At 39.0% G+C, this 72,089-nt stretch overlaps 2 protein-coding genes across 3 annotated transcripts in view; both read left to right on the top strand.

The window, feature by feature from the left end:
- LOC127984574 (uridine diphosphate glucose pyrophosphatase NUDT14) overlaps window positions 1-1,441 on the top strand; it is a 45,818-nt gene extending 44,377 nt beyond the window's left edge. The window contains exon 5 of the mRNA XM_052587278.1: window positions 1-1,441. This exon is cut by the window's left edge and continues 888 nt beyond it. The gene's annotated coding sequence lies outside the window, so the exon portion shown is untranslated.
- A 14,846-nt stretch (window positions 1,442-16,287) lies between these two features.
- Window positions 16,288-63,793, top strand: LOC127983967 (protein jagged-2). 2 transcript variants are annotated; one of them, XM_052586412.1, is made up of 26 exons: window positions 16,288-16,519; window positions 16,941-17,261; window positions 31,203-31,257; window positions 38,671-38,928; window positions 40,489-40,549; window positions 43,717-43,847; window positions 44,420-44,539; window positions 45,441-45,554; window positions 47,579-47,692; window positions 49,095-49,208; window positions 49,543-49,589; window positions 49,673-49,849; window positions 52,469-52,631; window positions 52,768-52,932; window positions 53,452-53,565; window positions 53,652-53,765; window positions 53,860-53,973; window positions 55,912-56,028; window positions 56,184-56,211; window positions 56,893-56,978; window positions 57,341-57,454; window positions 57,982-58,097; window positions 58,198-58,449; window positions 58,745-58,876; window positions 60,041-60,191; window positions 61,193-63,793. In XM_052586412.1, exons 1-26 carry the CDS (start codon window positions 16,451-16,453, stop codon window positions 61,690-61,692), a joined length of 3,747 nt encoding a protein of 1,248 aa, XP_052442372.1. In that variant the 5' UTR covers window positions 16,288-16,450; the 3' UTR covers window positions 61,693-63,793. The 2 variants fall into 2 exon arrangements, with proteins under 2 accessions (XP_052442372.1, XP_052442373.1); XM_052586413.1 differs by lacking the exon at window positions 49,095-49,208 and having other exon boundaries at window positions 16,289-16,519.
- Window positions 63,794-72,089: the final 8,296 nt, after the last annotated feature.

The following is a 72,089-nucleotide window of genomic DNA, read 5'->3' as shown; positions in this document are numbered from 1 at the left end:
TGATGCTGAAAAATGCTGAGATGTTTTTTTAAATGCCGCTTAAAATTAAGTTGATACTCTGAGTGTGTGTTTTGCACAGAATTTATTTATGAAATATCTACTACAATAACCTAAAGTGTGAGTACAGTGCTAGTGCTACAGGTTTAAAGCTGCTTTGCCATAATCATCAAATCTATAACACTGTTCTGAATTCTTTCAGAACTTACGGAACAGAATATATGAAGGGTGCATGAGCTCTTGCCTGCTGAAGTAAAAAACAATAATAATAATAGAAATTAATTTTTTCAAATACCATACAGTGGCAGAAGACAGGTACCTCCTAAAGTCACAGCAGCAAAACTTAGTGACTTTCTGAAATCCCTTGAATGCGATACTTGAAAATCATTTGTTGCCGTTTCCTGTATGAATATATAGGGTGATGTCTATAAATGCTTATATATAATCAATATGCCCTCAATTTTTTTCCACAATACCTCCAGAATTTGAAAGGCTGCTTACAACTTTTTATTAAGGTGAGCTGAAACTTTCTGAATCAGATTTTCACTCTGTTGTGGTTCAGTTCAGATTCTTGTATGCGCAAAGCATACACTAGTTTAATTTCAATCGATCAATTAATCAGTCGATCATTTTTCCTATATTTTGTTGGCTTAATTATTTTGTGAATGATATTGAAGTGCACAAACATTTGTTGATACTATCTTTGTACTTATGACAATGTTCACTACAGTGTTGAATACTATTGTCAGCTGATTGGATCTTACTGTAAAGCATTTTCCTTTGTCCTATCACTGTTCTCTGTAGTCTATATTCTATTGTGATTGAGTGTTATAACTTTATCAATACATATGATCAATGTGCAAATTTACAAATGACCATGTTCATATAATCAGTCAAAACAAGTGTGGAAAAAGACCACAATGGGAGTGTTATTAACTTCAAGCACTCCTCTTCAAGTATGCAAATGAGACATTTAAGATTTATGCATTTGTTTTGGAAGTATTATTTCATATCACAATGCCTCAGATATCATTTCCTCATTTTCTTAATCTCTTCTTATAAAAGAAACTTTTAACTTGTTTGAGTGTTTTGTACATTTATCTCAGGATAGGGCTTGATTTCTTTAAAAAATTTATAAATTGTTGATTTATTGTCATGTGCTACTTTTATTAATGCTTGATTTTCAGACTCAGTATTTCAAGAGGGGTGTTCACTACTACATTTACATTTCTTTTGAATCTCACATTTGTTTACGGATTGTTTTTATTTATGGCACCTCAAATGAATATACAAACACACACACATACATACATACATACATATAATTAAGTATCTTTTGAAATTTGAAAACATATATTTCAGAAATGAAATATTGCATGTGCACTCTGTATTACATTGATCTGCATTCAGTTTAAATGAATAAAGAGGTTATGGTCTTAGGTCATGTAGTCTATATTTCTTTCATTATTATACATATTCAAAATTATAAAGGGTTGTAATGACTAATAAACAACACTATTTTGCATTATATTTGCTCAATGAAATCCAGAACTTGTTTCTTACTAATTCTGGAGTGTCGACTCCAAAATATAGTGCATGTTTTGCTCTAGCACGTCACACTTTTCCACAAAATGTGATGCATTTTTGCTTTCGACAACCATTTTTAAGGTGAACAAGTCTTGTATTACCTCTTAATCATCAGCAAATCTGCCACAAAGACATAATTCCTATCTTCCTTTATCTAGGTTACAACTATTTATTAAATTATCTGCCAATTTTCACGTATTTTTTATTTATTAATTTTTTTCCCCTAATCCTGATTTCAAGGTTAAAATTATGGCCATGAACAAAAAAGAACTTTAGGTAATATTAGGCCTTTGTTGCAAGTACGATTTTATTTTTCAATGTGCAGTGCTGTAATATATTTAAATAGTGGTGAGATCTACTCCACTTGCTCTCATATCACTCTCCTTTCTACGGTCCCCCACATTACCACACCTTTTGGTTGCAATCTTTCTTTCATGTGCCAAATGAGTGTAATGAACAATTTGTCAAGTCCTTCTCCTCCAGAGCTCACTAGGAGTCAGATTGAGCTCTTCGTTATGTAGCGCTTCGAGAGGAGTAATCTTGTGAAGGTAATGTTTGCTTTGGTCTCTGCTCTTTTTAGGCACATTGGTAATCATTAGACCGCCTTACTGGCGGATGTCCGGGGCGAGGGATTGTGGAGGAGGGACAGGTGGTTGTGTGAGGGGGTCACAAATAATAGCATTGAATAACTGAGTGTAACTACCACGACTTTGCTATAGCAACCGCACGCCTCACAACAAGACACACAATAAGTGTGATCTGTGGGGCAGGAGAGAGGAGAAGACATGGCAAGGAAACTTAAGCATGCTTTCCATGCTTCTTGATTTACTGATGGCTTTGTTCAGATGACCCAGAAAGGGATTGTGCACTTTACGCAGACTGAATACATTATCAATACAAAACAATCTTTCATTTGTCAGGCCCTGAGCCCTTTTTTTTTTTTTTTTTTTTTTTTTTGCTTTTTCTTGTTGGCCGTTTCATGTAATGAACTAGAAACCTCTCTAGAGATGCTATGATTATTTCATAATGCACCCTAATGGGATTAGCTTGCTAAGAGAAATTAATGATGGGCGTGGGACAAATTTACATGAAGATTTTGCCTTGTTTCTTTCAGGTGCATTTTTTTTATTGACCCTGTAATGCCTGACATGAAATATTAAATCAGTTTGATTTGTTTGAAATTGTAGTAACAAAATTTTAATTAAAAAAAGTTTGCATGTGTGTTTTTGTTTACTATCATATTTGAAACATTGGTTTTTATGGTATATACTGTATAAAATATGATGTATTAAGAAAAAAGAAAAAAAGCTCCAAACGGAGTAAAAATATACAGTTTGATGGAGTTGCTGATATATTGATATGCCCCAAAAGGTGCAATTCTGAAATTCTGTAGCTTGTAATATCAATGATATATTTATAACAGCATTGCAAACTTACCTAAAAAGTGTTTAAATATCAGTTACTGTCACTCTATATCTCCCAATTATATGTCTTAGTATGGACATTAAATGATCGAAAGATATATGAATAAATGCTCAAAGCCTGATGCGTCATGTTTGATACATTTTAACATGACTAAAAGATAATATTGTAGCCTACTGTATATAAAATCAAATAAACCTAAATTGATTCCAGTTAGTGATTATCTTGAAATATGAACCACAACCTTTTACAATTAAACTAAAAGGCCTTTCACTTGCTAAATAATAAATAAAATAAATAAAAAAAAATTGATGGTTTTCAACAGTGGTGTTGAGAATTTAACGACCTTGATAAATTGACCTCCGGTGACATATATTTATATATATACTGTATATATATACATACAGTACAGAGCAAAAGTTTGGACACACCTTCTCATTCAAAGAGTTTTCTTTATTTTCATGACTATGAAAATTGTAGATTCACACTGAAGGCATCAAAACTATAAATTAACACATGTGGAATTATATACATAACAAAAAAGTGTGAAACAACTGAAAATATGTCATATTCTAGGTTCTTCAAAGTAGCCACCTTTTGCTTTGATTACTGCTTTGCACACTCTTGGCATTCTCTTGATGAGCTTCAAGAGGTAGTCACCTGAAATGGTCTTCCAACAGTCTTGAAGGAGTTCCCCGAGAGATGCTTAGCACTTGTTGGCCCTTTTGCCTTCTGTCTGCGGTCCAGCTCACCCCTAAACCATCTGGATTGGGTTCAGGTCCGGTGACTGTGGAGGCCAGTTCATCTGGAGCAGCACCCCATCACTCTCCTTCTTTCTCAAATAGCTCTTGATGCCTTCAGTGTGAATCTACAATTTTCAGAGTCATGAAAATAAAGAAAACTCTTTGAATGAGGTGTGTCCAAACTTTTGGTCTGTACTGTATATATATACAGTATATTTATGTAGTTCACCTAACTCTTATATTGTATGACTTTCTTCAAATGATCTTCTTTTGTGTTCTGCAGAAGAAGAAAAAACAATCAGGTTTGAAACAACATAAGAGTGAATAAATGATGACAGAATTGACATTTTTGTCTGAATTATCTTAAACACCAGTCTGAATTCTGAATATTCCAGATGTTGTCTTTGTGAAGCCTGGCATTGATTTGATTTGCAGAGGGAGACTCACCTTACACTGAAAATGATGTGTGGGAGGCATGTTTTGCACTGCTTCATGTTTTGTGCCGACTTCATCATTTTCTCTGCATACTTTTATCAGGCACAACATTTATTTGTGACTTTATACCTCAATTTATGCATTTATACTTTTTCCCATAACTGTGACTTTATTTCACAGTGTGACTCTAACTTTGTTTCACAGTAATGGTACCTTTTTAATCTGTGAAGCAGAAAGTGTGGGTTTTGTTTTCCATTGCAACCATCTACATTTCCTTAAACCTTTCTATTATTCCATTTTTTTTTAAAATACGGGCTGACTTGTTGGGATTTGTTCACTCTCATTGTTATTCTTCACTGTCATTGCTTTCATAAATCATCTATATGGAGGAAAATGTATCAACACAATGTTCTTGATGAGGTCAGTATTTCAGCTCATGCTGAGCGGCAGCTTCTAAATTTCATGCAGGTTCCGATCTTTCCCTTCGCTGAAGGACAGGGCACTTCCATTTCCCTGGAGTCCTGATCTGTCATCACTCCCCCATCCTGCTCCACACACCAAGCAACTGATAAGATTCACTGTAGTTCATTCGAGCTTAATGCATTAATGGTGCTGCTGAATGTTTATATGAACTTGCCCCATGTCAGCCGCTGGCTCCCTGTAATGTGCTGACTTGGCTTCTAGCGTGTAGCTCACGACAGGACTGATTAGCAGTGCGCTTCAGTGGGGAATACCCAGACATCCTCCGGGAGCTCTGTCACGCTAGGTTGTTGGAGGGTGATTAATTAAGGCCTGTTGTTTTCTGTTTTGGTGTTTAAATGTAGAACGATAGCCCATATTGTTACTTCTATGCGAGCCAAGGACGGGCCTATGTCATATTACCTTACAGCCAACTGAGTTTAGCCAACATCTTTAGCTGCCTAATGTATCACCCTTACTCATGTATCCCCTTTGAAAGCCACCATGGAACATTTATCGTGGGAAAGCGAGTAAACTGAAACATTTCTAACATTGGTGCGAATCTAGCTATCGATTTCAGTTCTGATACAGTATTGTTTTTGATAGACAACATGTACTGGTACCCTTTTTTTGCTCTCCTCCTTCTTCAAAGTATTTTTTATTACCAACAAACATATAGCACAACAATTTCAAGAAGAATAACAAGAAAATACCAATAAAAATTCACAGGGCTCTTTGTTGTTTATAAATCATATGGATTTTAGATTTTTTTTTTTAATAGGGGTAAAGATGGGATACAAATTGAAAACTTTTTCAGCATATATAATTAAAATGTATTATATACATAAAAAAGTGTATAGACTAATACTGGCTGAATATTAAAAAAAAATGTTATTGAATCACTCAAATGCAGCCATGGGGGTTATTTCACAAAGAAAAAGAAATAGAAAATTACAATTTGAGAAAAAAATAATAAAATAAAAAATATGGTAATGTTTAACTTACATTAATATACATCAAACATATGAAAACCAACAAGCGGAAACCCTGGCGGCATTGCGTCAGGTAGCCCCGCCCACACTGAAATCTTATTGGACCAATTAGCATCAAACATGGATGGGGACATATTGATTGATTATAGATGTTTAGAATGGGATTTTCTGTGACAAATTTTTTAAGTTACAAAAGGCTACCATTAATAGTATTAATAAGCCATTAAAATCACTGCTAAATACATTGCAAATATACATGGTATGTGTTTTAATATTTAACTCTAACGGTCTTCAGTAGCCATGTGTTGTGAGTTCGAGAAAGCCCCAAACAGAGTGAAACTGTTCTGATTGGCTGTGTTATTGTGATTGTAGCGAAATCTGACAGGGTAGCAGCACAAATCGACAGAACTGCTTGCCACTGGAGTCTCTTTGCGTCACTCCTGTTAAGCAACACGCTGTGAAAATTGTGATGATTTTGTTTACATATATTATCAACTTAATGTGAATTTTATGCCAACAGCTCAGCATACATTTTCTTGCTTAATAATGGCATAAAATGTCAAAGGCTAACTGTGTGGATGTGGATGCGCAGATGACACTAAAACCAAGCTAAGCTGCCAGAACCAATACTTGTAATCAGTGCACATGAGACTGCAGGTGTCAACAAGGGATTGTCCTCCCTTCCTGTTATTTCCTCCCAAGTCTACCTACTCAAACATAGCCTGTGGCATCAAATCTTTAGGTAGTCTTTTTATAGTTATAGCCCCAACTTACCATCTGTCTGTGTTTAAAGAATTATGATCTAACCATATAATCATAGTATTTTGCAAATGTGCATCAACTGGTCTTTTAATTCTTTAGTAGGCCTATTTTGCATTTGAGCCTTTGGAATAATAATCATATTATCATAATAATCATTTCATGGCATCAGCATGCCTTGCCTGCTATGAAGTCTTTTATTTTATTTTTATTTTTATTTTTTGTAATTGTCCTGCTGAGACTGGTCCTGGTTTCCAGTAATTCCTGCTTTCACTTTCACTCTGCTTCCAGTGCCTCAGGGCAGGGCACTCAGAATCTGACATGTAAGTGATCATTTGTTTCCTCTTTCAAGCTACACCAGCTTCTGAGCATCTCATGACCAGCATGTGGGTTTGTGTTACAGATAAGGGCTTCATTTTCCACCGCCCTCGGCTATGGATCACCCACACTGACGTGCTTGTGTTCAGATCTCCCTTAAGTATTTTAAGTTTGCTCCACACTGTAAGCGAAGCTCCTTGGGGTGTATCGCGTTGAAATGGATGCTGTGAGTTCTTGGATTGAGGTACTGTACAGAACAGATGTTATCACTGCAGACCTGAAGGCTGAGTTTCTTGGAAAAGGTGGATTTTATGAATCGTGACTTGACTTTAATCCACCTACAGAATTCCTCAAAACTTCTATAGTACGACCAGCGCTGCATGAAAAACTTGTTGCCAGGAAACGAGATGGGAACAGGTCATAGAACACCCCCTCAGGGTTTTGTTCAATGAGATGCAAGTCTTCCTGTCTGTTTGTTTTGCTTCTTAGAGCATTTGCTAACCTTCAGTGTAAGGGCTGTTGTAGTATTCTTCCTTAACTGAACATCAGTTATTGCATGTTCCAAGCACATTTTTTCTCATTTTGGTTTTATCAATGTACATTACATCAATGTTATAATGCACATCTAATAACTTGAAAAATTCAATGATGAGCATTAATACATTAAAAATGCAATGATGAGCATATTAGTATTCTCTGAATTAAAACTCATTTTATATATTGGGGGTGGTGTTGAAGGGTAAAAAATATCAGTGTAACACAAATGTCCTGACATAAAAAATAATAATGAATACAAATTAAAAGAACGGAACCAAACTATCTACATATATATATATATATATGTATGTATATATAAAATCACATAAAACAAATTTTTGCAGTCACACTTTATTCTAAGGTTCAGTTCTCACTATTAACAAACCAGTAACTATGGCTTTTTCCTCAATAAACTCCTAATTTGCTGCATATTAATAATCAGTAAGGTATTTTTTACTATTATGTTATTGGGAATAAGGGATGTAGAATATGGTCACGCAGAATATGTGCTTTACAAGTACTAATAAACAGCTAATATTTTGATAATAGGCATGTTAATAAGCAACTAGTTAATCATGAGAACTGGTCCTTATACTAAAGTGTTACCCTTATTGCTTTATGGTTAATATTTTTTTTTCTTTAAAATTTTATAAAGCTTTATATGGTATAAACCAACTTTTTTTAACATTTTGCCCTTTTTTAAAATCAAGAAAACCCGCATTGGCACAATATACTTGAAAAAACAAAATAAAAATTGTGGGGGGGAAAGGAAAATAAATAATATAACTTTTTTCTTAGAATTCTAAGTTTATATCTCATAAATCTAGTACTTTGACTCACAATTAAGACTTTTCCCCCCAAAGAATTGTGAGATAAAAAAAAATTGCAATTATTCTTTTTTTTATCCCTTGAAAGGGTTCTTAAAGGCTATTTAGGGTTTGCAGGTAACGAGAAACCCTACCATACACCACAAGCTCATCACAATATGATGCTTCCACTATGTCACTACTGATGATGAAATAGTAATGAGCTCCTCTTATGCATCATAGCTCCCAAAAGTTTTGCTGAGCACTTTCATATGTAACCTGACACATGGACCTCTTACAGCTCGCCCATTGTGCTTTAGCGTGAGAGGCCATCTGTGCAGCTGGCTATGGGTGCCTACTCCCTTTCTCAGAACACTCCCAGGTGTGACCAGCTCTTTGAAGAGCAGCAAGCATTGTGCCCACCTCTGGAGTTATGACCGGCAAACAAAGAGCAGGAGGACACACAATATGATTCCAACACACTGTCCATCTGTATGCTAATGAGAAATGGTGTGCACATGGGGGCAGTGAAGATAATGATCAGAGGATATGAGTGCCCACTCTGTGTCCTGAGAACCTTTTGGCTTGGAAATGGTGGTCAGCAAACATGGCGTGGTCAACAGGTGTCGAATTTTGCTTTATTGTTGCAGTTCAGATCCTGAAGCAGATCCCTGTAGTGGAATCTAATGGATGACGGCATCAGCGGTTTTCTTCATTTTTATTAAATAACAATAATAAAATATAAACAAATAAATGCTATTCTTTCTATTCTATAAATTCTATAAAATGATTACAGTGCAGCTCAGCTGTTTTCAGCCTTGATAATAATAATAAACGTTTCTTAAGCAGCAAATCAACATATTAGAATGATTTCTAAAATCATGAAAATTTCAGCTTTTCCATTACAGGAATAAATAAACATTTTAAAATACGATTAAAAATAACTAAAAAATAATATTAAAATATTGAATTTCAATTGATCAAATAAATGTAGTTTGGGTGAAAATAACATATTTTATACATATTTTAGTAATCACATTACATATTTTTTGATCAAATAAATGCAGGAAATATTAAAAAGGTTTTATATTATTAAAATAATAAAAAATACTAAATTCTGTAGCTTCTAAAGCATCAGATATTCATTGTGTCATCATTTTATAACTCAGCTATACAGAAATGCCCTGGCCATTGTGTGTTGAGGGGTCACTTTTCACTGTGTTTCAGGCGACAGGAATGATGCATGTTTTCTACTCAGAGGCAGAGAACCAGCTGTGAGAACACAAGGTCCTCTCTACTTATCATTGTAGATATTTATGAGGCTTCACTGAATACACTCCCCTGCTGCTCTGTCTTCTACAAAGTCGGCTTCTTTCTATCTTTCTGTGTGATAGGCAAGAAAGGAATTCTGATTCCACAGTCTTCGAGACTTGGTGAACCCTCTTTGAACCAGTGGACGGATGTGGGGCTTGGAATGGAGCAGAATAAAAACAAGCAAACAGGGGAGTCACCATTCCGACTCTGTTGTAGGATATCCTGGATGAGTGCATGTCGCTGCTGCATTAGGGAAGCCGAGCATGTAGAGTTCGATATGCTCTGCTCTCATGAGATTCAGAAGACAGTGTCTGATTTCGTAACCGGGACGGACATCCTGGACATTTCTAGCCCAAATATAACCATTTCACATATGGAAAAAATACCCTTTCATGTAGAGGTTGATGCTGCGTTTTAGTACATAAGACTGAAATGACCCTGAAAAGATTAAGACATGAGCTCCAGATGTGATTATAATAGCATATATATACATACATACACACGCACACACACACACACACACACACACACACACACACACACACACACACACATATATATATATATATATATATATATATATATATATATATATATTGTTTAGCATGCATAGGAAGAAACCAGGTTCAGTCGGGGGGGCCAGTTCTCATCTGGCCAGATGAAACCAGCAGCTCAATTCCAGGCTGCAGCAAAGTCATATTGTGCAGAAGAATCATCTGTTTTTTGTGGTCTTGTCCCGGTGATCGTCTGAGACAAGGTCTTTACAGGGGATCTGTATCTGGGGCTCTAGTTGTCCTGGTCTCCGCTGTCTTTCAGGGCTGTAGAGGTCCTTTCTAGGTGCTGATCCACCATCTGGTCTGGATACGTACTGGATCTGGGTGACTGCAGTGACCCTCTGATCTGGATACAGACTGGATCTGGTGGCTACAGTGACCTTGGAATAAGAGAGAAACAGACTAATATTAGTGTAGATGCCATTCTACTAACAATGTAGCAAGTACATCGGGTGTCATGGGAAGTGTTCCAGCCTAAAAATCCTTTAACGGATTTGGATATTAAAAGCATATTAGTGTGTTAAGTGTAAGCCAAGCATACTGTACAAAGCACAGCTGAAATATAGTAGACAAAAAATGAATAGAGGCAAGTGGTAAATATGAGTTGGAAATGGGATATTCAAAATACTTGAAAATGGGGGATGTGGATAATAAACAGATATGTGTCCCCCTTAAATAAATCTGACAACAATAGAATCCTCTGTGCAGATGTATTATGTCTTTAATGACACAAATAGCATAGGCATGCCCCTGCACTCTGCCCTCTTCAGAGACTCACATGAAACGAGGGTGAAGAGTCTCTTGATTATGCACAACTCATCAACATTCTCAAGTGGGCTCTAATTATATATTGTTAGCATAATTTATCAGTTGCTGCTCCTCATTAAACATGTCCAGGGTGAATGTGAAATTGTTTTGAAACAAATGTGCAGCTACATTATACACATTATTATGCACAAAATACATTAGAATATTACTATGTACAAACCCGATTCCAAAAAAGTTGGGACACTGTGCAAATGTTGAATATAAAGGAATGGAATGATTTATAAATCTCATAAACTTATATTTTATTGACAATAAAATATAGGTAACATATCAAATGTTGAAAGTGAGACATTTTGAAATGTCATGACAGATATTGGCTCATTTTGGATTTCATGAGAGCTACATTCCAAAAAAGTTGGGACAGGTAATAAGAGGCCGTAAAAGTTGGAGGACCAATTTGCAACTTTGTAATGGAAATCACAACATGGGCTCAGGAATACTTCCAGAAAACATTGTTGGTGAACACAATCCACCGAGCCATTCGCCGTTGCTGGCTAAAACCCTATAGGTCAAAAAAGAAGCCATATCTAAACATGATCCAGAAGCGCAGTAGTTTTCTCTGGGCCAAGGCTCATTTAAAATGGACTATGGCAAAGTGAGACAAGAATCGGACAACATTCCTATTCTTAAACTTGAGCAACTTTTCTCCTCAGTCCCCAGACGTTGCAGACTTGTCCAAACTTTTTTTTAGATGTGTTGATGCCATGAAATTTTAAATCAACTTATGTGTCCCTTAAAATGATAAATTTTATCAGTTTAAACATTTGATGTCATTTATGTTGTATTCTGTATACATTTTGAAATTAGCAACTTCCACATCATTACATTACATTTTTATTCACATTCTATCTGCCTGCCGTGAATCTGTGACTTCTCTTTTTCTTGGTACAGAGTGTTAAGGTTGATTGGGGTCATTGTATAAGGTCTAATTGTAAAGATTACTGAGCAGAGCAATCTGCACCTGCTCTGAAGTAGTGAATCAGTCGTGGGTGTGTCAGGTCATTCTCAAGGGCAGATGCAAGAAGCTTACACACTGAAACTTGTCATTAAAGACAGCCTATTGTTCTGGATAACCTATTTATTCAATAATCATGAGGCATATCTGAAGCATTGTTTTTGTATTAAACCTAATTTCAAATTGAGTACTGAATAGTGCTTTAAATTCCCACTGCCTAATAGCTAAGTTTACATTTTTACAGGCATTATATTACATATTTGGTACACAAGCACACACTGACTGAAGATGAGGTCTGTCTGGTCTAAGATGTATCCCTTGTTTAGGTGAGGGCTAGAGGAAGTTAATGTTTCCTCGGAGATAGAAGACTAAGCAGGGATCGGTGATCAGGGTGTGGGGAGTCATAGCTCTGTCAGGTGTCGGATGCCCTCATGTTTTGCACCACTGCAAATATGCACACCACTTTTACCATGCAAGAGGTCACAGATTGCTTGACAGGGATTAGACCCCTAAAAAGAGGTATTATTTTACAGTTGACTTTATACAATTCCCATCAGTGCATATACTATTTCTCAGTCAACATAATGAATCAGAAGATGAATGTAAGCTACCAATAAAAAAACACATAACAAGGAGTCATTCACGTTATGTAATGTGACATAGACTTCACTAGTTGTCTATCATGTCTTTATAAATGAGGCTTTGGTGTCCAACGGCTTACTATGAGAATCGTTTATAGAACGTGAAGAGTGAGATTCCATTGAGAACAACTGATGCCATTTCCTCATTCTTCTGTTTGCTTTTTTAAAGTTAAGGGAGGATAAGTAGTTTATTATTTTAGATTTTTAAAGCCACATATAATTTATATTTTTCCCGTGATACCTTACTGCTGTAATGCCTCATTGAAGCCCATCTGTTCTGAAAAAATACATTTTTGACACATTTGTTATAAGGACATGGGCTAAAAAAGCTTAAAACTCACTGACCATTGACAGACAGCCTCGTGCAGGGTGTCACACCTCCACGGATGACATTAGTTAATGTCAGGGCTGGCAAGATTAGTCTTTTGCATGAAATTATATGTGAGTCACACTTTGTAAGGATTATGTTCAGATGAAAGTAAATTCCCTCAGGTTACTGGCCAGGTATGAACAAAGGTAAAGCAAAAAATAGAAGCAAAACCTGTACTTATTTTTTTTGTTTCACTTTTTTGCCTAAAGGTAAAAAAAAAAAAAAAAAGCGGTATAACCCAAAGTATGTGGTTGTCTATAAAAGTGCTTTAGAATTGCAATCAAATTAAAATGTACAAAAAATAATCTGGTCACTGAACCTCATTACCATTTAAGATATTCTCATATCTCAGTAATTCTCAGTAATTATTATTCAGTTACTGAGCATCCTGCAGCTACTTTACACAAATAATGGTAGGGATGACAAAAAGTAGCATTGTGTTTTTTTCTCCATCAGATATTATGTAAATATTCTGCTAATCACGCATACATTTTTTCAATTCAATTCAAGTTTATTTGTATAGCGCTTTTTACAAAATAAATCGTTACAAAGCAACTTTACAGAAAATTATGTTTCTACAATATTTAGTAGTAGCTAGTAGTTTGTGCACATTTGACAGGATTTTTGAAAAAATAAAAATAATAATAATAATACAAGACGTAGTCAGCTAGACGATGAACTATCAATATTATTAATTAAGTTATTATATGATTAAGTCACACATTTAGGAATAATTGTTAGTTCTGTTTGTTCATTCAGGGTTAGCATCATCTGAGGTCCTCTGAGGGTCAGCATCATCTCTTCTCAGGTGTTCTGGATCCAGACTGGAGCTTGTGTAAATCCTAGTTACCACGGGATGTAAATCCCGTGGCGAAACATAGAAACAAAATAAATAATAGAAAACATAATATCATTAGCATAGCTGCTGATCCAACAAAGTAAAATTAGTTTAACCCAAGCTAATGAATAAAAATGCACCTTTGAACAGATGCAACTACACTCACAATTAAAAAGATACATTATTCGAATGCTTGGCGTTTTGACACATGATATATGATATTCGAATGGTATGACTCCAATTTATGTTAACAAATGTTTTTTAACCTCAAACTAAGACTGGAGAGCATATCGAAAATATATTATGAAGAGAATTGGGTAAAAAAAGATTCTTCTGTGTAACTTGATACGAAGAACCCAGTGTCTAGTGGCAATGAATCTTTGTGATTTCCCTATCAATAATTTCTCACCTTTGGGAAATCTACTTATATCACATTTAATTTCCTGTGCTTGCTTTACAGTAAAATCGCAAGCCTATCGCTATGGAAACAAGCGTCAGTAATAAGGTCATGCATCAAATATAGAGATAAAAACTAAGCACAGCAATTCAAAGAGCAAATGGATCCCACTGATTTATAACCTGTCACCAAGTACAAATGTTGCTATTTGATGCTGTGTTTGCTTGTTCTGCATGGCTGAATGATGCTGTCACTTTAACATATGGTTTTGTCACAATCACTACAAGGGATTCATTATTTTCTGATATTCCAGTCGCAGCTGCCTATTAGGAGGAAAATTAGCAGCTAACACTTGTGAAAGCCATTAAAGTAGGTCAAGGCCATGATTGGAGATAAAAGGAAATCAATGCATTGGCCATAGGTTTATATGCGAGGCCTCAAAGGAAAAGCCATGAAATATGGATGAGGGAAGCCACCAAAACATGCATACCAGCATGCACCAGCATCTCTGTCCGGCAGTCCAGCACTCCCCTTCCCCCATCGCCTCCATCACGAATCTGTTATTAACCATCCATACCTTCTTCTTCCTCCTCTCCCTCCAGTCTCCCGCAGTCTTTAAGTAATCGTTGCATTTATTTACAGCATACGGCAGTTGCCAGGTGAGAGGGTGTTGGGTGGCGTAAGAAAACCAGAGCCTGCTAGGCCACAATGCCTGTTTATGTTACTTCATGTGCTCACGACAGCGTGCAGCCTGCCTCTTAATAGATATATTTAAAAGTGATGGAGGAGCTCAGTACTGCTCATTTGTATGATTTCTTTATTTGACACACACAATGAGCTGATGATTTAAATTGATTTAAATCAGATGTGATTAATAAGAGAGACATGCAAAATGTGGAGTGTTGAGGTATTATCTAGGACCAGCTGGTCTAACTGGTCTGTTAGCATGGCCTCCTAGTCTACTAGCTGAAAGCTGCACAACATTTAGGCTGGTTTAACATGCTTTTAGGCTTCATTAAAAAAATGACAGTTTGACCAAAAATGAACACTTCCAAAATGTAGATGAGCTATTCTTCATCAGAACAGATTTGGAGAAATAGCATTACAGGTTCACCAGTGGATTCTCTGGAGTGAATGGGTGCCGTCAGAATGAGAGCTGATAAAAAAAAATCGCAATAATCCATGAGTAATCCACACGACTACAGTCCATCATTTAACATCTTGTGAAGTGAAATTCTGCATGTTTGAAAGCAACAAATCCATCAAAATTTTAACTTTAAACCGTTCCTTCTGGCTATAATCCCTAATAGTGCTTCCTCCTTTGATAGTAGTTTGGACTCTCATTCTGATGGCACCCATAAATCGCAGAGGATTCTTTGGTAATGTAATGCTAAATATCTCTGAATTTGTTAATATGAAGAAACAATCGTATCTATGTCTTGATGACTTGAGGCTGAGGGTCAGCAAATTTATATTTTGGGGTGAAATATTCCTTTAAGATTTAGGATTGAGGATTGAGAACCACTGCCTTAGGTACCAACGCAGATCTTTACCGTTGTTTTCTGTAAATAAATATAATGTTTTTTCTTCTGTCTTCTTGGGGTCCCTGTTTTCAGGTTAATGGACACGTACAGTAGAGGGCGCTCTCACCTGCGTCAAAACACACTAGCAGGCAGAGCACGCATCAGGATATTGAACTGCAGCGAGGATATACGGGTTTTCTGAGGCTCGCACTACTTTACATGGTTTTGTGCTTTACACATAATATTTTAAATTGTGAATTTCAATAAAATTTTTAAGCACTTCATTGACTTTACTGTTTTACATATAATATTGGCAAAGCATCAGTACACACAATACTAGGCTACTAAAGAAATAATAAAATAAAGTGCCAGTAATGTTCATACAAATTATAATCACAACATAAAAGGAATTAGAATCAAACATTAAATTAACTTAGTACATGTCAATTTAAATGTTAGAATACACCACAGTGTTTAAATTAATATGGTTGATGGATAGGGATACTTTTCCAGCCATCATTGAGTGCTTTAATGAAAAATCTGTCACATTTGTTGTGTGATTGTCGTTAAATGTATTTAGTAATGATTCAAATAATAATATACAAAATCTGATAACAAAAATGCCAGAATTCTTGATGGAAAGGGAGCATATGTTTCATTGCTCGTTGTGAAACGGTTAGACAGCGTAAGTTTTTGACAATGCTCCGCCCCTCGAGTGGCGGTTGGCCAAACGAATCAGCAGAAGGCTTTGTGATTGGTTCAACCACCTGTCAATCACGGGAGATCTCTTCAGGCGTGTGGTAGCTGTGAACACATCATTTTGCCGTGCAGTGATCAGACCGAGGGAGAGATCAGCGCAGACATCACCGCGCAAACACACCACGCTTGTGAATTTTTGCATGTCAGGAGCGGAGGATCCTGTCGCCGGTCAACGGCCGTTTTCCATCTTGTATTCATAACGCATAAATCAGCGGCATGTGGAATTGTATCAGGATTAGGAATTGGCTCCCAATCGCGTGCCTGCTGTTAATGATATGGACGAAGGTGAGAGCGCTGATTGTTTCTAGTATTGCAGATCGATTTAATTGCCATAGCAGTGATCAGCAGGCAAAAGTTGATGGGTGTGGGCTGACGATTTCAATGAATTTTGGCCAAAGTAATCGAAATTTGAATTACGCAGCCACAATGTGTTCATGCATTTGGAAATGTCAGGAGATTGAAATAAATGTTACTTGCACCCCGTCATCTAAAATAGCTGTTTCCAGCCTCTGTAACGTTACAGTTTTGCAAAATTTTAGACTGATTATCTGGAGACTTCAAAGCACAAGCGCACGCAACACATTCCCTCAAATAATATTAGGCTTCCTCAGTTTGGCAAATCCGATCTGCATTTCAATAATAAGCAACCTGTATTATGGCTACTATGTTTATTTAATTTTGTATTTCATTCTAATATTATTTTTAGGTGTCCCAGTCCTCTGGCTATTTTGAGCTGCAGTTGATTGCTGTAGAAAATGTAAACGGTGAGTTGTGGGACGGAGAATGTTGCGACGGCACGCGGAACTCTCAAGACCAGCGCTGCGAACGGGACGAGTGCGATACATACTTTAAAGTGTGTCTGAAGGAGTACCAATCTGAAGTCACCACCACTGGGCCGTGCACCTTTGGCTCTGGATCTACTGACGTTCTCGGTGGAAATACATTTTCTTTTAAGACTGCAAAGAACAACCCCAGCAAAGCGAGCGATGTGGGAAAGATCATCATCCCCTTTCACTTCGCCTGGCCGGTAAGTGCGCGTCTCTGCGCGAGCTATAATAATAACGCGCCGCGGTGAGCTGTCACTGTTCGGAAGTTGAGTGCACTATTGTTACTGTGATGACAGGGTCCCCTTTTTAATTCGTGGGCGTGTAAGGCTGCTGTGTCCTAACGATTTTTGTGTAGAAAAAGGTTAAAATGGTTAAGAACGATTATCTTTAGTGTATTTCAGTTGCTGTGCGTGTTTGAAACTGGCTGCTATAAGGTGCATTTAAGGTGACACGCATTTCTTAAAGAGATAGTTCACTCATAAATCCAAATTCTGTCTTGTACTCACGATGTTTCAAACCTGTATGACTTATTCGCTTTCTTTGGAGCACAAAAGGAGATGTTAAACGGAATGACAGTCACCATTCACTTGCATTGTAAGTGAATGGGGACTGTCATCCTGCTAACGGAAAGTCAGGTTTGGAAACCTATATCATGCGTAGCTGGTTGTGTCTCATTTTTGGGCAGCACAGGCGCGAGAATAACGTTGACTAGGTAGGCAGCTTAATAGGTTCTGACTTTTTTTTAATTCAGTTGGCTTCGAGTGAAGCGAATGTTTCTCAAAGATTCTAGTGTAACGTTCTAGATATTCAAATATGACGCGCAATCCAGCGGCAGCTGCATTTTCCCGTTATTGTGGTGTTACTGGTTTTTGTGAATTTGTTAAAACGCTCTTTTGTAGCTTATAATAAAGCTCGTAGCTTATCATCTACAAAAATGTACCACACCAAGCAAAGTTGCCGCTTAAACTCGATAGTTACTGCTTTTTTTGTTAGGGCAAACATGGAGTGTTGTAACGCGTTTCAACGTGGTTCCTTATAAAACTTTGATATTCCAAAATTATTATAATTATGTTTATTATTTGCTTCAAACTAGTTGAAACATTTATTAAAATAATCACAGATCTAGATGTGACAATATATATTTTTTAACTTACATGACAACTTAGCCTAACAAATGCTCTTCATCAAATAGCCTACATCTGTACAGCTCTAATAAATTACTTTAGAATCACATCTTCAAACAATGTGAAAAGCGTCTAGATTTTTAATCAGTTTATATATTTGTTATTAGTGGCTAATATTGTACTTTTATATTAGTTAATACACAATAACTAGTAACTGTGGGATTTTAGTGGAAATATAGTTACCATGGCAATTAGTTGTAAGAGTAGCCTTGTACTACTTGCAGCTCCCTTGTGTTGATATGTGAAAAAGTTATCAAGTGTCTCTTCAGACACGCAGGCACATTACTGATGCTGATATCAGGTAGCAAATCGCTGCAATGTTTTATGCATTTCTGTGTCACACCCGCAAACAACAAAAAAGAGATGTCATGTAGTACTGACTGTCAGCTTTGGACGGCAGCCCAGTTATACACACACTCACCTAGCAGACCCCTAAACTAACCCTCCCGTAGGCATAAAAAAATGCCCCCCCCCCAACCAAATACACAAACACTCAACCGTTCAAGTTAATGTGTAACATGCTATCAAACTGACCCTTTCGGGGCCGCCTTTGATGCTACACCTGCTTCTCTTCTGACCACTGCTTTAAATTTCACCTAGATATGTCCCTGTATAACTCTGATCACATGATGTGTTGTTGTAGATCTGTGTCTGAATGCCTGTGATTGAGTTTGAATTTCAAATGCTGTGTATTTGCAGTTTCTTAGTGTCTCATGGATGCTAATAAAATTGCCAGAGGAATGTGTTCTTGAGTGCCTGTGAATTCGGACATCTGTTTGATGTGCTCGGTGTAACCTCATCTAGAGTGCATTGAATAAAGATATCTAGCACCTCACCCGGAGGCTTGGAGATTGAGTCCGCCACCTGTCGGAGGTGCAGGTTTTTTTTTTTTTCAGCCTATCTCTGGTTTGTTTGTCAAGATTTCAGAGATTGGTTTTGGTGAAGCAGTTGCTTTGATTGTTTGCTTATTATTAGTATCGATATAGGTTTCATGGAGTTAAAGATTGATTTTCAGATTTTTTTTTTCAATCAAATTTATTTGATTTTATAAGTAGGGTGTATTCACACCAGGAAAGTCCGCTAGTTCACTTGCTTGGGTCTGGACCAAAAAAAAAAAAAATTAATTTGGTGTGGTTCGCTTTCACACTGCCCTTTTTCCAAGTGAATCAGAAATTGTAAACAAAACCACACGTGTGCCAAGGTCATGCTTTTATTGGTTCATTCATTCAACTGAACCAGAGTTCGTTTGGAACCAGACCGAGACCACCTCTTCAGTTGGGTTTCGGTACGGTTGTTTGTTCCACACCCGAGTGCAATTCTGGATTCACACCTGGCTAAAAGATCCGTATCAAAGGGGGAAACTAACTTGAGTCTGATTAAATAAAATCTGACAAGACCGGTCAGAAGACTCCCTTAGTCTTATCATTATTATTTTTTTAATGCAGACTTTGAGCCAGTAGGTTAGTATGATCCTCATCTGTTAGGTCTAGTCCCTTGCAGTTTTGTAACATAGATTTGAGTTACAGTTTTAGTGAATGTGTAACTCCAGCGTAAGAGATTTAGAGACAGTAAAGAGCCTCTCTGGTGGCACACAGTGAATGTTGATGATAGAGACGGCAGCTGTATCCATCCGTCAGAGTGGAGGACCACTACGCTTCAAGGTTAAATGGCAGCGTCAGCCACACCTGATTAGGAGCTTGCTGGCCAGTTGCTAGGAGACCGTTACATGGGCCTTTAGTAAACAATTATCTATTGCCCTTCGAGTTCCCTTCCCCCTTAACTGGTCTTTCAGCGGAGCCACTCGTTCTCATCTCACCTGGGAAAGAAGTGCTAGAGCCTCTCAACTGATTACACTATTGACTGTGTAATTAGCCAGTCACAGCTGGCTTTGTCTCCCGTCAACAAAAAGCAGTAATTGTCCAGTTCAGCATCAGAGCAGGTGGCTGTTGATTGGGACTGATTATAGATCACCCCCCCCCCCCCCCCCCCAAGGCCTCAAAATGAAATGTCCAAGTAAGGAGTGTCCATCTTTTGTTTTTATCTTTTATGGTGGTTGACCAAAAGTCACGGTAAAGTCGTGGGTGGGATGGTATCACATTTTTGCATTCTACCTTTTAAGAATTGTACAAAACTCATTGAAACAAAATAAGGAATGACAGGTACAAGTCAGATATATGCAGTTGGACGTGTTTTTAGGAATTATTTACGTAGTTCTAGCGTTCAAAAAAAAATCGAAAGAATGTGACCGAATGGAAACAGTACATTTTACAGGTAGATTCTGTATGATAACTTAGTTTGATCACTAACATGAACAATTACCAAAACATGAATCTATTCTAATTGATACATTTTCTATAAATGAATATATATTTGTAATGTTTCTTAAAGTATATTTATTAATTAATATTAACCTAGATTAATAAATGCTGTTAAAACCATTGTGATTCCTAATGCATTAACCATATTGTGAAGTGTTACCAAAAACACTAGTTCCTCACTACTAGAGTAGTCTGTTATTGGACATGACTAGTTGACTTGTGACAAATCTCTAGATCAAATAAACGAGTCAAGGCAGAGTAGCTTTCGTTTTAACTGGCTGGACTATTCACAGTCATCTTCAGTGGTTTGTGATGTTACAGGAAGTACCTGTATTGATTCCTGTCTCTCCATGGAGATCAGCTGGGGTGATTCACCAGGAAGTTGGATCATGAAGAATCTCTAGCTGGATGTGAGACTATCTCTCCTTCCCTTCCTGACCCTGAAATAGCTTTTTGTTCTGCCACCACAATAAACATGTTCTTTTCTTGTGACCTGGGGCAGAGCATGGCTTTCTGTACCCATGTCTTCCCATTAAATGAAGGGAAAGGCTGCATTTTCCCTCTCCTGAATGCAGCAGTCATGATAGAGGTATTTTTAGCAGCAGAGAGACCGGACCAATTAAGAGGTGATGTGCCTGAGGTGACTTTATGAAGGAACCTTTTATGATACAATACCGGATGAGAGAGGCTGTCTCTGGTTATGTTGCATTTTGTGAACCCGGACAGTTTTCCCGCCTAGTATTGACCATGTTTAATTGTAAAATAGCTATTTTACAGGGGACGGGGATTTCGAAACATTGATATATAGAGAGAGACCGTTTGGACTCTTTGTGAAGCGTATCAGCCAGGCACTTCCTACTCTATCACTCCCACATGATGGACTCTATAAACCCATGAAAACAGTCTATTAAGAAGGGCCTCTGCCAAAATGCTGTTAATCGATTAATGACTAAAATGCTTGGAGAAAAAAAAAAAAACACTTCTTGGTGACATGATTGTGAGGGTAGGGTTCTGAAAAGGGTTAAAGTGATGGTTCACCCAAAAATGAAAATATTGTAAATATAAAATCTGTAGTTATTTACTCGCCCTCATGTCGTTCCAAACCCATAAAACCTTTGTTCATCTTCGGAACACAAATTAAGATATTTTGGAAAACCGAGAGCTTTCTGGCTCTTCATAGACAACAATGCAAATGACACATTCAAGGCCCAAAAAGGTAGTAAGTACATCATTAAAATAGTCCATTTGAGAAGAAATTGTTGAATCAAGTCATTATTTTTGCTTCATAACATCACGGTTGCATCACTGCAAAAATTTCAATTTTTAGGTGAACTATCTTTTTAAGGCCTAGGTATACCAACTACAATAACTTTAACTATAAAGTTTTAACAGTCCTTCTAATTCTATAAGAATAGAGAAGTCCACACCACAGCTATCATGATAATGCAATGTCATATAAATCACTTTCCTCCCCCAGGTTATACACTATAAAAACATCAACAGACAATCAGAATCCACTTGACTTCAAATAGCTCGAGCATTTAAAATGGCAGACGACAACTGCAGATTGTGCTTAAGATACACAGAATGTTTTCGTCACCATATATTTCCTATTTTTTCTTTAAAATGAACATTCTTAGTGTGAATGAGACTTTAGGCCTGGCATCAGGATGGGAGAACTGAAGAAAAAAGCACTCTTCTTTGTGCAGTACTTCAGTTAAATGTACCTAAGTAAGCATGTCAGTGCTTTTAGAGTATGTTGAGATCTTGAGCGGCACCCTCATGAAGAGTGCAAGATAAACAGGTTCCCAACAGAAGAGCTTCCATGTACCGAGCCACCAGTTGTGGACATGATTGTATGAAGAAGTGCAGTTATAATGGACTTTCTGTCTCCCCTGAGAAGGGTCATAGAAAACATGGGGTCCTTTCAGTATTGGGCGTTAGCGAGCTTAACCCTGACGACCCTTCCCAATAACACTGGAAGCCAGTGTGTGGGTTAGAGAGAGAACCATTTCTATTGTTAGCCCTTGGTGCTCCACTAATTGTTTTCAACTACCCATGATGCTCTACCTCCCTGGTACTAGGTTTCTCATTTGCTTCAGCACAATTTCACAAATGACAGCGTTTTTTTTTTAATACCAGCTGTATGAATAATGTTCAGGGGGAGACTGATTGTTTTTGCTGTGTTGGTATACATGGATGTGGCGTGTGTGACTAATGCATGTGCATTTTCCTGTGCGACCTAGTAGGCTAATGAATTGTGAGCAGGTGTGCTGCAGTAATTAAAGTGCATTACCGCGCAGCAAGTTTATTTCCCGCTTGACCTCTGACCTTGTTCAAAATAACAATGATTGTAATAGAGTTGTAGCCCATGTGGCCATAACAGCACTCTATTAGCTTGCTATACTGCAACTAGGGCTTTTGAGTGAGAAGTGAAGCTGCTTAGCAATGGCTGTGCCGTTTTAACTAGATGCTGAAACCGGAGTAAATCGTCAGTACTGTAACTGGACAAGACCGACAGGGAGACAACTGGCTTGTCAGATGGTTTGATGATGAGTTAGCAGTCTAGGGTGTCAAATGGCCGCCTCACTGTAGTAACCGAGGGGCTGCGCTGCTTGCCAAATGGGAGGTTGCCCATGAGCAGTTTATGGAATATTGTCATTCCATATTGGGGTTATAATGGCAGTGTAGGAACAGCTATCAGGTAGAAGAGTTTCACAGATGTAGTTGATGTGTTCCCATACATTTTTTGGAAGCCTACTTTAGATTAGTATGGCCGGACTAATGTGTCATACATGGTTTGGAAGGATTTAGAGCTGTGAGAATTGATCCAGGCTGGTGTCTTTGGGAGATCTGTAAGCTGTGCCCACTGGGATATGGCAGCTTTCAACCTCACAGCCTGTTTCTGGTGCTGCCAAGCAGCCATGCTAGTCTCAGTTTCTACAAATGCTGCAGTTAAACCTTCTCTGAAATTAAGACAATCTGAAAGATCGACGTGTGTACTGGTGATTGATATGTAATTAGCCTTTTTGATAACTATACTCTACAATACTATACTATACCTCTTAAAATTTGTAATTTTATGCTATTTTTACAGTCAAAGTATACAAGTATATTCTAATTCCAGGGCTCGAGTCTTTTTATCCAAAGAATAAGGCAAACATTATCAGGATATATGGTAGGCTTGATTTGGAAAACATCACAAAATTATTTTTCAAATAGGATTGATACAGTGTGATTGTCTGTGATTTAACTTGAATTTGTCATGAAACGAGTGACTACATAGTGGGCATTGTATTGTACCTTTTAAACGACTTGTTATACACAATTTTTTTTACCTCCAAAGATTAAATATCAAACACTTTCTGTAGTTTCCTTGTTTTGTCTGTAATTTCTGTAGGACACCTTGTTCTCAGGGTTAGTAAGATAACTCATACACACCATTGCTTATGTTTCTGTATCTAACTCTTTCTTTCTGTGTGTGTGTGTGTGTTTGCGGTCACTGCTGTCCCTTCCTGCTTAATTAGCACCCAGAGGGGAGGAGTTTGTTGTATTGTCATTGCTAATGATCTTGTTGGCATAGCAGCGCAATGCTAAATGGGCCGTGTGTGTACACACTCACCCAGAGTGTGCCCGTCGTTGGCCAAATCTGCAGCGATAAGCACCATGCAAGCATAATTCTGCATCTTGCTTGGTGTTCCTGCCTTTCAGACTCACCGAACTCTCGTCCGACTCGCTTTATTGATAATGGAGTCTCATGGGTATGCAAGTGTAACTAGACGCATTGTACTCTATGATGGTGCTTTATTATTGTGTCTGTAAGAACTTAACCCCCGTTTGGGAGTTTGCTGAAAGAGGGGAGGTTACCGAGCACAGAATATCATTTACTGGCTCTAGGGTCCAGAGTGCACGTCGGGCTGCATCTTCCTGTCCTCCCAGGGCTATAATACTGCTTAAACAAAGCTATTGTTGGCTTTTGTGCTCTGGAAGCCTGGCGGAAAATGACAATTGACTGATTCGAAACAAGTCGTGTCATATGGACTAGTTGTGTGGAGAGGTCACTGCTGCAGTGGATTTCTGGAATGGAATAGCCATGGATTGCTCATCCAAAGTTGGGTTGCTGATGAGGATTGATGGGAATCTGGAAGAGGGACTTACAAAGAAATCCCTTTTCAGCTTAACTGTTTCGGTTGGGGCTGAAGGAAGGGTTTTCGACAAGGGTGGGAAAGACTTTCCACATTGTTCTCAGAATGAGAGACCATCAAAGTCACCTAGAATCCCTCTTGAGCGACAGGTTGGGTTAGGGTGTTCCTCCAGGTATTTCCCTAGCAATTTTTTTCCAGCCATTTTCTTTGATCCTATCCCCTCCCCACCCTGCTCTCCTGTCATTACCCAGATCCAAAGAGCTGTTTCCTTTGGTTTAATTAGACTCCAAGCTCAATGTTGTTTTCCTCAGGGAGTTGTTGTGGCTGGTCTTGTGAGAAAGCTGGATACTTGGGACAAAAAAGGGGTTGTGGGTTTAGAATTTAAGATGGATGTGTGATCTATATAGGGATGACAGAATAGGAGAGGGCGAGGAAAAAGCACAAATGGAATGACCTGGTCACCCCCTGTCTGCAGTTTGGCCGAGACCCCTGTGTATTGGTGATGGAGCAGGGGACACCTTTCTCTTGTGAGTGATTGATTACAGAGCTGGCTTTTCAACCTTCTCTTCCCACCACTGAGGACATAATGTGGACCCTGCGAGGTGACTGGACCTCCCCGACACCCCCGATCACTCCCCGACCAAGTCTAGACTTGTTTGACACAAACATGACCTTGTCATGTTGGGGTGGGTGACAGCCATCATCACATCGCTCATTGCCTGTTCCGATGAAAACAAAGTGTCCTCATTTGTGATCAAACCTGTGCTGCAGGACCCTGGGGAAGAACACGGACTCTGAAGTTGCACCGTCTTGATGAGTTGATCTGCTCTGAATGTACCGTACTTCCTAAAGGGGACAGGTGTGCTGAATTTGTCAAAGGGGGTTGGCTTTTTGATTTATGTCCACCTTTTTTCATATATTGATGCACACATTGTTTTTAGGTTTTTTAGATGTCCTGTTTCTTCAGTTGTATGATTTCCTGCAATTTTTTAATTGTTGGAAATTGTATAGATGAACACATAAATTATTAATAAAAGAACCAAGTAGGCCTATACATATTTTTTTTTCTCTCTAAATACAAATACAACACTAAAGACTATAATAAATCCTTTTAAAGCAGTCATCAGATGTTAAATTCATTTTTATTTGTTGTTTGAATATAAATGTGTGTTGGCAGTGTGTGTACACATCTACCCAATAATGATAATAATCAACCCAGTGCTTTTTATTTAATCCCTAAAAATGATATCCCTTATTCAAATCAGGCCGTTCTCATCTTCTAGTCTGTGTGAATCATTTGTGATCCAGCTTCACTTACAGCAGAAGTGAGTATAAGGGGATTTTTTTTAGCAATCTTTGCCATCACTTTTCCTAATAACATGCTAGTTAGCAAGTCTAAAGCGGCGTGTTTGAAAAAGCCATGTAAAATGAATGTAAGTTCAACTTTTAAAAAAGATGTCTCAAGACTTTATGGCATTTTTTTCCCTCATCCCACTGCATCTCATGTTTTTAAATAAAGAAAGTAGCCTACTTTTTGTAACTGGGTTCAGTCCTTTGTATTATACATACATTCATGGAGCCGTTTTTCTTTTTTTCTTTTTTTTTATTATTTAAGCAACTTTAATAATTATATATGGTTCATAAACATTTTTTTAAACCTTATGCACTTTATTTTCAAAGATAGTAGTGTTATTTTATTACACTTTAAAGAAAAATGCATAATATTTTGTGCGATGAAAATTGATTTCATCATCATGTTGAGCTAATTCAATATGTCAAAATTTTCCTATTGCGTCACAAAATCTTGAGGACATGCTCTGCTCCAAAAACATCCGTTAGTTTTGGGAAACCGATAACAAAAAAGCCTTTCAGTGTCCTTTAATTGGCCTGGTGGTGTCTTACATTTTGTGGTAATTGATGGTTGTGGTCCGTGTTGTCCACTGCCCCTTCACCCTCAGTTTGGCCCAAATCTCTGTGTCAGTCAACAATTCAGCTATAAAAAATGGGATTAACAATACTAGATTAATGGAGATTATATGATGTGGTCGCTTGCTATGGAATGAATAAATGACCTGCGGGTCCCCTGAGGACAATCAAAGTCTGACACAGAACTTGTGCGACTGGTGCTCAGACTTTGAGTGACAGGTTTATTGTGTGTGTGTGTATGTGAGCATGCACATGAATATAGTGTATTAAACATAGCAAAATGTTGGTTTCAAAAATAACTAGTCATAGGTAGCTACCTAGTTCAGGTGAAAAAGCCCTGTATAATTATGCCAGTTTCAGATTTACCAGACCTTGATCACTTGCGTTTCTCAAGAAGTGTTCACATAAAACAAGTGTTTGCATGCAAAAACCGATCCCAAAGGAAGAAGATGAAGAGGTCTCAGTTTGAGCTTTTAAAAATTTGACTATAGTTAAAACTGTCATGTTGTGACACACAAAAAAGAGTGTGGGATGTGATGCAATTCCTTAAGACATCTGAATGTGAAAATGTTCTAACAGCTAAACCTAATAGCCATAGGTTATATATTTGGTTGTTGAACCGCTCTGACCCCAGTAATGTGTTGGTCTGCAGAGAGGGTGTGGATGATATCTTCCTGCAAGGTCAGACAAGGGAAGTTTGCCTCTCTCTGCAGTTCCTTTTCCAAAAGCAGATGAGGAAATGAAGTACTGGTTTTCTCACCGAGGTCACAGAGGAACAGAGACCTATTTTTTTTTTCTTTTTGCGGTTTCTCTGTTGATTTCTTTTGGACTCCTTCAGTGTCGCATGTCAGACCCATTTTTCTTTCTTGCCCTTGTTCACTCTCTTTGTAGGGTATTGACATGGTGCTGAAGGCTTCGCTACTTTAGATAAGGCGTGTGAAAGCACTCAGACTCGCACTTGCTGTCAGCTGGACGTCTCTTGTACGTGACTGACGGTGGAAAACACTTCACCTTTTAAGCAAGAAGATCCTGACATCATCCTGTCATGTAATAATAGTTTGGTTAAAGTTAAAATTCTTTAATGTAATAATTTGTCTGCGGTCAGTAGGTCCTTGTGTGCGACTGTGTCAGAGTGTTGCAGCTGATTGCGTGTGTGCGCCGCTACCAATTGAAACTGCAGCTTGGAGCCTTTTGAAGCTGATGAGAAGCCTGATGAAAGGTCTCCAGGGTCATTCTTAGCCTCTCTCACTTCAGCCCCCTCTTATTTCAGCCCTGCCCCTCTTTAAACTGCCCCGTCTACTGACTGTGGGAATTTGCACCTGTGGCTCCCTCCACCACAATCCCACTAGCCACCCACCTACTTAAACACACACACACACACACACTTGGGGTGTTTACAGGCTTAACGTCCTAACATGAGTGTTTTTGATCGTTCAAAGGTTTGCTTGTGATGCGTACCCTCCTAAGTACATACCAGCCAGGCAGTCTGTGTTAGCTTGTTCACAGTCCACTATAAATATCATTGATATCAGCAAAAGTAGTCCACGATAAGGAGGGAAGGAGTTTGTTTGGGTGAGTTTGTGTCACCGTTGCGTGTTAGGCCACTTCTAGGGGTCAAGAGGGTGTGTGTGTGTGGTCAGAGGAATGTTCTTGGAGTGTCACAAGACTCAGGTTGATGGTGTCTTGCAGTGATGGGTTTTAGATGAAGGTCTTTGTTCATTGGTCACCTCCCCCACTAGTCTTTATCCGCATCTAGCCCTTTGGGCAGCTGTCACATAATCCAGCTAATCAGAGGCAGAGTGTGTGGGAACAGGACCGTCCCCGTGTTACCGCGTTTCTTTCCCTCTCACGCGCAAACACCCTGACATTCTGACCTTTCTCCTCGGGTGCGCGCATGCCATGCTCCGCTACTCTTGACCGCATGTGAGCGGCCAACCGGATCAATCCAGCATATTAATTTACTGATGGAGCTTTGGACTAAATCCACGTGTACAGATAAGCATGCGCACACAAACACACGCATTTCGTGTGTTCCACACAGATGCTTGCTACCACTAGACCCCACTAATATGCTCTCTCACAGTGGCTGTCCCCAGTGTTGGGGGATGGGAGGAGAGGTCAGAAGCCCTGCAGCATGATCCACGTTCATGTCAAATAATCCATCTTTTTAAGACGCATCTGTTGTACGTCTGCATGGATATGTGGCCCACCCACTCCCACTGCAACCCATCCAGACAGACCTGGTGCTGCCGCTAATCCCTGACTGCATCTACCAGCCCACAGCCCCCAACCTCTCAAACCACGCCGTCTGGCTCCTTCCTTCTCACTCCACCTCTGGAGATGAATGAGATCTGTGCCTAAATCGAACAGGTCAACTCGTTTTTTTTACAACTTTGTTGTTTAACATGTGAGCATACAGCCATTAATCGTTTTCACAATGCATTCTGAGAATTTCTAGCAAGCATATGTTTTAAAGTCCACACCATATCTATAACAAAAAACAGGTAACACTGTAGAGACCCTTTCACACTGCACGTTAGTCCCGGAAAATTGCTGGAACATTGCTGGATTGCTTTCTGTGTGAATATAAACACACCTAGTTGGGTTTGGGGACATAGTAACATTGCCGGGTTCAGTTCCGGGTTCAGTGCCTAGTAGGGGTGTAACGGTTCACTAAATTCACGGTTCGGTTCGATACGATACACTGATGTCACGGTTCGGCCCGAGCGCTTTGGAAAGGAGGAGAAAGCGGCGCGACTAGCGTTTTCCATGCGTTTTTAGGCACGATATGTGAACGGCCCCTAAGGCGCTCGCTCACTCAGCACGCGCTGAAGGCTCGTTGCAAAATGTCTAATGCATTTAACAGACCAGAAATAGAAGATCCTCCAATAACCAACAGGTCTGGTGTTTGGGTGCACTTTGGATTCCCTGTAAGCTATAATGGTGATGACAGAATGAATGGTAAATAGTAAGGCCTCATATCCGCGGTTATAACATAAATGTAACGTAAATGAAGCCTACCAATCGCCGCCGTGATGTCTTTTGTCCTGTTTGAGTCACTTGAAAATGTCTGTCTAAATGCTGCGGGGATAGTTTGTTGTGTGTATGTTTCTCCTTTTTTTCGTCTTTTCCCAGATACTGACACAATAAGATGATGTCGGCGTAAATGAGTTGACAAGTATTCTTGCTGGTGTTTTATTTTTTTTATTTTTTGTATTCCCGCTGCTGTGCCCTAACTTATTATGGGTGTTAACATACTTCATATATTTATATAAATGATATTTTGGAAAATTATTGCATTGCAACGCAGTTTGTGCAAGTCCAGAACAGAGAGTTGCAATAAGGCAAAAGACGTCCGCTTACCGATCGCGTAAAGGGCAAAGTATATTTCCACCATGCACGGACCGTCACCATTACGTTATTTTCATTCCTAACCTGTATGAGTTGCTTTCTTATGTTGAACCTAAAAGAAGGTATTTTAAAGATTACTGCTAATCAAACAGTTGGTGGTTCCCGTTGACTTCCATAGAAGGAAAATAAATACTATGGAAGTCAGGTTTGGAACCACATGTGGGTTAGAAAATGATGAAAGAACTTTCATTTTTGGGTGAAATATCCCTTTAAGTGCTAAAACTGGTGTCCTGTACCTAGTGTCAGGAGTGAGAAGATGATGTGAATAAACTTGTCTCTAAAGGAAACGCATCAGTTAAATTAGGCCTACTGTTTTCCTCATTTGAAGATGTCCTGCTTCAGTGGCCTGTTTTTTCAGTGGCCATTTTAGATGGACTCTCAGATATCAGACGGGCATCGAGAATGTTTCCAGATTTAATTTGAACATTCAAGGTGTGGCTGAAAATCTCTCCCTCCCTTCTAGGGGTGCTCCGATCATGATCGGTCGATCGTTAATGCGCATCTCGTCAACCGAGATGATGCGCCAAAAAATGCTGAAAATGAAGTGGATTTGCGCATCTTCTCTATTAACAACGGCTCTGTGTAGTAACAGCTGCTCTATGTGAAATCACGCACCTGATGGAATTACCCGCTGATTAGAAAACCGGCTTTACTGAGGAGATACGCATAACGATCGACCGATCGTGATCGGAGCACCCTTACTCCCTTCCTGTCGTGTGTAACGTTACTCAACTATTATAAATGCTGCCCGCTGTCATGAGAGAGGACTTTGATTGTGCTTTAGGATCTCTGTCATTTCTTTAGTGCTGTTTGCTAAGTCAAACATCAATATTTCTGTTGCTCATACTTGAGGTTAGGGATTTGAATAAACCTCTTACACTCTTCATTATATTTACATTTAACATTTAGCAGACGCTTTAAATCCAAAGCGCATTAAAACTAATGCTATTACTTTCCTTATTTATTTATTTACACCACCACCCACCACCACCACCTTAAAGATGATAAAACATATTTGGAACATATCTTGAGGTTGGGACCTTTTGACCAGGATAGTTTTGTGTGTGTGTGTGTGTGTGTGTGTGTGTGTGTGTTCTCTCTTCAGTAGCATTTTAACGTTTCATCTCAAAAAGATATTCTGTCTCTTTCTCCCTCAGCGATCCTACACACTCATCCTGGAAGCCTGGGACTGGGATAACTCCACTCAGAACAGTGAGTATTCCTCTTTAACTGCTATATTATTTACTGCTGCAGGCTGCTGTATATGGAGTGAAAATGATGCTGCATATATACACAAAACAATAAAGTTTTGCAAAAGAAAATAAAGTTTTGAGAAAAATAAATATATACGCAAAATGCTATTGAATAAAAGGAAACGATCCACTCGCAAGCCTCTACTCATCATGACAGTACCTGGATCAGTGAGCTGAGTCTCGGGCCGTTGATGTCACTTCCAGGGAGGCATGTTGTACATGCCCCCGTCCCTTGACTCCACCGCCACGTCAAAACAGTGCCACAAAGCGAGACGCACATAAAAGTGAAGCGCAAAGGAAAAACGGTATCACAAACTCAAACTAGACTGACACGCAAAATAAAAGCAGCGTTGCAAATAAATTAATAGATATAACCATTGAAAATATGTATTGCAAAATCATTACTTTCACGCTGTTTCATTTATGTTTTGCAATTCTTTATTTTTGTTTGCAAAAAGCAAATTTATTTTCCTCAATACTTTTACTTTTTTGTGTATATATGCGGCATTATATTGACTCCATAGCTGTAGCCTTTCTGGGTTGGGTTTAATGCTCATAAAGACTGTTGAGCATTGTTAGTCTGTAGTTTTGTGCTTTAGAGAGTGACTTTGTATGTGGAGATACTTGAGGATGAAATGAAAGCGTTAAAGCTGATGTGTTGTAATTTTAGTTGGAGGGAATTCATTGGGGCATGTCAAGGTTTTATTGGGTATGCATGGGGTTATTTTTGTTGTGGGCATTAAGTGTAAAAGTTGTCAGTGTTCACATAGGTACTGATATAGAGGGTTGGAGGTATGCATTGAGTTTGATATTTCTAACCGCACTAAGCAGGGGATCATAATTTTTTACAGAATTATTGAGATGATATCTTGCTTAACTAAGAATTGTTACCTGAGCTTCCAAAGCATTCCATAGCTGGGAACCTCACTCAAATGTGTGTTTTGAGGCTCAAACGAGCACAATCTTGTGTCTTCCACACCTGCTTCAGTAGTTCATCCAAGTCCTACAAGATTTCCCAATAAATCTGAGCATCTGACGGCATTTATGGATTTTACCTGCTGGGTAAAATGTGCTGAGGATCTTGAATATTGAGTCATACACATAAATTATAGATTTATAGAGTTATTGCCACATCAAATTTCATCTCAATAAATGAGAATGTCATGAAAAGGTTAATTTCAGTAATTCAACTCAAATTGTGTAACTCGTATATTAAACTACTTTAGCCTGTGTGCATTGAATTTATTTAAGTCTTTGGTTCTTGTAAGTGTGATGATTATATAACAAAAACCCACCAATTCAACAAAACGCAACAAATTAGAATATGGTGACATGCCAATCAGCTAATCAACTCAATAACACCTGCAGAGGTTTCCTAAGGCAAAACGGTCTCTCAGTTTGGTTCACAAGGCTACACAATCATGGGGAAGACTGCTAATCTGACAGTTGTCCAGAAGACAATCATTGACACCCTTCACAAGGGTGGGTAAGCCACAAATATTCTTTGCCAAAGAAGCTGGCTGTTCATAGAGTGCTGTATCCAAGCTTGTTAACAGAAAGTTGAGTGGAAGGAAAGAGCGTGGAAGAAAAAGTTGATCAACCAACCCAGATAATTTTTTCAAGCAAAATTGATTCGTGAATTTGAGTGAACTTCACAAGGAATGGACTGAGGCAGGGGTCAAGGCATACAGACGTGTCGAGGAATTTGGCTACAGTTGTCGTATTCCTCTTGTTAAGCCACTCCTGAACCACAGACAACATCAGAGATGTCTTACCTGGGCTAAGGAGAACAAGAACTGGACTGTTGCCCAGTGGTCCAAAGTCCTCTTTTCAGATGAGAGCAAGTTTTGTATTTCATTTGGAAACCAAGGTCCTAGAGTGAAGTGAAGTGACGTGACATTCAGCCAAGTATGGTGACCCATACTCAGAATTTGTGCTCTGCATTTAACCCATCCAAAGTGCACACACACAGAGCAGTGAACACACACACCCGGAGCAGTGGGCAGCCATTTATGCTGCGACACCCGGGGAGCAGTTGGGGGTTCGATGCCTTGCTCAAGTGCACCTAAGTCATGGTATTGAGGGTGGAGAGAGCACTTTACAAGCCAAGCACCAAAATTGAGACCTTAATTAAAGCAAAAGGTGCCCCTACCAAGTATTGAGTACATGAACAGTACAAAATAGCTTATGAACTATTCTAATTTGTTTAGATGGTGAATTGAATTGATTGAATACACAAGTTTCACAATTTGATTTGAAATATTGAAGTAAATGAACTTTTCTATGACATTCTAATTTATTGAGATGCACCTGTAGTCAGGAAGCATGATAATGTTCAAATGTTTGGTTAACTGTGGTTTGTAAGACAATTATTTTTAGTTCCTTCAGGCCCAAATGTGTTAAATGCATTTATATTTTTTCATACTTGAGTGAAAATCTCATCTGAAAATTAGAATTTGAGCTGTAATCCCCTAACCCTGGTTCCTGGGGGGCTTCAATCATGTAAGGATCTTGGGGAAACAACATTGACACCATAATTCTACACCTGTATCCTGTTTTTTCCCGCCGCCTTTGTCTGGCTTGAGGAATTGTCGGTAGGAAAGGGTCAGGCAGAGGAATTCGACGTGTGCAAAAGAAAGGTGAACGCTGGTAAAACAGGAGAGACCGAGGGGAAGCCTGGCTTTGATCTGCGGATGTGATCTGTAGAATCACTGTATATCCCAGCGTCTGTAAAAATCCAAATGCAAACAGTCTCTCTCTCTGCCTGAAGTCATTACGTCCTGTTTTTCATTTTCATCTTTGCATGCAATTCAGCCCTAAACAGTGGTCCAGAGGATGCTTGTTTGACTCATTGCAGTGAGTCCAGCATCGTGTAGGCCTCTTCTCCATGAAGTTTGCTCATTAGGAGTACATTTAGCATGATTTTAGAGAAATGCAATGCAGGTGTCTGGTTTTGTTCAATCAGCGTTTGAGCTATACTGACCCCCAGACTGACTAAATTTGTGTGCGTGTGTGTGTGTGTGTGTGTGTTTTGTTTAGTTTGTTTGTTAGTACTTTATTTTGACCATACGTAACTTTGCACCTACATGTCAACTCGTTCCGTGTTTCCACCGCTAGAACTTTACCCAGGAAGTAGGGACTTTAGACTGGTAATCGCCAGTGTGTAACCACCACAGGAACCAGGATCTAAATAAATCAGAAAGTCCTTGCTCCCGAGGTAGTACTTTTTCATAGGCTCTCAACTCGGCTAGACCTTCTGACATTTGCCGCTGGCTCTGGTGTCTGTTTAGTGGTCCAACATGAAATATAATTCATTTTGGGTAAATCTGACAGGTTATCTTTTGGTCTTTATTCAGTTCATCTCTTAATATGTTAAAATGAAAATAAAAAGAGGCAATTAATAAAGTATTTAGTTTCATTATAATGTAGGCTGTCTATATACACATTTCCCTGAACTACATTTCTGTGGCTATTAATATGTTTAAATGGAAACGAAAAGAGGTAGTGGTGTTTGATATCATATCTCGTTCTTTTTGTAAATAGTGTACAGTTTGCATTGTTGACTTCTGTCGCCCCATCCGCGGGGACTAGAGTCGAACTCGCAAAGTCCGAACTACCGAGGGTGCAAGTCTGAAATTTGCGTACTTTGTATTGAGAAACACGTGCAGACCTATGTCACCAGACTATTTGCCTAATCTTCACGGTACTTTAGACCGTAGTGGAAATGCAGAAAGCAACAGGTCTGGGGGGAAAATAGTTCCTGGGAAAAAAGTTCCTTGTACAATTGTTCTAGGTAATTTTGGTGGAAACGCAGCAAAATATCTGCTAAATCGTTATTGTGATGGTCTCCCAACAGATATTCTACTGACTATAAGTAACTTTGCAAGTACATGTCAACTTATTCTAACACTAACCCTACCAGTCTACTAATACTCTACTAACACATACTATGAGAGTATGACAAGTAGGTGCAACATTACTTAGTCAACAAATTGTGTTAAAAGGACTGTCAAAATAGTGTTCATTTGTGTTTTTGTTTGGTGTTTTTTTTTTTTTTTTTTTTTTTATGCTATATTATAATCGCATGAAAGGAAACTCGCTTACACCATATTCTATTTAATTTTAAGTATAATTTCAATCTTTGACTGTAAAAGCCTGTCATAAAGAAACACATTATTGCTTTAAAACTAATCTGTGGCTTGATTTCTACCACCCCGAATGTTATTGTAATTGTATTCAACAGCAGTGTCAGCAAAGAGTTTGAGATGAAATATGAGCTCTGTGAAGACAACTAAGAAATCAAGATAAATATCACTAGAGCACATCGTTTTTAATGTGCCTGAAATGCAGTCAGAATGTAATTTAATTAAATTATTGAAAATATTTGAACATATGATCAAGTTATTTATTTAGGATACAACCAAATCTTTGAAAATAGCTTTAGAGTTTAAAAATGACTCTAGAAGTTTTCACCAGACCATCTGTAAGCTCTAGGGACCATTGATTAGAAATGCTTGAAATTGACGAGCTCTCTTTGATGATCTGGAGAACTCTCAATGACTTGGCAGAGCTCTGTTTGAGACAGTGGCTTCATTTATCACACAAGCCCATAGTACAGAGGCGTGCCAGACATTAATGATCTTGTCATAGAGAGAGAAGGCTGCCAAGGTCTGTCTGATGCGACTATCTGCAGTCTGTACTCATGCAAGGCTTGGCAACAAAAGCGTCAGTACATCCTCCTCTCTCCAATGCCGTTTGATACTTCTTGTTTAGTATGCAGTGTGAACGCTCAGAGCTGCCGCACCTCTTTTCTTAAACCGGACACGTCTCCTTGTCTGTCTCTCAGAAACCCAAGGGCAAAAAATATGTCTCTCCCTCTTTCGCTGGGGCAAATAAAGTTTGGCAGTCTGTCAGAACGGTTCGTATGTGTACGTGTCCGTGGTAGGGCCAGCAGTCCGCAGGAAAAGTCCTGTAGCATTGTGTTTACTCTGCAGGAAGGGCTCTGGACTGCCCAGTGTTTAGACATTGGGCAGAACGGGCCAGCAAAAGCTCGCTCCATTGTTCTTTATCTGGAAGCGCCAGGGCTATTTCTGTTTTTGTTGCTTAATTCAGTCGACATTGTCAGGGGACGGAGAGGAAGGTATGTGTATGTTCGGCCCGCATGTGTGTTTGCCAGAGGAGAAAGACGCGGACGCACTCTGCACATCGGGACAGAGGAAATCACAGGCCCCCCGTTTCCACCATGATTGTTTGCCGTCTCTGATCCCACTGCGATAAAGATTGCTTTCTTTGCAGAGAGGCTGGGAAAGCTTTGGAAAATGGAGCTCTTGTTGTGAATTCTAACCGCTCTCATTGTCGTGTTGAGGGTCTGTGTCCTGGTGGACAGTGTGCTTGATGATTAGGACTAGGGTGGGGATCCAGATCCTTCAAGGACAGTTGGGGCTAAGAGCTGAAAGTGGTCGGCTATGGAGACCACTGGCTTCCTCTGCCTGCCACTTTTGCCCAGATCTCCCTGGTAACAGCAGTCAAACTCGCACCCCTCCCTCTGGCCAGACATCAATGTTTTTATTAGAAGAACTAGATTTTGACTAGAACTCACTAGAAATTGAGTGATTTTAGGGCATTTCAGTGCTGTTGCTAGGGTGTTCTGGATGGTTGCATAATGGTTACTGGTCCAACCCTAAGTCTGTAAAGTATTCTGGTCTTTTTGCCCATTTTATTGCCTGCTTACTGAAAATCAGAAGTCTGGTCACTTAGAAAAGCAATACCACACCTCTCCATGTCCATGACAAAACTCCCCACTTTAGTTAAAAAGGAGCTGTAATAATCAGTTAATAAAGTACTTGAATTCGAATGGTTAACTGAGAACTGATTGAAAACCCTTTGTTTCGTCAGTGGTGTCATTCATGTGTGAGTGTCTTTGTTGTGCAGTGATTTGTCTGAATGGATTTGTGAGGCAGGAAGTTGGCAGGGACAGGATAGTCCGAGTCACTCACTAGTAAATTTATGGCTTAAAATCAGAGTCTGTCCTGTCTCTTGTCTTACAGCTGGTCTACGCACCCATTTGTTATCACATTGTACTGGTTGTTAACTGACATGTGAATTAATGGAATGAGTAAGTTTTATTTTAGAAATTGTATTTCTTAATTTTTATATAATTGTTTTGTGTTCTTGAAGTTTTTATTATATGTAATTATTATATTGTTTATTTATTTTTTAGTTTTTTTTTTAGTTTTTTTGCACAAAATAGCAGACTAAAATGACACTCTAAATTAAGGCCTTAGCCCTTCCCCTTTCCCCTACCCCTCCGTCTCACGTGTTCACGTGAAGGGGTAGGAGTAGGGGTGTCTCGATTCTCTTTTGGTTGGAGGGGAAGGGGTAAGGGGAAGGGCCAGATAGCCATTCAAACGAAGATTTTTCGGGGACCACACTTCAAACGAAGGGGTATGAATTATCTCACAAACATGGCTGCTACAGCGAACAAAAAGACACATAAATGTAAGCTATTTTGGCATAAATAACGATTTTAACGAAAAGTAATCAATTTTGTTTTATGTTACATTCAGTTGTGAGTTCATGTTACTCAAAGAAATCTTTGCAGAAAATCGCTAATATTAACGTCATATCATTACAGACTGCATGAAAGTGCCACAGCATATGTCTGATCAGGGCGATAACTGCCGTAGACATTGATCGGGGCTAATCCACCCAATAATTAGAAATCTCTAAACCATTTTCTCAAATATTGCCAATTCTAGAGAGAAAGAGAAAGGGAAATGGAAATTGCACATATTCGCGTTTGTGCATTTATCTTTTTAGAGTGAGTTTACTTAAAAACAGCGATTGTATCCTCTCATCGCTGGAAAATATAATGTAGCAATTCAGTATTTAAACTGTATTTAATAAAAGTTGTGGGGCAGCGTTGATAAGTTTATTTTCTCATTGATGTGTGAGCTGTGCGATTTCCGATATGTGTGTGTGTCAGTAAGGAGCTCACAAATACAGAACAATAATTAAAGGCTCTAATGTACACCAGCACATCAGTATATGTGTGTATTGTAAGAGCTAGACGTCGAATGATGGCGTGTGACGTCATGGTAGTGGTGTCCCAATCCTTAGGGGAATATTTTCTCCCCTACCCCTTGACACTCTGTTTCAAGGGACAAGGGGAAGGGGTAGGCGGAGGGGTAGGGGAAGTGGTATAAACTTAATTGTAGCCTAAATATAAAATCTAGTAATTACAGATCTTAAGTAATTAAATAGGCACTAGTTGGACTACAAGTTGTCCATCTCTGATAACCGTGTTTGTGCAAAATATAGTTTTTCATTTAAAGTATATAATTTATGTGTCTACTTCTTTTTTTTTTTTCAGCCGGCGAGAAGAATTTGATCGAGCAACACATTCATGCCAGCATGGTGAATCCCGGAGACCACTGGCAGTCCATCCAGCATCCCGGCATCATTGCACACATTGAGTACCGCATCCGGGTCCGATGTGATGAGAACTACTATGGGAGTAAGTGCAACAAACAGTGCCGACCAAGAGACGACTACTTTGGCCATTACCGCTGCGATCCATCAGGAAATATTGTATGTCTAGACGGCTGGATGGGAGAGGACTGCCGGACAGGTAAATGATGTTGACTTTTTGTATTTTGTACTTACCTTTGCAGTGTAATGCTACGGCTAAAAACTTTTTTTTATATATTTTATTTTATTGTAATATTAGGCGAAATTTAAGTATGTGCTTTTGTATTTTTATTTGCCTTTATTTCAGTGTTACTTTAAGTACTTACGTAGTACTTTTAGTAGTTATTTCATTCACACTTTATTTTAAGTTCCAATTTTCACTATTAACAAACCATTAACTATGACTTTTGCCTCAATAAGCTCCTAATTTGCTACTTACTAATAGTTAGTAAGGTAGTTGTTAAATTAAGGTATTGGGTAGGATTAGAAATCTAGAATATTGTCATGCATAATATGTGCTTTATATGCCGTATTTTTCGGACTATAAGTCGCACCTGAGTATAAGTCGCATCAGTCCAAAAATACGTCATGGTGAGGAAAAAACATATAAGTCGAACTAGACTATAAGTCGCATTCATTTAGAACCAAGAACCAAGGGAAAACATTACCGTTTACAGCCACGAGAGGGCACTGAGCAGCATAGAGCGCCCTCTCACGGCTGGAGACGGTAATGTTTTCTCTTGATTAATTTCTCTCAGTTCATGTCAAATTAATTTTGATAAATAAGTCACACCTGACTATAAGTCGCAGGACCAGCCAAACTATGAAAAAAAAGTGCGACTTTATAGTCCGGAAAATACGGTAAGTACTAATACACAGCTAATGTCAATGATAGGCATGCTAATAAGCAACTAGTTAATAGTGAGAATCAGTTCCTATACTAAAGTGTTATTTCAGCTACTTTAAAGTTCGAAATTAAGTTTAATATTTAGTTTTATGTCAGTTTTATTTCAGTTAACTATTTGTTTTGTCTTAGTTAACAATAACAATACTGCACTAAAATCTTTTTTTTTAGGGTTAAGTGTGCATCAAACTGTGCAGTAATGAAAAAATTAGAGAAAATTCGATTTATTTTAAGATTACATTTGATGGTTTAATGTTAATGATTTATCTGGCATCCTTAATATGTAGCCAAGTGTTATTAGCCATGTTGCCCTTCATGAAGGATGAACTAGGGCTGGCTAATGTCTTGAAGCGTATAAAAAGAAACCCTGTTAAATCTTGCCCTTTACCACCCTGTAAAGAGACCTGCTGCTATCAGTGTTTTCACAGGCCTGTGATCTTTGCTCCTTTGCCTGGAGGTGAGATTGTGTTGTAAACGACACCTCTACAGTCCTGGAGTCACACTTTCCATTAGCTCAATTAATCTGAGTGATACTGGGGGTTTTGATGTCTTTAACCGACCACTGCAGGCAACCTAAACTCCTCTGTATATACCCCACTAAAAAAAAGGCAGTAAATCACCAGCCACCATCCTAATGAGCAAGGGTACAAGTAGGTGGGCGTAACACAGGCAGAAAGGGGGAAGCATACATGTGTGTTCGGGCCATAAAGTTGTCTTCTGTCACAGCAGGCATTATGAATTTATCTTGTAGATTTTGTAAGGCAACACAAACAATGCTGACCTCTCCTCCCTCCTTCTCTCCCTCTCCTCTCCCAGCAATCTGCAAGCAGGGCTGTAATCTGATTCACGGAGGCTGTTTGGTGCCTGGAGAATGCGCGTAAGTGTTTGAGCATCATTTCATGCTCGGTTGGCCAGGCTAATCTTGCTCCTTAATTTCAGCAGAGCCATATGTGCTCATGCTGATAAGGTCTTTTCATTTGTTTACCTTTCCATTAATTAATTAGTGCAATGAAGCCATTGTTTGTGCAAGCTGTTTTTGTTTGATATGCATTTTTGATCACGCTGTACTTTTCTCTGGAGTGCCTTAAAGTTGTGATCGATTATGATTTGATGGGATGAAATGCATTAGGCATCACAATTATTGATGCACATGCTAGGGTTTTAGTCAACACAAAAATGAAAATTGTCATCAATTGCTCCCCTTCTGTCGGCATGGGTTTCCAATAGAAGGATGAATGAAAGTCTCATGTGTCCAAAAGGGTGATTAATTAATGAAACTTTAATTTTGGGGGAAATATCCCTATCCTTCAGTATGTAATTCCTGTTACACTAAGCGATCTAATGTACAGTTTTCATCTGGCAGATGATATAACTGGCAAAAAATGATATAACTGGCAAAAAATGGACTGAAGGAGAATTTTGAATCATAATCTAAGGGTTCTTCGTATTGCGATTTATAAACCACCCAAAACACTGTAGCAACCACATAGCAGTGCTGTTCAACACTTTCTGAAGACTTTAACCTCTCATAACACTCTAGCCACTCACATGGCCTGTTTTGCAAAGGCTCTACATTTTCTTTATAGACTGTTAAAATCTAGTTCGAACTTTTGCCCAAAGCAGTGACCCAACATACCATTTGGACATTATCATCATATGATAATTCTGTCAAATGGTGGTATTTTGCCCTTACTGTCTCAGGAAATTCTGATGCTTCCTGTGTTGGAGCACAGCGTGAAATCCACCTCACCATCGCACATCGCATTTCCCTCTCTGTCTTTTCCTGTAGCTTAACTCTGCCTTTTTCCTTTATCACAGGAAAAGCTCTCAGTGTTTGGCATGAGGAAAGCTTTTTGCTCATGCCACCTTTAACCTCACTGTGTCTACGGGCAGCGAATGAGTAGATCCAGAGGTGTCTAAACCAGGACGTCACTCTAGACGAAGATGACATACTGAATTATTTTAACAACAAATCATTCAGACACTTAAGGACCCTTCAAACATTACTATTACGGAGCACAAATACCTGCCCTCATTCTTCTGCCCTCCTTTACCTTCTCTAAGACCGGAGCATTTTCAGAAGGACATGAGTATTTTCTGCCTCAGGCATTAGAAAGGCCAAGAGTAGCCAAAAACATGCTTGAGGACATCATGTACCCAAGTTTCTTGATGGCCTGGAAGAAAGAGTTTCTGGAACCGGGGCTAGGAAGCAGAGGCCAATATTTTATTTCAGAGTTAAAATATTTGGGAAGTTCTAAGTATTTGGGAAGCCTTACTCCCCTGCAGGATGTGGTGACTCGCTTCCCTGCCGTCACTAGCTTGAGACTGTAGTCTCCACCTTTTTCCTTCCAAGGACTGAGGTTGCCACAGACAATTACCTAGTAGATGTATTAGGGGGCTGCAAAAAATGTTGGGACATTTTTGCCAAAAGTGTAGTGTAGTGTAGTAGACTTTATTTTTCATATGTCCTAAGAACCAACTGATTAAAAGGAAATGTAAAAATCTAGCATTATTCAAAGTTTACCACAAAAATGAAAATGGTCATTTTCTCGCCCTCATGTCTTCCCAAACTTACTTCTACAGAACACAAGAAAATATATTTTGAAGATTGTTTCAAACATTTTTGTCTACACAGTTAATATGTTTAGGTCAGCATTTTTTGGTAGACTACCCTTTTCAGTGCACTAATACTTTGTGGAGCCTTTACAAACCCATGCTGGGAAACAAATGTGAAAACAAATTGAAACACAAATGCACTTGCGATTTAAGTACGGTGTTTTTATGATAATAATGGACATGTCCTGACAGATAAAGTAAATGCAATGCAACTTTCTCTTTCTTTGAGTTAGTGAGCACGCTTAAGTTTGGGAGTGCTCGGCTGAACGCCTCCATGCACAGCCCCCCCCCCCCCCCCCCACACACACACACACACTCACACTCTGATGCCTACATGCTCTTTCATACAATACTAGTACGGTTGTTACTGGGCAGCATGAGGTTGTGTGTGCTCTGGTGTAAGTAATCCAGCCTCTGACCTGCCCCTTGGGCACAGCTCTGGGGGGCTATTTCAGAGAACACACTGGAGATGTTAAAAGTGGATTTGGATCAAGGCCTCCATGCAGAGAATGTGCCAGGTGTGTATGCAGTGGCCAAATCCACTTCACCCACCTTCTCGAAGAGCACATTTGCCTTATTTAGATCGTATACACCATTGCTTTTCACCTTAAATGCTTTTGGAGTTGTTGTGAGCTGGGCATTGTGGTCCTAATTTGTATGTTTTAATTGATGCATTGACCTCACCTTTAGATAAATGTAAATGTAAATTCAAATGCATGTAATACTAGCATACTAAAATGATAAAAGAAGTATAATTATACTTTTTAATTGGTAACATTTAGTGTCATTAACAACAATTCGATGCAAAACAATTCATTTATAGAATTTATAAATCTTGGGTAGTATTAATTTCTACAAGTTAATATTAATAATATTCATATTATTTCAATGTTAAATATTATCACTTTTGATGTTCAAAATGATATTCAGTATGGTACCACCACAGTACTTATTTGTAAGGCTGGTAAGGGTTAGGTCTGTGTCGTTTCTCTCTCTTCAAGACACTGAGGTGGAGATATGCAGACAGCGTCTCTCCACTTGGCAGCTGGAGTTAGGCCATGGAGGAGAGCTGTCTTAAAATAGCCTGCTCAGAAATGACAAGACAGCTGGGTGAGGGGTGTGGTGGTGGATGGAGAGAGCGCACCACTGGCCTTGGAATAGCAGAGTGCTGCTATAAACCAATGATTAGTTAACCCCTGTCCAGCATTTCCTTCTGCACCCCCAGGCTGCAACCATACCGCCCAAAGGGGGGAGTGCTTGTCTGCACGGTCATGAAAGTTTTCTTAACCTTTGTCGCAAGGAATGTTGCCTTTATATAAGATTAGGTATCAGCGAAGCGATGTGCAGCTGTATGTTTGTTCCTGTCCGTCATTAAGATGTCATGGTGTTTCGGTCCTTTAGGTGTTAACACCCTTATGTGGTTTTCAGGTGCAACTACGGCTGGCAGGGCCAGTTCTGTGACGAGTGTCTGCCGTACCCCGGCTGCTTGCACGGGACCTGTGTCATGCCCTGGCAGTGCACTTGCGAGAAGAACTGGGGCGGCCTCCTCTGCAATAAAGGTAAGGGTCCTAAATGCGCTGAAACTGAAGGTTTGACCTAGTTAGTTTTCAAAAAATCGAGGTCAACCTGGAATTGACCCAAAAAATTGTCAGCAGTAGATCAGAATGAATACATTAAGCCTGTGAACATCCAGCCGTGGAGGTGCCAGGGCAACAAATTAATATCGTGGTGTTAAATAGAATTACAGCATCTTACACTGAGCTGGTTTGTTGGCTGCAGTGTTAGCACAGGCTGTGACAACGCACGTACAAACACACACTCTGGATATTATGGTTGTGATTGGAGTGGCGCTCTGATATCTGATCTGTTGGTCAGTGTGCATCCTGGAAGGTGGTTAGGAATGAGAAGAAGCTGAGAGGTGCCTACAGTTCTCTTTATTTATTTACCAGCTTTTATGTGCACAGCCTCGCCTTACAAGGCCTGCTTGGAGCCCAGCAATAGTTTCTGCCAACTGTTTTCATTTAAAGAGCAAATGTTTGCAGGCTAAAAAAAATAAAAATCAGAATATAGTGTTAGTATTTCTTTCCCCGTGGAAGTACCCCAGTTAATTTTTTTTAATGTGGCTTTACAGATCTGAACTACTGCGGCACGCACCATCCCTGTGTCAACGGCGGGACCTGCATGAACTCTGAACCAGATGAATATAACTGTGCCTGTCCCGAAGGGTACTCGGGCAAGAACTGTGAAATAGGTAAGAGATGAATGGAGGATTCAGTAATAATAATAAAAAAGAGCATGGAGCAATTAATTAGGTGATGTTGTACAAATGGATGGATGAATAGGAAAAACTATGGATGTATGGATAAATTAATAAAAAAAGATGGAAATATGGATGGATAAATATAAAAAATGATGAGCGGATGGATGGGTGGATGAATAGGAAAAAGATGGATGGATCAATAGAAAAATGATGGACTGATGATAGGATGGAATACATGGATAATTCAATGCATGGATAAATGAATAGATGGATGGGTAAAGAGATAGATTGATAAACTGATTGATTTATAAATGTATATATAAATCGAAAGATTGCTAAATAGATAATTAAATTGAAAATTTGATGGATTGATGGTTGGATGAAAATGATGAATATATAGAGGAATGAATAGATAGATGGATGGATAGATGCACGAATATAAAAAAATATGGGTGGATGTTGGGTTGAATTGGTGGTCTTGGCATGGATGGATGGATAAATGGAAGAATGAATAGTCTAATAAATGGGTGAATGAATAGTCTAATAAATGGGTGGATGAATTGATGTTGGGTTGGCTGGATGGATGGATGGATGGGTAATAAATAGATAGATAGATTAATGAATGGATCGAGTGATGGATGGATGGAAAAATTTAAGAGGGCCTGATAGTGATAAATGGATGAACTAATGGATAGTTAATGGATAATAGAATGCAAGGAATAATGGATAGATTAATAAACGGATTTATTTATAAATGTATAAATGGATAGATTGATAAATTGATAATTAGATGAAAAATTCTATGAATGGATAGAGCAACAAATCATAAAGTCATGGCATTTTATCAGTGTCTTTTCTGTCTGTATTTATGATGCACTGTTGTGTTTTGCAGCTGAACATGCATGTGTTTCCAACCCCTGTGCGAACGGAGGCACGTGTCATGAAGTCCCGAGCGGGTTTGAGTGCCAGTGTCCCCCAGGCTGGGAGGGACCCACTTGTGCTAAAGGTGCGTAAACCTTCCGTGCACCTTCCCATCTGTCTTTTTCCAGGCTCAGTCTGTTCCGTCTGGAGACCTAGTTACAGACCTAGACTAGAGCACAGACACCCGTCCCCTCCCCAACATGTGTCCAGATGCTGTTGCCAGTGTGCTGCTTGGCTGCTTGTCATGCTGGGATATGTCAGGTGCATGGCAGGGGAAGCTGGTCTTGAATTTTGGCAGCACAGCAGGGTCCCATTGCATGGTGAGCATAGCCTGAGCTCTTACGGGTCCCGGATTAGAGTCTGGTGATACCCATCACTGAGACAGGGGGGATTTGCATAATCTGTCTTCACTTTGAACCAGCATTTGGCTTTACAAATTGAGAACACAGTGTGTCATGCATGGGCTGCCCTTCCTTTTCCACCCCTCCTGTTCCACAAAGCATCCCACTTTAGCACCACAGAGCTCGTATTTGATCGGTTGCAAATGTGTTTCTCACCTCCTGGAGGCCCAGTGTTTGAATTTTTGGTATTTCTCACACTCTTCATCGCTCGCTCCACATCCTACCTACTCGGTCTCATCCACCACATATGGGGCTGTGTTTCTATCGTCATAGCAACAGCAGGGTCCCCTGCTGGAATTTGGACACCCCCCCCCCCTCCCCCCAACCATTTCACCCATATCGGTTTTCCCTCCACGTCTTCCCTGTTCACTTGCCTGTCTGACCCTTTTACACACCCTGCGCCACCCCATTCACCACAATATATGTATAAGACTAAAGGGAGGAGAAAGGAGGGAGGAATTTCTCTTGTTTTTGTTTCCTCCTATTTTCTTCCAAATTTCAAATAGCTCCTGCTCCGTACTTTGTGTCCCTATTAAAACTGTAACGATTTGTGCTCTAATAGCAGCTAATCTGGCGACCAGGATTATATCGAACTCTAATCGTGTTACTGTCTTGCATAAAGAAAAGCCTTTGCTCTTTCTGATGAACACCATGACTCTCTCTCCTGCCCTTTCTCCATAGCCACCATTATATTATATTATATTATATTATATTATATTATATTATATTATATTATATTATATTATATTATATTTAGGGCTTTCAGTCAATTATTTTATTTTATCTAATTAATCACACCTTTTTCTGTGATTTAATTGATTAATCGCACACGCCATGAAATTAAGTATAGACCATTTATCTTGTTTCAAATGTTTATTTTTTCATTATTTGCTATATCCAGCAAAGTAAACCAAAAGATTAAAGGGTCTCAAAAATCTTTATTTTCTGCAAGCTTTTTAAAGATAAATTTTGTCTTTCCAAAAAAGGACACTTAGAAACTTCAAAAGCACACCAGAGAAGCAAGTGATATAAGGAGCCCATATAAGCACATATGAAAGAAAAAAAGTGCAGCACACAGCAACATAAAAATGACAAATCAAAAAATGCATGTTTACTGTTACATTATTATAATGGCCTTTTTTTTTTTATGACTGGACATGTGTGAAGCCATTATGAAACATCCATATACTTGCACTCGTGTGACTGTACATCATTTGAATTGTTTATTATTGCACCAAACTGGGACCTAACTTTCTGACACATGAACCAATTCATCATCTAAATTGTTCACATTTATTGTTTTCGGAGTGCATGCTATGCATTTTGCTTTATGACGGATTTTCATTTAAAATTGTGCGAAATCTAAACAATAAAGCAGATATGTTGACACGTTTCCATTGCACTGTGTACATCATAATGGCTTGCCGTACTTTCTATAATTTTTTATCAATATAACTGATTCTTTCTCTAGAAATGTATCTGCAGTGTGTGTGTGTGCGTGTGGTGGGCGGTGAATAGCCTGCACACACATGCTGGGTGTAAAATTGGCCAGTTTGAATGTTTATATGCATGAAACTGAAAACATCCCATAATATTTAATAGCTTTTTTTTAATGCAAACGGTCTCCCAGCGTGTCATTTTAAAGCACAATTTCAGGTGTTTGTTTCATATCTGCAGAATGAAACATGATTTTGTGTTGATTTTGCAGACATGGATGAATGTGCCTCCAGCCCGTGTGCACAAGGCGGAACATGTGTCGACCTGGAAAATGGCTTCGAGTGTGTATGCCCTCCTCAGTGGGTTGGGAAGACCTGTCAAATCGGTAAGATTGAGAACCTCCTGCTTTGCAGTCGTGTTTTGAACTGCAGCATTTGAGTTTTTAATTTACACTGTTTAATGGACCTTCCACTCATATCATATTATTCATTTTTGCTTTGCCATTTGTTGAAAAATATGAACCATTATGCATCCGAATGGTTGAATATGGTGCGTTAGATTTAAATTGCATGCACTTGACAAGCCTGCATGTGTTTTAGACAAAGCAAGAATTGAAACAAGTGATTTGATTAGACTGCATGAAGAACTTGTAATAGTGGCAACCTGATCCTTGTTGACTGTAAGACACCCATATATGTATATGTATATGTAACAAGGAGGGCCAGCCTTAGACCTGGATCCAAGACTAGATCAGATGGCATTGTAGGCGCCACAGGAGTTTCCATCATCCTTTTGCTCACAATAGTGTGTAGCCCTCATCAGGGGAAGTGATGAATGTGAAAGGAAGTGGATTGTGACCTGTAAACAAGCATGGGGTGGGAACAGGAGTCGGGCTGCTCCTCTTACGCATCGAACCTTAGCCTCCAGCTTGGGTTTCACTCACAAGAGCCAGGCCTGAGCATGATGGGGAGTCGTGTTTCCTGGAGGACAGGTGTGCAGGGGAGCAGAGCGCACCTCACTAGGGGCCCCTGATAAATATTTAAACACCTAATAAGCGCTAGTTTTTTTTCATGGCAAAGTCAAAAGAGTCATAGCCCCCTGAAATGGCTGGTCACCTGCTGTAGGCTAATAGAGGAGAGATGAGCAGAAGAGGGGTGATTTTGAGTGGAACCTTCATATATATTGCAAAAAAATATCTTTTTCTTGTTTTGTTTTGGGGTTTTTTTTTTTCAGTAAATTTTTTAAAACTTCATTAAAATAAGATCTGTTTAAGAAGAACATTTAAGAAAATAATTATTTTGTATATTTTCTATTTATGTTAATATTATATTATATTATATTATATTATATTATATTATATTATATTATATTATAATGCAATAGGGACATTTAAAATACATCTTTTGAATACAAGTCTTAATATCGTAAGGAAAATTATGATGTTTTACAGATGTTTAGAAATTAGAAATTTTTTCTCATAGAATAAGACAAATATACTGATAAAGGTTGTTTTTGTTGTGTTTTTTCTTTTCTTTTCTTTTTTCTTTTTTTGGCTGTGTAATGGTAATTGATCAGGAAGTCAAGCAGACTGGCATCCTTGGGACTGTTAGAGTTTCAAGCCAGCAGCCTGTTCAATGGGCTTAATGGTGGTGGGGTTACACAACGAGATCTCAGATTTCTCTGCCCCTCTCCTGCTACTCTACACTTCCCATCTCCTTCTCTTCAATCTCTCAATCTACCAACTGTCTACAAAATCTCCCAACTCTCTCTTTCCCTCACTTTCACAGATGCAAATGAATGTATGGGGAAGCCTTGTGTAAATGCTCACTCTTGCAAAAACATGATTGGTGGATATCACTGTGACTGCTTTCAAGGATGGGCTGGACAGAACTGTGACATCAGTCAGTATCTCCTCATGCTCCTCTCCTCTCCTTTCCTCCATCTTTAACAGCATACACTATAGTTGCGATCAGGGTTTTCTCTTTGGACACTTGATATTCTGCTGGGCTCTCCACACTGTATATTTTGTCTTGTGATACAGCTACTGTTGCATGCTGGGTTATTGGTTGTGCCTCACGTTTGTGTTGATTGTACTAACATTTCCATCTTCAGCACACTCACCAAGCTCATCTAATTTGAGTTAATTGCATGTCTTCAGCTGCCCCTAACCGCTGTGCTGATTTCTTCCACTTAGCCATTGATTAATTGCTTCATTTACTTTGCCCATGACTGCAGATCTCAATGGATGCCATGGACAGTGCCAGAATGGAGCAACATGCAAGGTATAGCCTTTACTTGGTTAACTATAGAGTATCAATTAAATGTGTTATTTATATTAAGTGTCATTGTATTTGTGTCTGTGCAGGAGCTGGTTCATGGAGGTTACCACTGTCAGTGTCCTCCAGGTTTTGTGGGCTTACACTGTGAAGTCTCGAGGAACAAATGTGCCAGTGGTCCTTGTCAAAACGGCGGCCGCTGCCATGTTATTCTGGACAGCTTTGTTTGTGAATGCCCAACAAACTATGCAGGGATGCTCTGTGAGGTGAGAATCTTTACTGTTTATAGCATTAAAGACATTGCCATAGTGCAAAACTGCTTTTTACAATGAACTTTTTTTGTCAGTATTTTTCAGCATGATAGTATTATTCGTTTTGTGTTTGGTTTTGCTTTGCTTTGTGGTGCCTAGATGTTTTAATTTTTGTTTGGTTTTATGCCATATGTTTTTTATTATGCGTTGTTGTTTTATGCACAAATATTTTCATTTTGTTTTTGTGTGTTGTATTTATTTAGTTTTGTGGTGCCTAGATGTTTTTGTTGTGTGCCCAGATGTATTTATTTTTTTTTTTAATGCCCAGATGTTTTTTATTGTATTGTTTATTGTTTTGTTTGGTTTTGTTTGTGCTCTAATTAAATTTTTTGCCTTTGCCTTTTTCCGTTTTATTTTTTTATTATTATTTTTTTTTATTTATTTATTTTTTTTAACAAATAGTAGGTCAAGCAGACATGAAATTACAATTCAGGTTTAGTCAGAATGCATCTGTTAGTTTGTAAACATTTAATGTAAACATTGGGGCTCATTTTTGATTAATCGATGACATTTAGTACTACAGATGGTCACTTTTCCATTCATGCTTTGCTCACAATCTCGTTCGGCATGGCTAAATTGGTCGGCACCCCTGCTGTTGCATGTATGCATGTTTAAAGCCTTGATGTAAGGCAGATCAAGCTTGTTATTCTGCCACAGGTGCGCCAGGGTAACAAGAGTAGGGTTTGGGTGGAGGGCTGGAGTATTTATTTTTCTTCATATGACCATTATTACTGGTCTGGAGCCAGTTTAAGTCTAGTGGCAGGCTAAAGATGGACTTCCATAGAGGTGCTGGAAGCTGGTCCTGAGCCAGTCTCATTTTACTGTGTAGACTAAAAATAAATTGTAGTGAATGAGGCAACTCTTCTCTTGCCCTCCTGGCTGCCTGCCCACAATCAGCCCGGGAAAGAGAAGGCCTTGATTTTCACGTTATATTCATGCCTGGCGTGCCATGAGCTCAGATTAAACCATACCGTCTGCAGTCTCTTGGAGAAGTGAGACTATACTAGGGAACTTTTGATCTGGTGGAGCTGTTTTCAGTGCAGGTGCACATGAGGCTACATATAAAGCTTTGGTACAATATTGACATCTAATATGCCCTTATATGGGATCAGATTTGTTTAAAGAACCTAAATCAACTAAGTCATTATAAAAAATCTGTGACATACTACTTCTAGACGCAGTAAAATTCTCAAACAACTATATAAAATCTTCTGAGATCTGTTTTAGTTTAGATCTGAGATCTAGTACGCTTCAGATGCACATTTTAAAATTATATGTTGACCGGTTTTGACTACCAACATACCACTGTATAAAACACATCCAACTTGGTTTTCTTCTTCGTATCTAGTACAGATGCTTGATTATCTCTTACATGTGTCCGCTCTAGCAGTTTAATGTATCTTGATAAAGTCTGATTTGAAGACGGTCCGTTTACATAACTGACTGTGAATACGTTTGCAGGCGTTCAGCTCCAGTATATACATAATATACATATACATATATACATGCCATGTATATCCCTAATAAAATAAATTGAGCAGTCTTAGAGCTCGGGAGAAAAGGGATATAGTATGAACTAACACCTTACATGGCAGCTGGTATAATGTGTACGTTGTTTACATTTCAACAAAGGTTCGTCTCCCTGGAAGCCATTTGTAAAAAAAAAAAAAAAAAAAAAAAAAAAAAAATTATGGGAAGTTGGAATATTGAAGGGGTCAAAGCTGCAGAAACTTACAACAATACACGTGATTGGAACAGGTGTTTGTAGTGAGTTTCTATTTTATTTTTATGTTTTCGAAAATAATTATCTTATGCTAACCAAAGTCAGCATTTATTTGATCAAAAATACAGTAAAACATTAATATTGTGAAGTGTTCATTTAAAATAACTTTATTTTAAGTGTTCACTAAAAAATATTATTGTATTTGTATTTGTCAATTTAAATTGGTTATATAAAAAATAAATTAATAATAATAATAATACCTTTTGGCCCATAGATAATTTGACACAGCATACTTAAAATGTGTAAAATATGTATATTTATTTTTGTGTATAATATAATGTGTGTGTTTAAATAGTTTTAGTATTCATAGTAATTATTATTGATTTACTAATTTTATAATTAAGCTCATATGAAATAATTAGATGGCATGTTTGAAAATCCATTGGTCATAACAGAGCCATTTAAAGAATTTTTTGTTACAATTTATATAAAATTATGTAGCGTTTATATTTAATATGTTAACATATTAAAAGAATATACTAAGAGTTATGAGTTTCTGTGTGAACGATTGCATTAATTTCTAAGAATATTTACCAGAACAAGGTCAAGTCAAGGTAGAAGTAGAACTAGATGTGCAAAAGTGTTTCACGTCCTAGTTAAATATGTTCTGTAAGAGCGGAAGGAAGTCTAAATTTAGCTGCACAGTTTGTTGTGATTGGTCTTTCGTGTGAGTGTAATGGTGCTGTCTCCTTTAGCTGTAGGCTTATGGAAGCCGTCTACAGCTTAGCTGACTGTTTATCACTATGGTTTAAGAAGACCGGTCTAACTCAAGATCCCGGTCTCATTTGAAGGTGGAGAGTTTGTCTCACCCAAACACCTGTGAACCGAACCCCTGTCAGAACAAGGCGTGGTGCTACAGCCTGCCGGGTGACTTCTACTGCGCCTGTCCTGAAGACTACGAGGGCAAGACCTGTGAAAATCGCAAGGACCACTGCAGGACAACCCCTTGCCAAGGTACTGCCCTTCCTGTTCTGCTGCCGACCGAGATGAAATAGTTAAAGATGACCTATTTCTGTACTATAGTGCACAATAGTCCAGCTTAGCAGCCATCTGATCTTTATTCTCACTTGTCTTGTTCTCTCATTTCCAGTCATTGACAGTTGTACGATTGCTGTGGCGAGTAACAGCTCAGATGGGGGTGTGAGACACATCAACTCTAATGTGTGTGGTCCTCGTGGCCGCTGTATCAGCCAGCCGGGCGGCAACTTCACCTGCACCTGTGACCGCGGCTTTACAGGAACATACTGCCACGAGAGTGAGTCATCTTTACTGTTTTACCATTTTTCCTTTTTTAATCATATTCATCTGATGCCTGTTCATTCTTGTTTGTTTGCTTTTCAGTTATTTTAGTTTATCCTTATAAAAAAGATGGGTTATTGACATTACATTTGAAGCTATTTTAGCAGATTCTTGTGCTGTAGAACAATTTTAAGCCAAACTTTTCCAATTTTTTACAACTAGCATCCCCCATCGAAATTGAAAATTAAGACAAAATGTTAGGTAATTTTTATTGGTAGTCATAATTATTGATTTAATAATTTTATTCCTTAGTTGCATAGTATATTTGAAAACAAATTTGTCATAATTGGCCACGAAGCCAACTAAGCTAAAAAAAAAAAAAAAAAAAAAATTATATTGAAAAAAAATCCACCTGACCATCTGTATAAAGTTCACATGATCGATCTGGTTTGTGTGGTTTTTAAACCCCATTGTCTATGTATATTTTGTTCAAAAATGTTGACGTTCATGGAGGTTTTTTAAATCGACTATCCAGATGTAAACGACTGCGTGAGTAATCCGTGTCGAAACGGAGGCACCTGCATCGACGGGATCAGCTCTTTCCAGTGCTTCTGTCCGGACGGCTGGGAAGGAGACCTCTGCGACCTCAGTGAGTATCCATCTTCATCTTCCTCATCATCTTGATCCTGTTTACATTCAGTATCTTACCTTCTTCACTTGTGTTTCTGCACTCAGATGTGAACGAGTGCAGTCGGACTCCCTGTAAGAATGGCGGCCACTGTGTGGATCTGGTCAATGACTTCTACTGTGAATGTGCCAATGGCTGGAAAGGAAAGACCTGTCATTCACGTGAGTTACCTCTCTGTGTTTTATTATCCTCTTTTCCTATTATGTAGTTTAACTGCATATGTCAACTGACTGATATTTGAAACCATGTCTTTAGGTGAAAGTCAGTGTGATGCCACCACATGCAGTAATGGAGGGACCTGCTATGACCACGGAGACACTTTCCGCTGCGCCTGCCCTCCTGGATGGGGAGGAAGTACATGCAATACAGGTGAGTAGACCTCTGTGAAAGTCCAGTTTTCATACTCTCATTATTCACAGTTGGGTTTCTTAGACATTTTGAACCAAAAACATAAGCTCAAACTCCCATAACTTACATGAAGCATTATAAATTATATAATCAGATCAGTCCCTCTCATCACTCTCAGTCAGTTTTGCAATCCTGCATTCTCAAAGCTCATTATACACACTGTATAGTCCGTTTTTTATTGTATTGTGGCTGCTGATTTAATTTATATGTTTGGGGGCAGTCATGGCCTAATGGATAGAGGGTTAGACTTGTAACACGAAGGTTGCATGTGCTCTCTCCACCTTCAATACCACGATTGAGGTGAGACCTTTGAGCAAGACACCGCAACCCCAACTTCACTTCACTTCCACTTTTTCACTTTCACTTATATAAATGGTCTTTCACTTGGTAACAGTTTATTTTAAGGTGTCCTTGTTACAATAACAATGAATTATGCATAATTACATGCAAGTAACCTTAGGTCCTTCAAAGTATCTTGGAGAGGTGAGGTGTCCAAGTCACAGCATCTAACTACTGAAATGCCTCAGGGCTCCGTTCTTGGACCACTTCTCTTCTCTGTCTCCATGGCATCATTAGGTTCTGTCATTCAGAAACATGGCTTTTCATACCACTGCTATGCTGATGACACTCAACTCTACCTCTCATTCCATCCCGATGACCTGACGGTAGCTATTCGCATCTCAGCTTGTCTAACAGACATTTCTTGCTGGATGATGAACCATCACCTTCAACTCAACCTTGCCAAGAAAGAACTGCTTGCAAAAGATTCCAGCAAACCCATCGTTTCATCACAGTTTCACCATCCAGTTAGGCACATCAACCATAACAGCTAGAAGCCTTGGAGTTATGATTGATGATCAGCTGACTTTCTCAGACCACATTGCTAAAACTATCCGATCCTGCAGATTTGCTTTATTCAACATTGAGAAGATCAGGCCCTTTCTTTCGGAACATTCTGTAAAACTCCTTATTCAAGCTCTTGTTCTGTCGAGGCTTGACTATTGCAATGCTCTCTTGGCAGGTCTTCCAACTAGTTCTATAAAACCTTTACAATTAATCCAGAATGCGGCAGCAAGATAAATTTTTAATGAGCCAAAAAGAATACACGTCACACCTCTGTTTATTAATTTGCACTGGCTACCAATAGCTGCTCGCATAAAATTCAATGCATTGATGTTTGCCTACAAAACTACCACTGGCTCAGCACCCATTTACCTAAATTAGTTACTTCAGACTTATGTGCCGTCTAGAAGCTTGCGTTCTGCAAGTGAACATCGCTTGGTTGTGCCGTCCCAAAGAAGCACAAAGTCTCTTTTACAGACTTTAAAATTAAATGTTCCCTCCTGGTGGAATGACCTCCCCAACTCAATCCGAGCAGCTGAGTCCTTAGCCATCTTCGAAACCCATCTCTTACATCTTTATTTGACCCTCTAACTTTAACACTCAGTATTCTAATTCTATTTTTTTTTTAAATCGAAATACCTTTCTAATCTTTTTGTATTCTATTTTCTTTTCATTTAGTTACATTTTTTAACTTTTATTTTTTATTCTATCTTTTTATTTATTATATTATTTAAAAGCCCATGCTACGTGTACTGTGTCAACCTAACTGAGACTTGTTACAGCACTTATATATCATTGATCTTTTTGTTGTTTTTGATTGCTTCCACTGTCCTCATTTGTAAGTCGCTTTGGATAAAAGCGTCTGCTAAATGAATAAATGTAAATGTAAGGAACCCTAAGCCAAACCCTAATCCTAGTTTGTTTAGTAACATATCCTGACAGTTTCTTCAGACCCCCTAGCTTTTGGCCCCTGGATGACACTAATTTATTACAGACTAGTCTACAGAATCACTTGCTAACTTGCTGTAACTTTTCCATTTCGTCTTTCTACTTCAGCAAAGAACAGTACTTGTGCGTCCAGCCCCTGCCTGAATGGAGGAACATGCGTGGGTGGTGGTGACACGTTCACCTGCATCTGTAAAGATGGCTGGGAGGGGCCCACCTGTGCTCAGAGTGAGTGAATTCCGCCATTCATAATTTAGCTGCCAGTGCATGTCTGCATACCACTGAAAGCAAACATCAAAATCCACAAAAGTGTTAAATTACATATGATAGATGCGCAAATGTCTCATATTGACACCCTCTTCCTCTCTTTTGATTCCTTGCAGACATCAACGACTGCAACCCTCACCCCTGGTAAGAAGACCTATGTGGCTCTGCAATTGTCCCCCATTCTTATTTACTCTATTCTGCCCCGGGACACTGGTAGATCTGTTGTGCCCCCTGTTTGGGGCGACCCTCCCTTTCCCTGTACAACATAGACGGCTAGGAATAACCCTTCTAATGTGGCTTTCTGCCCTATTCCACCCTGTTGTTCCTGCCCCGCTAACCCCTATTCTCTGTGAGCGGATGCACCGAGGGGAAGGGTTCGAGGGGGGATGCTGGTTGTAAAGACTGGAGAAGATGTCCCTAAATCACCCCTAAATCCGACAGCTCAGGAGACCCTGGGCTGGTTTTAATGGGGACCACAATGGAGCTGATCGCCGTAAAAGAGCACCCCCAGCAGTGAAGGGAGGAGGGGAAGGACAGGCTTTTTTTCTCCCAGCCTGCTCTGTCCTCCTGCCTTTCTTCATCGCTGACCTGGGAGCAAGGGATTTGGGAGGTGGGGCGGGAGTAGGGGGTGGGGATCCCAGCAAGGAGCCACTGTGGGGATTTGCATCTGAAAGGTCCCACATCCCTCTTCGTCCATCTCTCTTTCACTCTACTCTTCCCCCTTCTTCCACTTCTATGCATGTATATTTGAAGTATTATGTCAATCACTGGGGCGAAGGTGTCTCTTTGGCCTGATAACCTCATTGTCCTTGCGTCTCCTTGCAGCTACAATGGAGGAATCTGCGTGGACGGGGTGAACTGGTTCCGCTGTGAATGCGCCCCTGGATTCGCTGGACCAGACTGTCGAATCAGTGAGTATCTCGAGGAGGAAAGAATAGGGATGTATAGAAAGGGGGTGTTGGTGGATTACCAAGCATCCCGTGGCCTTTGACCTCCTCAGGGGTCAAAGGTTAGCCATGGATCACAAACAGACAGAGGAGATAAATTATTCAACCAGTGAAAAAATTCCTCTCCTTGTGTCTCTTGTGTCCATTGATGGCTCTGACTTACTTTTTAAGGATTCCATGCATTTCCCCGGCCTCATTTTCTGTGGTGCAGCCATGGGAACGCCATCAATCCTGACACTTTATGTATTGATTTCAAATCACAGTTTAAGCTTTTCCCTGGTCAGTAGGCGTACTGATGCTGATGCATGTTCTCTCTGCTTCACCAGACATTGATGAGTGCCAGTCGTCGCCCTGTGCATACGGTGCCACCTGTGTGGATGAGATCAATGGCTTCCGATGTGTTTGCCCACTCGGTCGCACCGGATCTCAATGCCAAGAGTGTAAGAGTTATCGTTTAATCATTAAGACAGTCAATCTCTTTTTAACTCTCAGCTTGCTGATATTGAGAATTGGAACTTGAAGACCCTATAAAATCATGTGCTTTACTTAGTGAGAGCCTCAAAAATTTCTGAATGGTTTATTTACTTCACAGCCATGAGCATTATTTCTACATGTTAGTCGGAAGCAGGTGAGACATTCTGTCTCTAGAGAGCATTTGATTGGACAACAATCACTCTAGTGCAGGATAAGTCTTTTTTTCTGGAAAATAAACACTGTATATGTTATCATATGGTAATTTGCCACACTAGCATATAGATGAGCTAAAAGCGAATAGATGTGGATCAAAGGCCTCTAAACAGGAATTCTGGTTCCTAAGGAGTGAACAACATGAAAGGCAGACGACATCGTTTGTAGGAGCATTGGCCTGGCATCATGTGACTTAAATCATTCCAGACAGGAAGGGGATCTGCTCCTAAATTAGAATTGGCCCCAGTCTTACGGTGTTTGTGTTTGTGTTGTGCCGCAGTCATTGGCATTGGGAAGACGTGTCACTATTCTGGACTTCAGTTCCCGCATGGCAGCCGTTGGGAGGAAGAATGCAACACTTGTCAATGTGTCAATGGCAAAGTGGAGTGTACCAAGGTAAGTGTCTGAATGTCAAAGCATGTCAAAAACAAGTCTTTTTTTCTCTTTTTATTTCTAGAACTAAATTGATGTGATCATGACACTTTTTTCTCCTCAGGTGGTGTGTGGCCGGCAGCCGTGCCTGTTGCCAGGGACGCCTGGGAGAGAGCTTCACTCCTGTTCAGGAGGTCATGAATGCCTGGAGCACAACTTCCTGACGTGCCTCTGTCCCCCTTGTCACCAGTGGGGGTTTTGTTCAAGCCTTGATTACACCCCAACCATCCAAACAAAATGTGAGCCCAACTCAGTCTATCTGGACAAGAGCTGTGCTCGCATCACCCTAATATTCAACAGGGACAAATTACCCACAGTAAGTATTCACCTTAAATTAGATGTTTTCTTCCATTACACAAAAACCCTGTCGTGTTACCATGGCAAAACTATGGTCATACCATACCATTGCCATAGTCTATGAGATACATTTAAAAAAAATCTGTCTGTGCCCAAAAATGTTATATTACCAGGCCACCATGTCCAAAATCACATGGTAATGTTATATGGTACCATACCTTTTTTAATCCTTCTCCTAACGTGCTGTAATTACAATATAATCCCCGTGTGTTTTTTCCTGAAACATTCCTCTAAGAATGCACTGTATCTTCCAGGGAACGACTGTGGAGAACGTCTGCTCAGAGCTGAGGTATATGCCTGCCACACGGAACCTGGCCAAAGATCACACGCTGTTGGTTCTCTGTGACCTCTCCTACAAAAACCAAGATGCAGTAGAGGTGGCCATCGTAAGTACATTTTGAAGACCCTAAGGAGAGCTTTCTGCGCCTGCACATTTTAAATTCATGAGTCCTTTGTACGCCTGTACCATTTACACAGCAGTGTTGTGTGGGCCCCTAAGATCTATTATCAGTGGAATAGAAAGTCAAAACCATGGGGGTCCTGGAAACTCATTGCACAGATCTGTTAATGGATGCAAATTTGATTTCCTTACCGAGTCGAGCACAGTTTAGACGCCCAAAGCAATGTCAACCGGCCTCCTCTTCAAACCAGCCCATTATGTTGTAATGAGATTCAGTTGACTGACCAGCAGCGGGCCGTACTGCATTGCAGCATTCCCTCCACCCACACGGAGAGCGCTGGAACCGGGCGCTGGAAACATAGCCTGAAGATATACACTTTTGTCTTTAGACAATGAAATGTTGCACAACCAAATAATCTTGAAATAATCCTTGAAATAACATAAAAAAAGACATACTTGGGTAATGACATGAAAATGAATATCTTTGTGCTGCCAGGCAAGTTTTGTGTAATTTGAAGCGGCGTTTCCTGCGTTCAATTAAACATTTTGCCTTACGGAGGTAACTTACAAATAGTGGTTACCTACCAAGGCATCCTTTATTCTCGATCAGATTACACTAAATCCCTGCAGTGTTGTAACAAGTCACTAACTGAAGGGCCGTGTTTAACTGGCCTGACTCATTAAAATGGAACTTTGAACAGCTGCAGGTTTTTGCGTGTTGAAAACAGAATAGAGTTGAAACGAATGAGTCTACTGCTATATAGATAAAGATTGCTCTCATTTAGTTATTTTATTCTGTGTATTGTTTGTCATAGATCGATTACACGTCTCTTTTTGTTCTTGTATTAAAATGTTCATTTTTGGGGGGTCTGTAACCTAATACAATGCAATAATTTAAGTTGTGGTGTGGTATAACCATCCATTGGTTCCACTGGTTCGACCACAACCAAATATTTTGGTTTACAAGAAATAAACTTGAATGTAGAAGATTATTCCTGCAAAAACAGGATAGTTAAGTCTCATCGCGGCAACACCCCAAAACCTCACACTTACAGTAAATAATTATAGATCGTTCATTTGTAAGTGGTTTTACTTGGAATCTTTGGAATGCAATCTAATATATTTTAAATCCCTGCTATTTCTCCTGCAGTCATTCCAGCAGGACGAGCAGCCGAACCACAGTCAGATCCAGGAGGCTGCTAGTACCATAGTCAGCACGCTGTCCAAGCGGCACAACAGCACCGTCATGCTTGCCGTCATCGAGGTCAAAGTGGAAATGCAAGTGGTGTCACAGCCAGTGGGTGAGTAGAGCAGGGGCCAACTGGCCTCAAGGCTAAAGCTTTGGAAGTCAATTCCCCGTCTCCACCAATTAGTGCAGCTTAAATGTCTTTGTGAGTCACAGGAGGAAGGGTACTGAGAGGATCCAGAAGTTGTGGGCAGGAGGCCATAAACCTGTGTGACAGTCATTTAACTCCTCCACAGTCATCTGTCACGCCACAGCAATACATTAACGAGAATGATGGGACAAACTTAATGATTTTTTGGTTAAGGAAATTATAAATGTGTAAAAAAAATAAAAAAAATAAATAAATAAATATATATATATATATATATATATATATATATATATATATATATATATATATATATATATATAAATATATAAATAAAAAAGTGCCTTCTGAATCTTAAAAAAAAATTTTAGAGTGTATATTATATTTATTATTGTGAATACAAAATGGTGTGTTTATTATATAATATTATATTATGTTGCTTAAATATATGTGTGTGTACAGTGTATATTTATATATAAATACACACAAGTACAGTATATATTTAGAAAATATTTACATGTATATATTTATATTAGTATAATTTATATAAAAATATATATAATATATAAACGACATGTTTTTTCTGAAATATATACATGCTTGTGTATTTATATGCATAATAAATATATACAATGCAAACACATTATGTAAACAAAGTATTTTATTTTGGAATGTGATATAATCATATGACATCTCTAATATGTATATCATATATTTGCACCATTTTATGTTATTAATATATACACACTATTTTGTCTCGAATAATATATTTAAACAATTTGGTGGAATGAGTGTCCACAATTAAATATCAAATGCTGGCCAATCAAAATATCCACTAATGACCTTCACTGATAAATTCGGCCACTAACTAATACATGTTTTTTTCATCATACATGCCTTTTTGTTAATAATTTTTTGGCATGAATCCTAGATTTGCGATTTTCTGACTCTATTCTCTTTCCATGCAGACTACCTGGTGCCAGTGTTGTGCGTCGTCCTGTGCATACTCTGGGTCTTCTGCGTCATTGTCTGCGTGTGGTGGACCCGTAAACGGCGAAAAGAGCGCGAGAGGCGGGAGCGCGTGCCTGTGGAGGAGAGCGTCAACAACCAGTGGGAACCCCTGAGGCCTGTGACACGGCCACAGCACAAGGACAACCGGGACGCACAGTACGAGCGCACCAAGCTCATGGGCTCCCCAGATCGGACCTGCACAAGCGGGGAGGACGAGGAGGAGATGGAGGAGGAAGAGCTGGAGCTGGTGGAAGAGGAGGGCAAGTTCCCCATCCAAAAGTACTCTAAACCTGCAGCGCGGGCCAAGAACGGGCTGATCTGCACCATGCGGAGCAGCGGCAGCAGCAGCCCTTCCCTCAAAGCACCCTACTGGACAGGCTTCAGCCCAAAGGACAACAACTGTAAAAATGTCAATAACGCCAGCACCGGCCAAGAGCACAAAGAACACTGCGTATGAGCTCCGACGAGCAGGACAAGGAGACCAAGGCCATCTCAGAAACAAAGACTGAGTTTTCCCCATGTGTTATTTTTATTTTTGACTTCTTTTGAGGCTGATAAAGTGGCAAATTTCTTTCGTTCCCTTTTTTTATGTACAGAGAAAGCAAATTCTCTTTCTTTATAAGGAGGCGGTGAGAAGCCTAGCTTTGTTTTCGGAGTGAAAAAAAAACTGCTGGATTAGGAGCAGGACTAAGGAACTCGTGAGAGAAACCGTATAAAGACTTTTACGTTGTTGTTTACAAATGGTTGTGCTTTTGGTTTTGTTTCGAGTGGCCCAATTTCGGTGCAGCCCACGTGCGGGGGGCGGAGGACGCTGTCTTCGGGGGATCCCCCTTCAACCGTTCATCTGTTCTCCTTCCACGCCTGCCTTACGAGCTCGTCGTCCATGAGGAGGGCTACAGTGCCTATAAAGTGGCCTTGTTTTTTTTTCTGTCCTTTGTCGTCTTGGCTGAACGCTCCTTAAAAAAACGGATTGCAGTATTTTGAGTCGGTCGCAAGTGCCTTCGGACAAGCCCCTCGGTTTCAGGGTCCCCTGACCCGATAGTTCACGACTAAGAGGAGAGGCTGGTCTTAAGAGCAGCTCCCATATCACCATCAAGGTATTCAACAAAGACAAGAGATCTGTAAATATGTGTATATAATAAAGGAGTCGCTGTGTATATTTGAATTTAGTAACTTAAGCAACTTTTTTTTTTAATTATAATTATGATTTAAATATTATGATAATCATTTTTTTTTTTTTACACCATTCCTTTTATTTATGCCAGCTGATATGGCAGGTTTTTGTAAGATGTATACAGCGTCCCACAGTCAGAACAAAAATATAATCCAAGATCATCCTCTTATGTTGTTGGTTTTGTTTTCTCTGGACATCTATACGATCGTGTGCTGTACTGTGGCGTGTGTGTTCGCCTCCTTAAAGACCCCTATTCCCTTTCCACACCTGTCCTTTCTTGCTGATCAAAAAACCATGCTGCTTGTTTCTTGTAAAGATGCTGATATGTCAAGATGATGTTTTCTCCTCGTTTGTTTGTTTGTTCGGTTGGCTCGAAACTTCATGAAGGGAACAATAATGTTGTCAAGCATTTGTACTTGAGGTACCGGCTCAAAGAAATGGATAACCTCGGAAACACCTGGCTATGATTTGATTTCTTTCATCATGATGTAAAAATATTTTGATTTTGGCTTATGGGAAGATGAGAAACGTTTAAAACTGTTCCTGAAAAAAACTGGTTCACAATCAAATGCAAGTAAACACACATATAAATAAGCAAGTTAAGCTCAATGTCCGTTATGGAAGGGAGCTGGAGGAGAGTTTTTTTTGCTTTGCTTTGTTTTTTAAGCTGTAATTTTATTATTATTATTATATATATTTTTTTTTTTGTACAGAAGAATTGCTCTGAAAAGAAGTTATTTGGTTCATTTAGTGGAATTTATGTTTGTTCTTAGAAATAAATCCAACTATTTATTAAAGCATTTTATAACGATGTGCTCAAGAAAACCGCTGTGTGCTGGTATTTAGTACTAAAGGCGCTGGTCTGTGTGTGTGTGGTAAGTCTTTTCATCATATCGTATTACCGATAAAACAAAATAATCCCCCTTCCTCTGCCAGGGGTGAGGACGACTCTGGATCGATACAGGAACTTGTGCTTCCAGTCAAGATGCTACAGACAGGAAGCAGCCAATGGTAACCGCTCTCCTGTTCTCGGCTGACTGCTGGCTGGCCAATGGACAATGGGTTTCTCGTGGCTTCATCTGGTGTGAATGTTTTATGATGATGCAGTGAGTTTGTTATGGTTTCCTTCCATAAGCAATGGGCTCTAATGGGACAGAAGCCTGGAGTCATGTTTCACATCACTCTCAATACTGTAGTGTTGGGTTTAGATGTCTCTGGTGGTGTAATTGTACTTGGGTTGTAGAAGTAAAAGTACTTTTGTGAGATCAGAAAAACCCGAAGAAGAAGAGTAGACCAGCGCTGTTGGAAGCCATAACAATGGCTGGTTTAGTAAATGTTTTAATGGTAAATTGCCTAAATGAAATAAATTAGCAACCTTATTGCATCTGTTCTTAGATGTTGTTTGAAAAGGATTGTATCAACAGTGCTTTAATATAGCATAAACGTCTTGTATTTTTGAATGAAAGTTATGCCACAAGAAGAAAAAAAAAAGATCAGATCTCTTGACCTGATGATGTAAAGTTTTACTGTAGTCTTTAATATATGATACATTATAAAAACATTACACAGTTTGCTTTAATCACAATTATGAGAATATATGGATTATTTTAAACCATTTAACTCCTTTGAATTTATATTGCATATACAGTATTGTTCAAAATAATAGCAGTACAATGTGACTAACCAGAATAATCAAGGTTTTTAGTATATTTTTTATTGCTACGTGGCAAACAAGTTACCAGTAGGTTCAGTAGATTGTCAGAAAACAAATGAGACCCAGCATTCATGATATGCACGCTCTTAAGGCTGTGCAATTGGGCAATTAGTTGAAAGGGGTGTGTTCAAAAAAATAGCAGTGTCTACCTTTGACTGTACAAACTCAAAACTATTTTGTACAAACATTTTTTTTTTTTCTGGGATTTAGCAATCCTGTGAATCACTAAACTAATATTTAGTTGTATGACCACAGTTTTTTAAAACTGCTTGACATCTGGGTGGCATGGAGTCAACCAACTTGTGGCACCTCTCAGCTGTTATTCCACTCCATGATTCTTTAACAACATTCCACAATTCATTCACATTTCTTGGTTTTGCTTCAGAAACAGCATTTTTGATATCACCCCACAAGTTCTCAATTGGATTAAGGTCTGGAGATTGGGCTGGCCACTCCATAACATTAATTTTGTTGGTTTGGAACCAAGACTTTGCCCGTTTACTAGTGTGTTTTGGGTCATTGTCTTGTTGAAACAACCATTTCAAGGGCATGTCCTCTTCGGCATAGGGCAACATGACCTCTTCAAGTATTTTAACATATGCAAACTGATCCATGATCCCTGGTATGCGATAAATAGGCCCAACACCATAGTAGGAGAAACATGCCCATATCATGATGCTTGCACCTCCATGCTTCACTGTCTTCACTGTGTACTGTGGCTTGAATTCAGAGTTTGGGGGTCGTCTCACAAACTGCCTGTGGCCCTTGGACCCAAAAAGAACAATTTTACTCTCATCAGTCCACAAAATGTTCCTCCATTTCTCTTTAGGCCAGTTGATGTGTTCTTTGGCAAATTGTAACCTCTTCTGCACATGCCTTTTTTTTAACAGAGGGACTTTGCGGGGGATTCTTGAAAATAGATTAGCTTCACACAGACGTCTTCTAACTGTCACAGTACTTACAGGTAACTCCAGACTGTCTTTGATCATCCTGGAGGTGATCATTGGCTGAGCCTTTGCCATTCTGGTTATTCTTCTATCCATTTTGATGGTTGTCTTCCGTTTTCTTCCACGTCTCTCTGGTTTTGCGCTCCATTTTAAGGCATTGGAGATCATTTTAGCTGAACAGCCTATCATTTTTTGCACCTCTTTATAGGTTTTCCCCTCTCTGATCAACTTTTTAATCAAAGTACGCTGTTCTTCTGAACAATGTCTTGAACGACCCATTTTCCTCAGCTTTCAAATGCATGTTCAACAAGTGTTGGCTTCATCCTTAAATAGGGGCCACCTGATTCACACCTGTTTCTTCACAAAATTGATGACCTCAGTGATTGAATGCCACACTGCTATTTTTTTGAACACACCCCTTTCAACTAATTCAACTAATTGCCCAATTGCACAGCCTTAAGAGCGTGCATATCATGAATGCTGGGTCTCATTTGTTTTCTGAGAATCTACTGAAACTACTGGTAACTTGTTTGCCACGTAGCAATAAAAAAAATATACGAAAAACCTTGATTATTCTGGTTAGCCACATTGTACTGCTATTATTTTGAACAATACTGTATATATATATATATATATATATATATATATATATATATATATATATATATATATATATATATATATTTCATTTTGATATGTATTCAAACCAAAACTGCGAATAAATTCCTCTTATATGTTCATCTGTTAGCCTTTTGAAACTATTATATCTTTACTGATTGATTGCAAAGAAAAAAATAGCACTGTAAATACAAACAACAAAATGAAAGAAAAAAAAAATTACAGTATGCTCAAATTCATTAAGAATTTAAAAAGCTAAGCAAAATGTTAAGAAACGTGTCCTTGTTAAAAATACATTTGCAATGCAAAATAAAGATAAGACATGAAAAGTTAATGAACATTGTTACTTCCAGAAAACAGATAGATAATTTAAATTCTACCAAAGGGAGTGATTGCATTGATGCAAGAAAATAAGCAATACATTTCATTTCTTGCTCTAAAAGTTGGAAACATCAGCAGAAGTTTAGATTTGGGTGTCAGCTGGGATTATATCATGGGGGATCTACATGTGTGATCGAGTCTATGAAGTTGCCCCATATCTCCCTGCACAAGATGGCTGCATGTGGCTGAAAGCTGATACCGGATTCCTGAAGTGTTTCTCAGCAGTCAAGGACGTCTTGACCCGCACACATTTACAAACATTCTGTGCCTGTCATGACCCAAATGAAAGGTACTGCATGTCTGTCTCATTCAGCCGTCAGTCTGATGTTAGGCATTCAAGAGAAACTCCTTCCAATCTTCTTGCATTTGGCCTATTTGACTGAATAAAGTGCATCTCCTTTATGGCAATATGACAGCATCCTACAAGATCTTTTTTCTAAATGTGCTGAATCAAGAAACTGAGAAAGTCAAACCGTATGGGTTGACTTGTGGTTTTGTTGAGCCTTTAAGGAGATGACAGAGTTGATCTAAAAAACTGAAACATTTGGCTTTACAGAATTAGGGAATAGTATGGTGGCCAATTTAAAGTCTATGCCTCCAGTAATAATTCCTCTTGGCTCTTCATATCTTCCCTTTAGAAGAAAAAAAGGTTGTAATTGGTAACACTTGACAAATGCCAACATAGACTATTTACTGTTGCGACTGCCAACTCTTAGGCGCCCCACTGGAGATGAAGGATTATTCCTGTCTGGAATTCAAATGCTTCAGTTTTTAGTATTCAGTCTAATAATTTATGCAGGTGGATTTGATTTAAACATTTCTTTTGTTCTTTGCTCACTTTCTAGAGGATCCACATTTCAACTGCCAGTCAGCTCTGCTGGAAATTGTGTGTGTATATATATATATATATATATATATATATATATATATATATATATATATATATATATATTATTGTTATTATTATAATTCCAGTTTTAATTAGTACATTTTAATTTAATTTTAGTGTTTTTAATTATAACTTTTATAATATGTTTGAGGATTATTTTAATCAGTTTTAGTAATTTAAGTACTTGAACTTAAACTTGTGTCATTTAGTTGACAGGCCAATATTTCTTTTTTTAAGTAAAAAAAAAAGTCTAATATTGGTATTTCTATTATATTTCTGCTGCATTTCATTTACAGAAAATTATTTTAAATCATTTTATAGTAAGTTAACAATGACAATTGCAGAATATAAGCAAGTCTACTAGTTTCATTTACCTCATTTTTGTGACATATTTCATTTTGTGTCATATTTCATCAACATTTTTAGGTCAATCATTTTATGGCTTCCCATCATTTTTTATTATATCACATCTTTCACATTGCTTCATATGATTGTAGTTCATTCCCTTATTAAAGATATGTGCAGTTATGTCCAAATTGTATATAGTTTTTAAATTATTTTTTGTTTGTAATGTTGCAGTTCACCTCAGAACTTGTCAGTTTAGGTCATGTCTATTGATTTTTTTTTCTTTTTTCTTTTATCCTTAGCATGAGGAAAATACTGCCAAATACTAGACTCACAATTGGCAATCACTGTTGCTCAATATCCAGCTGTCATCGTCATCCATTGATGGACAGAATCATTTGCTCGTTTTCTGTCTGGTGGGTCAGATCATTATAATTCGATTAAAGGTTGTCACTCATCCTGCTACGGCTTTGGCCTTTAGAAGAATGAGATAGGAATGTCAAAGCAGTGAGGTCATTTCAACATATCCCAGGGGAGCAGAAAATGCTCATCACACTGATGTACGGATGCAGATCGCATACACCATTCCCACCAGCGATAGACACTCTCTTTATATCCACGCACAGGCAGGATATGAGGAATACTCATGCATTTGTTGGTGGGATAAAATTTACCAGAATTGCATAACATGCTGTATACATAATAATGGCTTTCCTCACAGCGTTTGTGACCTGTGGCAGAGCTGGCGGGGCTCGACACACAAGCGCACGTGTTCTGGCCTGAAGCCAGTGGTGGTGATTAACCAAACTGGAGTAAATGGGGGTTGGGTTGTGCACCAAGATGCTGTTTGCACCTCTTTTGGATATGAACAGTAATGTTGCAATAGTTTTTTCAAGTAAGTAGTGTTGATTGACACCAAATTGCAGAATGCACTTCCTGTGGAAGTTCTATTGATCTTGAATAAACCAAATCAGTGGCATTACTAGATATTTTATATCATTTATTGGTGTGCATATTCCACATTAACTCCATCTAGATATGGGATGGAGCAGATGAACTCCACCCAGGGGCCTTTATTCCAGCAATGAGGCATGGATTATGCGGCAAGGTCTCAAGGGTAAGGCTTTGGCACACGATAAAGGTCATGAGCCCACATGCAAGCATCGCCCCCTCCATACAAGATCAAGAAATACTCCAATGGCAGGAACTGTCATCATACATCTGTGTTCAGATTCATCTAGTGCAGCTCAAGATGGCTGCGCTATGTACGTTGTTTTTCTGCTCCAATCCATACATCATTGGCTCAGTTTGCTCATGTCTCACATTATACTGCTGGGAAATTCATCATGCTGCCAAGGACCAGCTGAAATGTTATTGTTGTAGAAGAAGGTGAATTTAAAAAGGAAGAAGAGTGCAGGCCGAATGCCCTATCCTTGAGAACACGCTGAGTTGATCTGTTGACTTTGGGGTGGCTTTGCTTCCTCCAGCTCAAAGCCAGATCTTCCTATTTTCATAGTCAGCTGACATTCAAATAATGCTTTTCTCAGCTTGGATGGAATAACTGTTGACCACTGTCTTGGTGACCTAGAAACCAAAAAATCCCTGCTGATATCAAAGAGAGGGCCTTCCAAAATATACACATTCATACAGATTCACCTCTCAAATATCCACAGGCTTTGCTGCCCATGGACATCAAACAGACTTGAAAGAGACTTCCTGACCCTGATGGGACTCTTTCATTGTTCAAGTTCCCGTTCCTGATTCCCTTTTCTTCAGTTTTGTGTCTCTTTGCCAGAATTAAGAAATGTAGCTAACTAAATGTTAATACAAGGAACTCTATTTTAAAGTGGTACAAATATGTTTAATCCACCATTTTTTTTTAATCAGTCTGTAATTTTGTCAAATAATTGAATAAACGTGGGGGAAAAGATACTCAAGATACCCATTGCCCAGGATACTACAAAATAGGATACACTCTCAGAAATAAATTTATGAAAGCTGTCACTTTTGTACTTAAAGGGTCCAAATTGGTATCATCCAGAGTGTACATAAAACACTGATAATGAAATTGACCTTAGCAAACAAAGGAGTTGGCCATTTTATTCCTTTATTTTCCCCACCATAATTTCCAAAGAATGTAACTAAAAACTAAGTTGAAAGTACAAGAACTCCAAAGTGAAAGTTTTTTTTCCCTCCACTTTAGTAAATGTGCTTATTTTTGAAGAAACACCCTTATAGGCCTATACTTTTTCCTATCTCCCTCTGGATCTTGTTTTTTGTAATATACTCCTGCCAGATGTAGTTCAATGAACAAATCTGATAGAATCATTTTGTAATATCACATTCCAATGTCAGTTCAGGCTTGTCTTGAGCACCCTCAACTCTAGTGTAACGTTACTTTTAAAAGAATGATTTCACATACTTGACGAAAGGTATGAAATCCACTAGGGGCAATGAATAAAATAAAATGTTGACCAGTGAGTACAGAGATGTCGTGTCTCAGTGCAATAACTGTCATAATCATAATCCTTCATTCTTTAACACCTTATTGTGCCGTGTCCATTAGAGAGGGCAGAACTCGCAGAGCATTATCTGCGTGGGGTGAATGAAGCCCAAGGAGTTGGTCACATGCCGCGGTAGGGTTGGGTCCTGTTGCTGCTCTGGACTGCAGATGTTGTATTTTCCAACAGCTGCTTCTACAAAAGCTTGGGGCGTGGTGGCCTTCATTTGAGTCGTGTCTGAAAAGGAACTTAGATCCACCAAACATTACTTTAGCCAGTTTTTCCACAAGCCCAAACAGGAAATGGGCACTAATTCGTCATGTGTATTAGTTAAAAAGACTTGCTAGGGTTGTAATATAATTGAGATTTTTGGCAAAAGGGTGAGGAGGGACCTCCCCGTGAAGCTGCAGCTTGTTATGCAAAAGGTCAGGTTTGAACACGATAGACGTGGGCATGGCAGGAACAACTGGGGTTGGCAGGTCGCCATGTATGCTGGCACACTGCTCTGCTGGCTCGGATGCTGCTCTTTGATCCTTTGCACAACATGTGGAGCTGATGGTACCCAGAATTCCCCTGGGAATACTGTCTGCTGGTGGAAATATGGGTAGCATCTGATTTCAGGATTTTGCACCTCATCTTTGTCTCTCCCATGATGTCTGGGCACTGTATTTCATTTATTAGCTTTAATTAGATCTGATTTTACGTGGCTTTCCGGAATACTTGATTCTGATTGGTCAATCGCCATTATTTTGCTTCAAATCAACGTTTGTCCAATTTCTTGGTTATAAATGGCTTATAACATGTTTTTCTATGGGGAAAAAATACTTCCAGAAACAAAGTTAATGAAAATAGTGGCAAACTGTTGCGTATTTTCATAATATTTGCTGTCATTAATGGCAACATTATATCTCAGATGCTCATCTGGTGACTAAAACTGGCATTAAGGTTTTGTCTCTTTTATCTCACAGCATACTAGGTCTCTTGATTGTTTTGCACTTGTATTGGACTGTTTAGAGCATGTTTTCAGATAATATACAGATAAGATTATGAAATAAATTCAGCTCAAATCAGCATTTCATGATAGATGTGTAATAACCATGAATGCTCTAAACACTATCATGATTTACTGTATTTCGCAATAATGACGAGCTTAAACTGTGGTTCCACTAGATTTTGACCATGCAAACTTTCTTCAGACACTGCAAGGAATGTATTTTATGGGTTTTATTTTAAATCATGGATGCAATATTTTACAATGTTTCAATCTCCTGCAGTGCAGCCAGCCTGCAACTTTGAAGTGTTCTTATAATTCTTATAATACAGCTAAGAGGTCATGCTGCGACTTTTGGTCAGTCTCTTCATGTGACTCAAATTCGCAGGCTAGAATTCACAAAACTTCTTTGCATGAGCTTGAGTTTCCGGTCTGTAACATTTACATGCACGTGAATGGTAGTCAATGGAACGAAAAGTAGTGTGACCGTCCCTTTACTTTATATTTATCATCTCTTCATTGACGTAGGCCTACTGTGTATTTACAAACTCTCAGTTACTCCGTCCAACTGGGTCAATGAGATGTGAGTAGTTTCGGAAGGGCTGTATTACTACCTCAAAGGGGCCAGCGCGAGGCACTGACCATCACTGCCAATGATAATGCAAAAATAGGTAGCGGGGAATACAGGGTGACTTACTACAGAGAGAGAGAGAGAGAGAGAGAGAGAGAGGACCTGTAAAGTCATTTGGCTGTGGCTTTGTTTTTCAAACAGCCATGTTCAATGAGCATAGGTTCCACATTGCTTTTGGGGTTACTGCGGTAGTCAAGGTCATGAGAAATGCTTCTTTCATCCTGTGTGACTGGAAGAGGTATTGAATATGAACTCAGCAGCCTTCCTTCCTGTGTCTGTCCAGTCGTCTGGCACTCAGTGCCACACTCAAACAGAGGCTGATAGTGCTCTCTTGACAAGGTGTCTGATTTGATACCTTGAGCCCTTAACTTATCACAGGCACTGCGATATGACCCAGGCAAACACTCTGGGCTGTATGGATCTCATTTTGTGTCAAAGGTCAGCATGGTCATAGACCCCATTTCAAATGTTCTAAATTGATTGTAATAATGACAGTTGTTGAGACACATACCCTCCCCTAGAATCTTTGTTGCTAAAATGTTTATGTGCACACTGCTTGCACATTATAATAATGTAATATCTGACTTTATTCACATGTATTAAGAGTAATGAGTAATAGACTTCCAGATTAACTAAAATGTACCAAAAGTAGCAACTATTTTT

Source organism: Carassius gibelio, chromosome B20, assembly GCF_023724105.1.
Source record: "Carassius gibelio isolate Cgi1373 ecotype wild population from Czech Republic chromosome B20, carGib1.2-hapl.c, whole genome shotgun sequence".
NCBI lineage: Eukaryota > Metazoa > Chordata > Actinopteri > Cypriniformes > Cyprinidae > Carassius > Carassius gibelio.
Note: the sequence above shows the minus strand (reverse complement) of the source record. Positions and strands in the feature narration are given on the sequence as shown.

Bases quoted from the DNA above. Each gene is read 5' to 3' on its own strand.
- LOC127983967 (XM_052586412.1), top strand. From the start codon at position 16,451: ATGTGGAATTGTATCAGGATTAGGAATTGGCTCCCAATCGCGTGCCTG. The intron at 45,555-47,578 runs GTGCGTAAACCT...TTGATTTTGCAG, and splicing joins GGGACCCACTTGTGCTAAAG to ACATGGATGAATGTGCCTCC. The intron at 58,098-58,197 runs GTAAGTGTCTGA...TTTTCTCCTCAG, and splicing joins GCAAAGTGGAGTGTACCAAG to GTGGTGTGTGGCCGGCAGCC.